Source organism: Thermobia domestica, chromosome 1, assembly GCF_964235325.1.
Source record: "Thermobia domestica chromosome 1, izTheDome1.hap1.1, whole genome shotgun sequence".
Lineage (NCBI taxonomy): Eukaryota > Metazoa > Arthropoda > Insecta > Zygentoma > Lepismatidae > Thermobia > Thermobia domestica.
Window position 1 is genome coordinate 242,738,259 of NC_137454.1, and position 72,089 is coordinate 242,810,347.

A 72,089-nucleotide genomic window follows, 5' to 3' on the forward strand; every position below is an offset into this window, starting at 1 on the left:
TGCTAGGCTTTTCGCGTAAGATTTGGAAGCATGGGCCAATGGAAATAATTAAATCCATCTTAATTTCACGGACAACCAGTCGACGATCAGATCTTACAGGTGCTCGTACTGAGCAATATTCTCCTCATTTCAAATCACAGATGGGCAAACCGCGACGGGGATCATCCTCTAAGGGCATTCTTACAGCTTGGAAGCGTGTAAATCACTGGAAGATCGTTGAGCAACTCATTGATGAACTACCGAATGCTACTTGCATTGACACATTTCGTACGTCTACGTAGTCATTTCCCAAAGTTTAAAACAAAATCTAACACAGATTCACTACTTCTTTCGCATCACTCATTTCACAATTCAACAGAGATCGCACAACACGCTGCACGCAATGACCCCTCACCCAACACTACTTGTGTTCAGGTTAGCGATAATACTGTGACGTCATTATGAGATGTTCCATATGTACATGCAGTGAGAATTTCGAGCTTTGGTTAATATTTTTTGAGAAAATAATCTGGGAATTAAGTGAACACCTCTGCTATGTTGCATATCGAGCTTTTGCTTTTATTTAAACCTTCATATCTGTTTACTACAAAATCAAAATAGCTCTATATCATTTAAAGTATATCAAAGTGCTTTTCCCAACTTTTGGAGTCATATGAAAGCTTCAGTTCATATCAACTATAAAGCTTTATATTCTATCTCGTGAGAAGGAGAATGTGTCCATAATATATTATGCCAAAGTTACCAACTAAGATGGAGTGGAAAGCTATTGAAGATTTAAGCTTAGAAATCGTTTATTTCAGGTGAAATCATAGGAAAGAGACTAATCCCGACCTTAATTTAATACTATGCCATCATTCTTTTAGTAGGAGAGAAATATAACAGGAAAACGTTGGTCAGAATGGATATTTATTCATAATTTTTTCCAGCATGGAGATGTTTCTCTATTCCATTCAAACGTAACTTGATATGGTTCGTATGATTCTTTAATTACCAAATTATTCTAAGCATGGGATTTCTGCGTTTCATATCACTTTGAGTGCCATAATGATGTTCAGAGTCTAACATTTTTTTAAAAGGACTTAGTAAAAAAATATTGTGAAAATACTCCTTTTCTGCAATCTCTGCAAAAAAAAATCTGAGTTGATTCTGAGTAGGTTGGAGAATTACCGTTCAAATAATAGGTAGTTAATACGAATATTTGTAACACAATAAGGAATGTGATTTATCTGGAAAAGTCGTAGTACTGCGAAAAATTTGAAAGAGAAAAGGTTATTAGAAGTTTATCAAGTTGAAAGGTTATTAATAACATGAAGGTCTTTTTGTATATACATGACATACAAATAATTCCAACAAAGGAAACGACAGTAGTAAAATACATATTTGAACTATGTGTGTTTCAATATACTTTACTCAAGTGGATACTATATTCTTTAAAAAAAAGGTAAAATATTTGATGCCATATACCATGCGTTATAATTAAAATTAATGCATTATTATCAGCATTATAAATATTCTCATATCACCGAGTCAGACGCAAATTTGGAAGCTTCTATGCGTTACAGGCCTTACGTAACCTCTTCGTTCTGACGTAAAAATTCTTGGGTAAGCAATCTTTCGAGATTCCTTCACACAGCTTTCCTATCTTCCTTATCCTGATCCAAACACTTGTAATTTTTTCTTCCTTACAACTTTAATTATTTGGTATTTATATATTTCAATCGCGCCAATACTAATCATCGTGACACTTCTTCCACAGTCAATAGTGTGATTACTCCATATCTCACAACATGTTCAATCATCCTGTCACCTGGTTTGGACTTAGACTCTATTTTTTTCCTACCATTTCCAAAACCCTTTCATTTGATACGATATCCTACTTTCTTATTTCCAACATTCTTCTGGAGTATCACACATAGAAGACTTCAATTATCTAATTTATATTTTCCCCTGGAATCCATTCCTCGCATTCATACAACATCATCTATATACATATGATTTAATCCGTTCTATGTCAATATTTCTTGTCAGAAGCTTCTTGAAATGATTCTTTCCGTTTAATGTCCTAAGAATAAAACTGGAATAATTGTGAAATTAAATTTTTGTGCTGTCCCACCGGGAGTCGTATTCGGGACGACGAGAACCATAGGCACACGAGCTAGCTACGAAACCAAAGGGTCAAAGCTTTAGTTTTTTCAAGCCCTTCTTCACCTAAGCTATTCTGCGCATAAGATCTTCAAGTTCAATAATATTAAATACACCCTGTCAATATTTTTACTCTTTCTAATTGCCGACAGTAATATTCTTTCAACTTTTCCTAACACCTACTTAATATGTTTTTGTTTATTGCAGATATTTTTGTTACTATTACTGTCCATGCCCATTTATCGCCAGCTTCCAGTTCTTTTTTATCAATCTTTCGTAGTATACCTAATTCTGTCTATACAATCTATTACTCCAATCAAAATATACTTGATGGGTCAGCTGTTTATTTTTTTCCCACTTCCATGCTTGAAGTTTCCTTCGTCGAATTAACATATACCATTTCATCCTTTTAACATTCAGTTTTATTGCATAGTGTGTAATGATTTTCCTGAAATATTCTAACGTTCGGTTGGGTTCCTTTCCCGTTTCCACTATTCTTCTCATCTGCAAAACAAATATATTTATGCCTTCTACTTCCTACCGAGACCATTCTTAATTATTTTCTCTAAACAACTAACTAACTAACTAACTAACTCTATGGCCTATGGAACCCGGAGGTTCAATGCCGCGTTCACAAAAACTCTCCACTGACTTCTATCCTTAGCTAACTGCATCCAGTTTCTACTTTGTATTCCAATCTCTGCGAGATTCATCTTAATATTGTCCTCCCATCTGCGCCTACGTCTTCCTAATGCTCGTTTTCCGATTGGTCTTCCAGTCAACACTTTGAAAGCGTTTCTACTTTCTTCCATTCTAGCTACATGACCCGCCCACCTAAGCCTCCTAGTCTTGACGACCCTAACAATGTTGGGTGAACCATATAAATTATGTAGTTCCTCGTTATGAAGTTTCCGCCATTCCCCATTCCCGTTCCTCTTGGGTCCGAATATTCGTCTCAGGATCTTGTTCTCAAATACTTTCAGTTTATGTTCTTCCCTCAGAGTAAGTGACCATGTTTGTCAGCCATACAGAACAACAGGCATGATTATCGTTTTATATATTTTAAGCTTCAAATTCCTCGACAGAATTCGCGACGACAAGAGATTTTGAACCGAATAGTAACACGAATTCCCTGCTTTCAGTCGACATTTAATTTCTTCGTGAATATGATTTTCGTCTGTTAATATTGATCCTAGATATTTGAAACTATCCACTTTATCAAAAGTATTATTTAATATTTTAACGCGTCCATAATTTGCTGTATTCCGGTCCCGACGCACTTCCATGTATTTAGTTTTCTCTGCATTTACTTCTAAACCCATGTCCCTGCAAGCGTTTAATAAGATCTCTGCATTTCTTTCTATTGTCCTCCTATCATCCCCTATTAAATTTACATCATCAGCATAGGGCTATGCCATAACCTGGTGAATACCGTTCAGCTCTAGGCCCTGGTTGCTATCTTTGATTTTCTCTAAACAACTATTCAAAAATATTTGTGAAAGGTTATATTCCTATCAAACTCATCTTCCAATTGTTCTATATTTTATTACTTTGATCCTAACCTTAATACTTATTGGTTTAAGTTTCAAGTTACTTATGAGGCTTTGATCCTCTCATTTCACCGGAACTTTCTATTGTCAGAAACTACTGAAACAATGGGGACATGTTTGGAAAATGATTCAAAGCGTTTTCATGAGGTAAATTATCGAACTTAGGAAAGTATATTTACGATAGTTTTACGCCCTGGATCTGTAAGACTTTAAAAACTAGGTTCGAAATACATGAATATCATCAGTTCTAGTTGCACCTAAAAATTAATGTTTCTGAATCGTACTCTACAGAATTGTGCCTATAATATATAATTGATACCATTTTATACATGAAATTTTCTGTACCAGGCTACGTACATGTTTGTTGCTTAGCCATACAGGACCAATCTGTAGAGCTGCAAATATACAGAAATCATGCGTATCTTTAGTTGCTGGACACATAAATCCATGGTTATGTACTTTGATAAACATTAGGTAATTGTGTACGGACAGTACGTAGTCCAGAAAATCTGCTCTATAACACGGATTTCCAACGATTGCAGAAGCAGCAAAAAGCCGCTTGAAGCAGGTATCTACGGATTTTAATTCTAAATGTGCTCAATTCTTCTTTCCATACATCTATTTTAAGGATTACGTAACTGCACTTTTGTTTCTTTGTAACGCTTGGTTTTATTTATACTATCCGCCGATTTCACCATATACAATACAATCGTTTAGCTACATTTACAATCGCTTAACAAAAGCTATAAAATTTAAGAGACTCCCTAAGCTAAATGAATGATTACATTACGTTATTATTTTAAGAAGTTGATAAAGCTGGAAATATTAGATCTTTAACTTTTACGTCTCACATTTTTACTCTACCTGGTAAGGGAGACGAGTGAGTAATGAAACTGAACGCTTCTGAAAGATTTGGTAGAATGAGATTGGAGGTGGAAATAGGAGGACCCCGAGAATACGATATTACCCAACCCATACAACCCATACAATACACACATGGCCTAGGTCAAGCCAAGGGCCTCTTTGGGCCAGAAGTGAGTGCTCCCTATGAGTAGATAAAACTGTCTGTTAACTTAATAAAATGTTATGTATTACCTATCAATATTATTTAAAATTTTCTTTTACACACTGTTCATACTTGTATCTCGCTGGTTTCATTAACGACCGTTAAAATTACTCTTAATTATAATTAATGAAACCTGCAATACATGAACTGTTTATACAAACTTTGATAGTGAATTATGTGTTATCGTTAAAAACTATATTAGTAATGTTGTATATATATTCTAGGAGGAGGAAAAACTTGGAGAGAGTACTTAACCCTTCCAAATATTCTGAAGGTGTATAATCCTAGGCTGGTAGGATACGCTAAGAGGACCAAGCCAACTTTAGGAAATACTGATGAGCTGAATATATCTAAATCTACAATGGTAGACACAGATGCATTACTGGAAGCTAAAATTCTTGTTTACCGAATGAAGCGTAATCCCAAAATTGACTTCTACAATGATTGGAAGGTAAGTTTATTTATTTTTATATATGCCAGAACCAAAATTATTTCTTTCTAAATAATAGAAATGAATTATTAAAGAATTAAAGAAAGGAATAACTTACATTGTTTTAAAATCTTGAGTTCAGAAAATAGCAGAAGCAATTGGACTTAGTGGCATAAACTGCCCATACCAGTTTTAGTCTACAGTAGTTTCATATGAATGGATCACATTTTAATGTAAACATATTTAAAATACATAATATAACAAGTAGCACTGCCATATGTATGTTATGTGAAGGAGTTTACTTTGTATGGATATTTTCTCAATATTAATATTGAAATCTTAAAAAAGAAAGTACTAGATTTCTACCACTTCAAGTTTTAGTGGGGAGATTAGACTGGAGATCGAATATTTTCTTGCAACGCTTAATTCATTTCAGTAAACCATTTCTTATTAACCACTGTTTACTCTATAGCGATCAACGTTAAGACCGGTAGTTCCTTATTCGTTTCAATAGTACTGCCATCAACGAACCCGATTCCCAACTCTTGACCCTCCAAATTCTTGTCAAAATTGATGGTGATTCAACAAGTAGGGTTTGAGATCTTTTATTTCCCGTACGAACACGTGGACAGAGGAAATCTCTAAAAGGGTTTTGGTAAACCAAAATCCGTAACAGAGGTAAACCAAGCCCTCCTAACTTATCAAATGAATGTACAACCAGGAGTAAAACCACAATGACGAAATTAGAGTAAAGTCAACTAGCTGAAATGTTCGTTTTTTGCTCGGGAAAAATTTTGCTTATGGCAAATATTTGAAAGGTGTACATTCGAACGTCATTCAGAATGCGTATTTGAATCAAAATAGAATGACAAATGTATTATCTATTTATTCGATTTACAGTACGTTAGGAAGTCTTCTGACAGTTGCCTCATATTGATTTTTATTTTAGTTTTGATTTCATTCAACTTTATGCATTTTTAGAAAGCTTTTTGAATATCAGTTTAATGTTTCGCTGTAATGTGTACATAGATTAAAAAGACCTAATAAACAACGAAGACAGCATTCTTTATTTTTTTCCCAAGCTTAAGATCTATTTTCCATTTTTATGCTTTTTCTTTTCGTCCATAAACGAGGCGGTACTTTGTATTGTCTAGGCGGATAATTCTTCTGGCTGCTACCTGATCGTCTGTCCTGGTTTTCACACACAGCGCACAACTAGTTAAACCAAAAGAAAGAATTCCAAAGCTTTTAACATCATTTTATTGAAAGCAGGATCTATCCAAAGTGAATGAAAACTGTGGAAAATACATTCCTACAAATCTGCTAAACACAAGTCCTCGTCTCTGAACAGGCTGCAAATAAAAATTTTGCAAGTCCATACAAGCATGCATGAGACAGCTAGTCTCCAGCACAGAATTTTAGAAGATTTTTACTAGAGACTGAAATCCTGAAAAAGCACGTATTTCAAAAACAGACGCTATGTTGCCGTAAAAAGGGCGGAAACCATAAGAGTAATTTAGAACGGAACCAAACCACTCGACGAATCAGAGAAGGAAGAGGAAATCGGAAAATTGTTTAGAGGTGTGTCTTAAGAACCTGCAAAATTCGTAACTCAAAATTTCAAGTCAGTCGAAGAAAAACTGGAGTCGAGGAAATACATTTCAATTATCTATGATACACAACACACATTTCTTCCATCGGACATTCTTCAAGACACTTAGACTCACACACACTTATAATGAAACACGTCAAGATGCAGAGCTAAACGTTACCACCAGTGTTTCTTCCAGACATGTTTTTGGGGGGCACTGTCCCGCTGGAGCTCTAATAGTGCCCCCTGGAGGAGACCAAAATAATATGTCTACAATATGATAATAAATGTAGTAGTACCAGCAATGTGCCCCTACGGAATACTAAGTGTGATCCCCGGGAACATTTCTTCTGAAAGAAACACTGGTCACCACAAGCCACAGTGGACAAACTACGCAACACTGGCAGTGCAGTTACTAGTACACAAAGCTTCCTTATTAAATAAACAATTCTTTATGAACAAGTTATTTACATATTTTTTTGCTTGAGATATAGTGCGCATATCAAGGGAAAGGGAAGTAATCCTATTCCTTGATTGAATTCTATTGAAACCCTGTAGTACAAACTTGTAAATTCAGCTTTTCACGCTGCATCCGTGTGTGCATGTGTGTGTGTGTGCTGAGAATGCAACAGGCAGCGAAAGATGGGATCAAACTATTTTATTTTATTGTGTTAAAAAGTAGATTTTCAGCATTAAGTGATAATGCAAGACATTTACTGCGCAACAATTAGTGCCACATAGTTGAAACTTGAAAAACGTTAATAATCATCATTTCGAGGTTAATACTCTATTCTGGTGAACAACGAAAAGCAATATCCCTACTTTATTTATTTATTTTGAACTTTAGAAAAACTTCAGTAATTCTATATTTAAAAACAAGAAAATAATAATATTGAAAACTGGTACAATTTCTTTTCAACATACTATTTCTTGTAAATTTCTCCTCTAAGATATATTTTACTATAGTTGATAAAGAAAACCCAAAAACATCCAAAGTGAAGTAGCATCAAGATGCTCGATGACTTAAATTGTGCAATTTAGTCAAGAAAATAATGCATTCAAGTATAGTTGCTCCAAAATTTTTAGCAATAATTCTTGGAGAAAACTGCTTCCAAAATTTACACGAATTATGGAACAGTCTGTATATATATACTTTATTGTCAGATATTTGATATTTACTAGAATTAATAAAGTGCAGGTGAGGGTAACAAAGACCTTCAATACATAAATTGCTTTTAATTTTACTTTCAGATAGTAACGATGATGATAGGTGACAATAACTTGTGCTCATTGGCATGTTTCAATTCAACCCTCCACTCAGCGAAGAACCATCAGCTAAGAATTCAGATGGCTCTTGATTATTTAGAGAAAAATCTTCCACGAACATTCGTTAATCTCATTCCAGTAATAGGTAAGTAGCAAGTCTCAATTGGTTTTCTTTGAGTTATTTGGAGTCGACCATCTCATTTTAGTACCAAACCCACAGCATATTATATTTAGATTTATAGATTAAAGTAGAGTTCCGACATATGTATGTCCCGACCGGGGAATCAACCTGACACTACGCGCGTATACAAAATAAATTTATTAGGCATGCTAAATCATTTGATTATTTTGGTTGTGCTAATTAATTCATAAAACCTTACACACCACATAAACAGAAAAATGCATTAATAATTCCATTTGAGTGACACACTTTTACAAGTTGCAGTGAAGTGTCTTTTAGTGACAAAGCATTGGAAAACACTTAGTGGTAACATAATCACTGAAAAATGAATATATACATAAATTATGTTAGGTTGTTACCGACAGGATATAGTAGGAGACAATGTTCACATTATATGCAGTGAAATGATCTTTGCTCTGTTCCTAAATAATCTGAAGGAGAATTATTGTGTTGACCAAAATGAAATGAAATCTTTGAGATTTACGTCCCACCTTTATGCCTTCTAGGATAAAGGAGACGGTGATGATTTGAAATGAATGAAATGATGGAATGAAGAATATAAGACGAAACGGGAGAATCACGAGGAAACCACGCACACGGTGTTTGTCCACCACAAAGTTCACTTGGCGCGAGTGGGATCGAACCATTGCTGGTACATACTATTATCAACAATTGTCGAACCATTGCTGGATTAAGGTATTTCCAATACTTTTTGACAACCATCTATCTTGGATAATCTGTTTCGAAGATATTTGCAGTGCTAGCAAGAGCGCCCATCAGGGAGGCAAGATGGGGCGCTGTCCCCCCCCCCCTCCCTAAGAGGAAATTGTACAAAATTGCTTTTGTCTTCCTTGTATGGTTATGTATATATACACAGAGAGAGAGAGAGAGAACCAGTTGTTGAAATATTAGAATAGCACCACTGGGCTTAGCTATACTTTGTGTTTACTATCTAGTGTTAGTGATTAAGGTAAAGGTTACAAACAAAATATTTTGCCTGAAAATGTCATTTCGTCTTCATCATGCTGGCCTACCCGGCAATCGCTAGGTACCAGATGTGCCAATTCGCCCCAAATAGTGGCTTTGTTAACATACAGACTAACTCTCAAGAATTCTCAGAGAGAGAAGTCGCACAGTTATTAGAGCATACGATCACGGTAGCCACATAATTTTCAAATAGCTTTCTTAATTATTATTGTTTTCCTTCATTTGTAATAACCGTAACACATTGCTTGTTTCCTTAGTGATTCATAACTACTTATCACAATTTGTCTAAATGACAAGTGAGAAGTTTTCAGCTTTGTGTAAGCAGCTGAACGAAAATGGCAATTCTAATATTGCGCTGTTATTAAAAAGCAATTGATAATAGGATAATAATCAGTATTATGATTTAACTATTCTTACTATTACAGATGTAACTGTTGCCAAGCATTTTGTGATCAAGAATCCTTTTGTCTGCCTCTTCGCTCATTCACAAATGTGTTTTTGTGCATATGTTGAAGAGAAAAAGATATCTCGCATGGCAAAAGAATACCAGGAAAGTTTACAGGAATTGGTATGTATAATCATGTGATAGTTTTAAATGAAAACTTCTAATTTCTTCTGTATGTCTCTAATGCTAAATGTGTACCTAAGACAGGGCTGTATTAACATTATTGCGCCTCCTGAATATCAAATTATATTGGTGTAGAAAATTTAATACAGTGAAATAATCAATACTTAAGCGGAAGTGGAAAATTAAAATAATACATAAGTTTCAGTTGAAGTTATGGTTGATTTGATTAGATTTAAAAAACTGGTTGGAAAAAAATTACTACACGCCAAAACTTTCTACACCGGGCCATGGCTCATCTTGACCCATACATAAATTCGGCCTTGATCTCTGACTTTTAAAACTGTTAATCTTTCTAAACGTTCATCAAATTCAGAACTGGACATAGAATAGATGAATACCTTGGCTTATAATGAAGATCCCATAGAGATTAAGAAGATGTGTCTTTAATTCAATGCATGGATTAAAGGACAGAATTTTTAACGGAAGATGATGGCTAGTTTCAATTTGACTCTGTTCATATTATTACTCTGCTCATTAGCTAATACGTACCATAGATCTCTACTTTAGTTTGTTGCATAATACCTGTATGTACAGAATGTCGTTCCAGGCTTATGGTAACGAATTCGATAACTAGATAGAACCATGCGTGAACACGTCCATGCGAGAAGTTATTGCAGGTTGTTCGAAAGTACTGCAAATTAACTTGCAAACTGTTGTGTATAAATAGTATAGTAATATAGCATGATCATATAGTATAGCTCCGAAAATTATCCCCTTTCGGGATGGCTATAGTTATGCCTTTTCCGACATTGATTATAGTTATAGCAATGTGCGAATTTGTATTTCCCCCTCTCCCTCTCCCAGGAGGGAAGGAATTTTATCATATACGCATATATATATATATATATATATATATATATATATATATATATATATATATATATATATATATATATATATATATCAAACAAGTATTGTTATTCATATTATAATTATAATACTATATTCTCTTCGTATTGCAAATGTGTAGATACTTCTAGGTGAAACTAGATCACTACTTCTTTGTGTAAATGCTGCTGTGACACTGATACAACGGCAACGGCGTACAATGGGTTATCGAAAATTTTAATTATCACCATCTAGCAGCTTCTAGTGACGCTACTTCGGACACATGAGCGGGTGCATTGGTGCATTGTCCCCAAAGAGAAGGATCACTTTAGTGAACATCCCGCTTCGTTTTTCCTTAGCATCATCTCGTAACTCTTCTCAGAAGGAAGAGCAATAGTGTGTGCCATGACAGTAACTTCCTCCTAAAACCAGTCCGGAAGGATGGGCCCATGACAATTAAAAAAAAAGAAAAACAAGAATATAATATTACCAGCAGACTTTTTGAGGGAGATGCACTCCTTGATATCTTTTTTTGTCTCAAAATCATATAGATAGATCCAACATTCGTCAATAGTCATCAGGCCATCAAAAAGATCCTCCTCATCTTGCTCCAAAAGATTAAACAAGTGACTGCACATGATACGTCGTATTTGTCTCTGAAGAGGAGTCAGCAAACGTGGAACACAACATGTTGACATCTTAGACATATGTAATTCTTCATAAATAATTTTCCACTCACTACCGTACTGACGATGAGTCCACTTTGCTGTATGATATTATGAATAGTTATTCGTGGGTCTTCCAGAATCAGCTCTTTAATTTTCTTCAGTGTGGAGGTGGCGTTCGTGATTGATGGACGTTTGGCTTTCCACCACCTCACAACAGTGTCATAGGATGGGCAATCACCACAAAACCCAAGCTTCATTTTATCATGCATTTACCAGGTGCTGTAATCCTTCAAATACAGAATGATGGTCGTATTTGTGTGCATAGGTACCATGGCAACAGACTTTGCAAGGCACATTCTGCATACTCACACCTGTGCTTTTATGGGATGTTGTGATAGGCCTATGTTGCCATTAGATTTCATTCCCACTCGCATTCAATACTCATAACGGATCATTGGTTAGCCACCAACATATTGCTGCTGTTTTTGAGCCTATTTGTTGTGTTCTCAACGAACTAATGTGCTATCACATATGGCATGTAACATCCGACCATATTTAACTGATTTTTTAGTCCTCGAGTTCACCGAATATCTCACCCAATGAATATATTTAATCATGACCTCATAACGATTAGCCAACACTTAGGCCCCTGAGGCTACAACAGATGATCTTTGGCAACATGTCAAAACCACTTCCAATACTCCAGAGCAGTGTTGGATTCAGCCATGTTCAAGGAGGGGCTAAGCCCCTCCTAGAACATATATGCACCCCCTAGAATATCTATACATATTCATTAAAATATTTCCTTTTTTCTGTTTAATTTCTTTGCAAATAAAAGTCTTGAAAGTAAAGATTTACAAAGAATCTTAAAAACGAAAGCATTATAGGTAAGGACTGGGTAAACAAAATAACTGGCAGCCCCGAACAAGGTTCAAATTAGCCTTCATCCTTCTTACTCATTCTTCACATAGGTATTGATTAGGTTTCAAGACGTGCTAGAAGCCCTGTTTCACTGTTGGAAGCAAGGGAGGTAGGCAAAAAGTCAAAAAAGAGAGTCTCTGACATGGAGGTGTAACGTGAAGGTTTTCCACACTGGTTTTTAAGAAAGGTTTCTGTGTTTTGTACTTCTTATGCATTCCGGCATTCGCCTGGTGGGACTAAGGGAATTCCTGGGAAAAATTTGAGTTAGCATGATCTTGCCGGACCAAAGCCGAAAGGTTTTTTTTTAATGAACCCCTTAAATTTTTATTGCCCCCCTAGTACAAAAGTCTGAATTCAACACTGCCGCAGAGTAATAGGCCATTTCTATTCCCCCTGTTTTCTGTTGTTGCAGCACTTCTTCATACTCATTTAGAGACGACACTTTGCAACAATTTCATATTTTGTAGCATTTATTATCACAATTTCCACATTTATATCGCATTTGTTTTTAATGTAGCACATTTTTTAAAAATATTGAACTTGTAGTATATTTTTGGTAGTAAGGTGTATATCTGATACTAAAATGAGGATGTGCCTTGATTAGACGCATATTCTAGCTAATGTATTCACTGAAATGTAGAAATTAATGCAAAAATTTAAACACTTTCTCTAACCCCATCCTTAGTTAAAGGATAACATGCAGCAAAACATTACCAATTCTTCTTTCAAGTTTGTTCTCCTGCCAATAGCAATCATATTATACTTGGGAAAAAAATCTCTTTGCATCAACGATATAGACTGGTAACCATATTGAACGTAACGAGCTGACAGCAAAAGATCTGTGCTTAACTTTAAAACTGTTTAACAATGATACAGTGTCAACTTCCTATTCCTCACTGTTGAGAACTTCAATGGCTTTACTTTTAAGTTCACGGTAAGCAACCAACAGATCACGAACATTTTCACCACGAAACACAGGCAAGGATTTAAACAACAGTTCAGTTTATGTCTACATCTTTATGAAAAACAGGATCAAATAACTCGTAGAGTTTTTTTAATACAACGTTTTTTTAAGTTAAATAATATTCGAAATGCACTTTTTAGTTACTATTAGCAATAATTAACAAGAATTTCAATTTTTCGTTTTAATTCGCAGGTAATGACGAATTTCGCAAACATTTCACGATAATACAAACGTGGTTTCTGGCTCTGACGCTAAAATTTTAGTTTCCTGAAACATATACGCATTTTTTAACGTTTCGCACATATCGCTTTAACGGAAAAGTGAGATGTCTCATTACCAATATTTTTCTGATGTTGCGATTTTAGGATTCCAGGAGTGAGATGTTAAAACTAGTAATACCATTTAATAGTTTAGTATAGCGAAATAGAACACACTCATCGCAACAGTATATTTTTGGTACTGAATGTTCCATGACTCAAAAACAATGCTCGTATCAGCATACTGAAGTTCATGGTGAGTACCATCGTTGGCCCAATGAGCAGTGCCGAAAAATTTTAATCTGTTCTCCATTGTTGTCTTTACCATGTTAGCTGCCATGTGGATCCGACCGAACCCACTGGAGTGGTCTAAAAAAATATCCTCGTTGGTTCGATCGAACTCACAATTTCTAATTCGTCGAGTTGTCGTTAGAGTACTTGTATTGTAAAATGCTGCTCTTAGTGTTAATGAAGCGTGGTGTTTATAGGAGATATTTATGGTGTAGGGTTTTTGTTAGATGTTGCTGGTTAACACCGCTTGAGGCGCTGAATATCAATAAACAAGTATTTGCTGTTTTTGTAGGGCCGATCGGACCTACGTGTTGCTTTCTAAATCACTTACTCCGATTTATTTTCACAAGATGCCAGTATTGTGAAGTCCCCGTCATTTACTGAATTTCCGGAAAGGTCTAGATTACTACCGGTATATTATTATAACTAATGAGATCAAGTTCTGCGCATATTTCTTCGTTTTTCATTGCACAGAGAAATTACCTATTAGTACCAAAAGCAAGAGGAACTCATCCACACTTTTCACACAAAGCTAGCTTGTTCAAATAATACTGAACAAATGACTATCAAACAGAGTTGCCAGTTCAACTGTAATTTATCCCCTTTGCCCATAAACAAAAAAAAAAAAAAATACAACCATAGATCCAATCGGACACCGAACTTTCATGCGAGCAGATTCAATACATCGCCTTAGATTATGTTTCAACATTAACATTACGTTAAGGAAATATGAACAAGACAAAAATAATGTAAGTACGTACGTTTGGCACTCCCCCGTTGAACAACAAAATTCACCCTTGGAAGCTAACGTGTTAAGAGCCCAACGGGTAGCTACACTGTTTTCCTAAAGCAGCTGATATTACTAACATCCTGCCTGTGACTCCTTTGATTTTCAGTCGTGTTGCAGTAGTCTATAATTAATCCAAAGTGAGTCAAACTCGGCACCCTAGTTGTCATTGATTATACTTCCTCTCACTTTGACAGAGACACGTTGATATTGAAATGTAAGTAAAATTTGGTACCTTTAAAAACTAGCAAACAGTTTCAGTGTCAAGTTCAGGTCCATGACGTTGTCAGTATTCCATCAATAAAATATTAGTGATTCCTACTTCAATAGTTTGCAAACTATCTTCATTATGCTACATACGTTGCTACTAACTGATAATATTTCTTATTTTAGGTAGTTATAAATTAATTTCTATTTATTTATTTATTTTAGGTTTCTAGTGGAAGGTATGATAATAATGATAACTTTACAGTGGTCCTGCAGCCAGTTACTGCTTTCATGAACCAGAATGAAGCTAATTCCCATCGAAATTTTCCAGATGTTTCCTTAATGACACCGGATTGTATGCATTTTAACCAAAGGGGACATGCATTTGGTGAGTATTGAAATTAGATCGAGTAATTAGCAGTGATCGGATTGGCTCGGTAGGTATATCGGTAGTAAATTAAGATGGCCGGAAACCAAAGCAGTTGTAAATAATAATAATAATAATAATAATAATAATAATAATAATAATAATAATAATAATAATAATAATAATAATAATAATAATAATAATAATAATAAAGCCAAGATGAGCAGGTGGCCAACTTAGAGAGGTGGCCAAGTTGACAGGTTTTACTGTATATAGGACGGTGTGATTCCGATTTTGCACTGTAACAAACGGTATCATCCACCGTTTTCTGAGTTCGAGAAAATTGTTTAGAGTGTTGACTTAATTTAGTGTTTAGCGTCCCGTTTAGCAGCAAGGCTGTGTGAGAAGTGGACAGTTTAACGTGGGACCCGAACCACATTAGATCCTACCGGGAATCGAACCCGAGTCTGTTTTACAAAAGACGTGTACGTTAACCATATATCCACGAGGGGTTGGGTGCGTCCTTGGTATTATATATGCCAAAGATTCTGACTAGATATCTAATCTCATACAGGTAGGAGTTATGTAACTGACATAATTCAGTAGTACACAATTAATCAAATATTAGACAAAAGTATTCCGTTTAAAAAAGAATAATCAAGAAAAGCTGCTAGTTTTTAAACAAGGAAATAATATCCTTGATAAAAATAATTGATCACATAAAAATAACGAATTTGATAAACTGTATTTTAGAAAATGCAGGAAAAAGGGAAAACAGTTTCTACAAGAATTATAGACAAAATAATCATAACGGATAATCATTGTATCATATTAACAATCTTTACCAATTTGTAGTTTTTTATAATATTAATCATTCTTCGTATTGTAGTAAACGTTACTTTACTTTACTAGCATACTGAATTGTGTGGATAAGATTGTGTGAGTAAGATCTACTCATTACATGCATTAAAAGCTCCGTATATAAAGTTTGAACTTTTAGGCCCAGCGGTTCAGAAGAATCATGTAATAAGTCGTCTTTTTCCCTACCCTCTGGGATGGATTTACCAAAATTCGTAGAAGTGAGAAATATTAGAACTCTATATATAAAAATCCAAACATTCTGCAATTCCAAATGTTGGTAAATTTACGCCCAGTGGTTCCAAAGAAATATGTATTATTCCCTAGCAGCATAGACAGCAGGCCCAACAGTGGGAAACGGTAGGCTAGGCAACTACCGCGTTGGCGTTAGGTTATAATTGTCCGTTTTGTCGAGCATTTGTTAATCAGCGCAATTGTCAATGTATCCCCCTACGAAAGAATTAGTTCCGATCGGGAATGCAAAGTCGAAACGTTTGGATAAATGACGGGAAATTGTTTATTGACCAACACGGACTTCACACTACGTTGGACCAAAGCATTTTTAAACTTTATTTTTGTAATACTAAACCATGCTAACCATTAGCCTATGTAGAGATTACCACTATGCTGCTAAATGCAGAATGGAATTTATAAATAATCGTGCAAATTAACTCGATATTCATATTTCTGTATCGAAATGTTCGCACATAAAAACTCATACATTTATGTCAAACAGTTTAGAAAAGTTTCTCTCACCTACATCCGCTATATTGAATACATCCCTTACACTTGGAAAGGAATTTTTAATATTCACGCACAAGACATTAACCCTATCAGACATACCTACATTCCAACTTAATCCATATAAGGTAAGTCCATCGTATTTAAACCTGTTTAACATATAAAGTACGTTTTTCCGTATCAAAATTTGTTCCACCATATTTCGCTCGATAAAAATATTACTGTACAAGAAAGAGTAATAACTTTCGTTAACTTTCTTACAATTGTAAGTAGAATTACATCAAGATCGTTTTTGTATATACAACTACAGTTTTATGATTATTTTTTATGTTGACACTGTAAATGTTTAGTGCCGTAACTTAGATTTTTTTCTGGGGGGGCAAACATTAGTACGCGTATTTGGGCCCCCTAGAAAAAGTTGTTTTTCTTATTCTTGGGTCCTCTCTTTCCATCTTTCTCTTGCTCTTTATGGGTCTCCGAAGACTGTGCGCCCTCCCGCACGGCCAGGTCTGTGGGGCCGTTAGTTACGCCTCTGGGTCCGTTCCATACATGACAAATTAATTAAGGGGACAATATTGAGAAATATCAAAACCATATGAATATAGGGCCTATATTATTTCTAGGGCCCATAATAGTAGACATTTTTTACTGAAATGAGCCCACGACTCATTTTTGTTTTATTTACTTTTGTGTGCTGTTTTGTTTATGTAATGTAGTGAATCTGTTTGTTCCTTAATTTTAATTTCATGTTCGTATCGAACATGGAGTAAGTACATTTTGTCTTAAAATGAGCCCCCCTCGAACGGCGGGAAGCTTCCCTGGGGGGCAGTTGCCCCCTGCCTCCCCACAAATTACGGCTCTGTAAATGTTACACTTTCCTTTTTTTTTCGTACATGGCACGCACATTCTACCACACACTGAATGGTCGTTACATTTCGGTTGCAGATTTGGCAATCTTTCTTTCGCTTTCCGGTCTTTTTTGCATCACACAAGTACAATCTTTTTCTGGATGATTCCGCTTCAGATGTTTCTGGTATGGTTTAATTTCGTAGCTACTTCATGCCTTGTGTGATACTGTTCGGTAAACAGCAAAGAGGAGACAGTTGAAATGCTGAAGCACTAATGACCAGAGTTGGCGTGGGTCAATGAAAACTTGACCCACGACCCACTGACCCACCACCCACCGTGACCCACGACCCACTGACCCACCACTCACCGTAACCCACGACCCACTGACCCACGACCCACCATGACCCACTCTGACCCACGACCCACCATGACCCACTCTGACCCACGACCCACCGTGACCCACTCTGACCCACGACCCACCGTGGCCCACTCTGGCCCACCATGACCCACCACCCACGGTGACCCACTCTGACCCACCACCCACCATGACCCACTGTGACCCACCATGCCCCACCACCCACGGTGACCCACTCTGACCCACCACCCACGGTGACCCACCATGAACCACTCTCATCCACTTTGACCTACTCTGACTCACCAAAATCCATCGTCATCACCTCTGAACACGATCCACGGCCTCTTCTGAACTGACTAAAGAGTTTACACTTGTAATAAAACAAGACTGTGAAATTGTCACTAATCGGAGTTTGAATTTCTAGTCAATCGCTCAAGCACCACTCTGATACAATAACGGTGGATCTGACCTTTACGATATAAAATGGTAAAGTGTTTGTCAGAAAGGAAATTGAAACAGTTCGAAATGAAATGAAATCTGTAAGTTTTACGTCCTACGGTTATGCCGGTTAGGCTAAAGGAGACGGTGATGATGAGAGAGGAGTGAAATGGTGGAATGAAGAAAGTGGGAGGAAACGGGAGAACCCCGAGAAAACCCACGAGCACGGTGTTTGTCCACCACAAAGTTCACTTGGCGGGGGCTGGGATCGAACCCGGGACCTCAAGCACCAGAAGTGAACGCTCTACCACTGAGCCACCGCGCCCCCCTGAAACAGTTCGAGGTGGGGGGAAATTAGTGTGTGCCTAAAATATACTTGTACTAAGAGAGTATTCTTGCAAGTGTTAATTTCTGAAGCATTCCACAAGAAACTTCTATTCGCAGGAAAATATCCCTGTACAATATGAAAAAGGTTATGGTTTCTCAGTTCACAGTATTTTTCTCACCAAAAACTTGAAAAATCAGTTTTTCATAGTGTATAAAGGTGCTCTGGTACCCTATATGAGAGCATTTCCATAAAGCATGCTCATAATTGTAATTGTGTAATCACTAAAACACCACGTTAAATTTAAGTTACAAATATGCATAATTTCAATTATTATGAATATTTATTCAAAGTAGTTTACCTAAAGCAAAGAAGAGACTTACTAAAAATTAGGTACAAATTTGAATAACATAAATAAGCCATTAGTAATACAAGTATACATTTTCCGTAACTCGTAATTTTCCACCTTAAAACAAATCTGAAATCGGATTTATTTCCTGTTGGTAACTTTTTCGTGGTAAATCGTCAGCAGCGGAATGATGTCCATCCTTCAGCCAAGAAATAACTAGCTCGTCTATTTCGAGCTTGTCTAGCGGTGGGTCATTAACATTGATGAGCAACAAGTTAGACAATGTTTGAGTACTTAGTCTATTTCTAATATCAGTCATCTGTAAATTCATAAGGGGAAATTCCTGTTCGCACTCTGTCGTGGAAATTGATAATACTTCTACCCGATTTCTGCAACTTCTCATCGACAATCTACTTGTTAGACTTAAGTCTGATAACGATTTTTCTTGGTCAGGTTTGAAATACTCAGAAAGAAGTATCATCTCTCTATCACCATACAACATCTTTTCCATATCGACCATGTCAGTTGGCAATGTCGACCCATGTAGAACAGAAACTTCATCTACCACGCCTTTGATAGGGAATCTTGTGAATAAATTATCAATTAAAGCCTGATAAACTGATGATTTCTTATTTGCTTATAAATTTATTTTTTGTAGTTACAAATGAAGGTTTGATACCATTACCAAGTTTCCTCCCCCGTCTAGAAAGCGAAAGGCAACGAGGTTCCTGGAAAGTGTTCAGAGGTGAATGGGAATTTCCCTCCTTCCCCTTCAATTACCACACTGATGTTTGCCATGTGCCAAATTACGATGAATTTCAATTATCATAATATAATTATTTCCTTGTTGAATTATCAATACTTTTCAGTGGAAAAAAGGATGAAATTTCGAAGTTCCAAATCAAAGTAAGTAGACCAACGTAAAAGGAAAAAAAAGTGTAAAATTTTCCATACAACTATGCGTACAATCCAAACTTAAAAGTTCCGTGTAATTAAGCTTACAGTACAAATTTTATGCCTATTTTTCTCACAACTTTATGGGTTGATTGCCCTGTGCTGTAAGCGCTCCATATAATACCGTAAACATAAGCTTCAGCAATTATTATAACAGAAAGCAATGGATATATGAAGCCAAGGACTGTATTTGTTTCTGATTTTTTTTTGTTTCTGATTTTTTTTCTTAAATAACGTCGATCGTTTTCGATCATTTTTACTAGAGATGGGCACGACTCGACTCGAAACTCGACTCGAGTTCGAGTCGTTTCGAGCCATGTCAAAGGTTGTTTTCTCGAGTCATGTTTCGAGCCGAGTTACTGTTTTTGAGATCGAGTTTCGAGTCGAGTCGAGTTTGGTACATGGCTCGCTCGTTTAGCTCGTTTTAGCTCGATTTGAAATCATGGCCTGATTAAACTGTAAAGCGAAAGCCATGAGAAATGTAAGCCGTACTGTGGAATACTTTTAGTGTTGCTCACGAGAGGGAACACTGCTTACATCTCATCTCGTCTCGATAACGAGACCACAATGGATTTTTTTTAAAAATAAAAGGACAGACTCAAATGTCGTGAGCATGAATATATGTATATACTGCAGTTTTTACCATCAAGGATGAGACCTGCACGATCGTATTTCTGAACCTAAGCAGAAGCCCAACCCGGGTACTGATGTCAACGGACTCGGCTCGGTTCAACTGAGCAAACAGCTCGAGCCGGCTCGGTTGGGATGAGCCATCGGCTCGGCTCAATTGAGCCGATGGCCTGAGCCGACTCGTTCAGGATGAGCCACCGAATCGGTTCGGTTCGGTTCAGGTGAGCCATCGGTTTTTGCCGTCTCGGTTAGGTGAGGTGTTGACTCGGTTCATTTCTCGGTTCGGCTCGATAGTAGATGAGCTGTGAGCCGAGCCACTCGATCCGTTGACAACCCTAAACCCGGGCGGAGCACCGTGGTGATTCAGATAACTGCTAACTCCAGAACAGAAAAATAACAGGGTTGCCGGGGTATTCTAAGATGGATATAGGCCTATACATGATGTGTCTCATGTAACCCCTCTTTAATCAAATTGATGTGGGCATCAATTTATCTCCTGGTATACACCTTAATGCTATAGCGGTGTTGAAGCAGTTCTCACGTTATGAATACTTGTAATTAATTAACTAATACGTAAAATTTACCATATTTTCCAATATTTTACATCTCCTTGTCTTTATATATGCGACTGTGTATAGCTGTGTTGAAATGGATCCCATTATGAATGATTAATAAAAGGGATAATTCAAAATTGATCACTTTTCTGAATATCTTATCATAGGCTATATGGAGAAATTACTAATTTTTCAGTATTAACATATTGCTTTATTAGTCTGTTTTTCTGTTAGTATCAATCATTATAAAGAATTCTAGTGACAAAAGAAATCATACTTAACTTTAAATTATCTTCATAATACTCTTTAGTAATATTCCTATATTGTCTTTAGCTTTATAATTTTCCTATGGTATTTTTAAATTCCTCATATTTAGAATTTCTTGCGAGAAGAATAATCGTCATCTAGTTTCTACATATTATTATTATTATTATTATTATTATTATTATTATTATTATTATTATTATTATTATTATTATTATTATTATTATAATTATTATTATTATTATTATTATTATTATTATTATTATTATTATTATTATTATTATTATTATTATTATTACCAATATTATAAAAAGCCTATTCCGGATAACAATGTTGTTATTTGTATAATATGGGCAGCTCGTGGAAACATAATTGTATGCCACATTTTCTGACTTTCGAGTAAGTATGAAAAGAAAGTTCATCATACCTATGCAATTCGATACAATGACACATACCAAACAAGTTTCCCTTTTGGTTTAATACCAATCCAGTCCACCTAATAACTTAATTTTACCAGAAATGACAATTATCATGATGTTCGCTAAATCCTCTCGTATCATGGTAAAAACGAATTGAAATCTTTAAGTTTTATGTCCCGCGGCTAAAGGAGACGGTGATGAGAGATGAATGAAATGGTGGAATGAAGAAAGTGTGAGGAAACGGGAGAATCCCGAGAAAACCCACGAGCACGGTGTTTTTTTTTTTTTTTTTGTCCACCACAAAGTCCACACGGCGCGAGCTGGGATCGAACCAGGAACCCTAAGCACTTGAGGTGAACGCTTTACTACTGAGCTACCGCCCGCCCCCCCGCCCCCCACATATCATAGAAAATAAAGTGATGACTTCGCTTCTTCATATTTTGCATGGCCGGAAATTCTCTTTTATTTTATTCATTGGAGGCAAACGTTCTTACAGATTTAGACTGGACTGCAACTGAACACGTGTGGTTTATTGTTCAACAGCCCTGCAACTCTGCAAGTAAACAAGTTACCACCAAACGGAATCTGTAATCAGAGGTCCCTCCCTACAGGGGTTCAGACTTTTCTTTATTGAATAGTTTTAAGCTCTTTCCTTTTTTATAGTAGGCAATAAAAATAGGAGAAGAACAATATTTTCTGCGGCAGTGTGTCATTTATTTGAGCAAAGCTATGGTAGTCAAAATTTGCAGACACTCCTCAAATAACAGGAAGAATCGCACAGCTATTTACAAAGGCAATCGGAAAAACAAGTTCATTTCTCTGCTTTCACGAAATATTTACATGTGTGACACTTTGCGTGCTGAAATTAATAATAATAATAATAATAATAATAATAATAATAATAATAATAATAATAATAATAATAATAATAATAATAGTGAATATCTACAATATATTATCATTATTCATACTTTATCTTATTTCTGACAGCAGTGTTACATACATAATTTTGTCTTCTTCAATCACAAGCCACTGTTGTGCTTATCCGATCCAAATCTCTCCATATCCTTCTGCTTATTTACTTAGTAAAGTACTACTAGACTAATGTTCATTCAAAACAATTCTTTGATCCAATACTTGATCCAATTTTTTGTTGTATATACCCACATTCATGTCCAGTTCCATCTAAAGAAACTAGTGTAAAAAATATTTGTTCTCGAGCGTTATAGTAGTGTATGATTGAATTCCGGATATATGAAGGCCCATAAATATGCAAATGACATATGGGCCGTTAAAATTAGTGCAATATGCATTGGGGCGCGGAGAACTTCGCATTTGAATCAATTTTACACGAATACCGAGAGAACACTTCGCGAATGTAGCATAGATTGTGTCTCAAAGTTACTCATATACAGTGGCGTAGCAGCTGCCCCCGCAACCCCCGCAATGCGGGGGGGCCGATGTATAGGGGCCCCGAAGTCTTGCGATGAATAAAGTTTTAAAGAAGTAGAACTTCCACCTTACTTGTGTCGGCTTTACAAGTGGGGCCCCTTCTCTATACTTTGCGGGGGGGCCCGCAAAAGCGTGCTACGCCACTGCTCATATACAGACCACGACAATAGTCTAGGAGACAAAGTTTGTGTCTGTCTCGTATCGAAAAAGTATCGTAAAAGTGGTGGTCTCTTAGGAATTGTATATGTACCTGGAAATGTATGACTTCATGCCCACCATCAGTCATCTTTTGCAGAATTAAGTGAACGAGAGATATTTATTTATTTATTTATTACTAAGCTACCAGATACAATCTCAGAGGCCATTTTACACTGGAGCACTCAAATCAACAATAATAACAACATTGGGAAATGAAGTGGAAGAATGGCGGCCAGGGTCTGTATTTTAAGGTACCATCTCAACATTGACCTGGTGTAACTGAGGAAAACCCTGGAAAACCTCAGTCAGAATACTGAACTCTGGATTCGAGCATGGGACCTTCCGATTGCGAAGCAAAAACGCTGTAATAATAATAAATCTTTGAGTTTTACGTTCCAGCCTTATGTCGGCTAGGCTAAAGGAGACGGTGATGATGAGAAATGAGTGAAATGGTGGAATGAAGAAAGTGGGAGGAAATGGGCGGGCCTCGAGAAAACCCAAGCAGACGGTGTTCGTCCACAAGGTTCACTTGGCGGGAGCAGAGATGGAACCCGGGACCCCATTCACCAGAGGTGAACGCTCTACCAATGAGCCACGGCGTTTTGGCTCGACTTGAAACTCGAACCAAATACGAGTCGAGTTTCGAGTCGAGTTGGAGGAAATTTTTCGAGCCGAGTTCTCGAGTCCAGTTCAAACATGTCTGTTTCGAGTCGAGTCGAGTTTCAAAGAAAAATCGCTCGAACTCGCTCGTGCCCATCCCTAATTTTTACAAACCAACTCACTACCAATTTTCCATATATAGAAAAGTGCCCCTTTCCCACATAAAGGAGAATTTTAAAATTGCTAGGACACATTCTGTTTATTTTCAATAAAGAGTTAATACACTGAATTTCAGCCCCGTAAGTTTAACGGCTTGCGAGATACTCATTTTTTTCGCAAAAATTTGGATCCTCACTACCTCGTTAGGATATTATGCATTATAATAAAAAGCAATATAACATCCCAATTTGGATTAAGGCCGAACTATATACGAAAAGTAATTTCATTTGACTTTGCAATTTGACCATGATGATCAGGCACACATAGTTACATGCAATTTTTTATATATTACAGTGATTCAAAAATGTATTTTTTCCAGTAGTTAGCTCTAAAAACTCACAGGTCTCGAAAGCCAAGTTGTAGTGTAAGTCCTATTGCTATTATTTCAATTAAAAATATCAATATCCAAAAGTGCCTGAAGTTCTTTTTTCACTTGGTTAGATATACTCACCTCAGGTAAGTAGACAGAAACAAGTGGAAAAGGAAGGGAAATGAAGGTCTTGAAAGTAAAAGGGAGACAAATTTACCAGTCTTCAGAAGATACTGTCTACAATGCAGTGAGCAGAGAGGGTCGGTAGATCATACTGAGTCGTTGGGTCACAGTGGGTCACGGTGGGTGGTGGGTCGCAGTGGGTCATGGTGGGTGGTGGGTCACAGTGGGTCATGGTGGGTGGTGGGTCGCAGTGGTCACGGTGGGTGGTGGGTCACAGTGGGTCATGGTGGGTGGTGGGTCACAGTGGGTTATGGTGGGTCACAGTGGGTCGCATGTTGTTGACCCACGACCCACTGACCCACTCAGAAAACTTGACCCACTTGACCCACTGACCCACTCCATCTCTGCTAATGACTCTGCAACCTGGATTAGAAAGGCTTCCCTCTTTTTCTTGCTGTTCTTCAAATTCCAATTGGGATGCAAATGAGGATAAATTACATAAACTGCTATACCAATTACGTTTAACGCGTTCATGAAAATTTGTATTTCGTTTCCAAGAAAACGCATGAACCATTTGATCGAGCGAATCGTCTTGTTATAATATTGGATAACTTCTGGTTTCCAGTCAACTTTGCCCCGTGTACCTTTATCGCGATACATACTTGATAGCAATAAAACAAATTTATTTTTCTTGGGAATATGCATCATGAGTGAACGTTCCTCCGAAAATCCAACTCGTGCTCACATGATTTCTCACTTGAAAAATTCTGATGAAATTATCTTTTTATTCTTCCTTACTTTCACTACGCACATTAATTCATTGTGTAATAGTGTTTTTGCTAAATTTAAATCTGTAAAACTGTTGTAGAAGGTTACATTTCTGTTACTTCCGGAAAAGCGCTGTATAAATTCAGTTGTTACTTTCTCAGAAATACTGTATTTTACAATATCATTAATGACACTACTTGAAAAAAGCAGCATATAAGCACCATTCAGAATTTCAATCCGAATACTTGGTGGAAGTTGTACTTTGTAAAGGTTTGTGTCAATAATAGGCCTATTATGAAACCTTACCTTGGTATGAGGACCTACCTCTTATGATCATGGCCCCCCTCACTCCCATTCCATTTTAAATTTCCCAGTTACTCTTGGCTGAATTGGAATGAGGCTTCATGTACTGTTCGTCGACGCAAACTGTGTTTTGGTTTTATCTTTGTATAAGTTGGCAATTCTGTGAGTGATGACTCGTGCTTCCTGTCCACCGAATAAAGGAGGTGTAAAGTGGTTATGACAATCGAAAATATAGTCCCTCGAATTCCAATGCCATCGTAATATACTTTCACTGTTTTTAACACTTTAATTGTTTTGTGTTAATTGCAAACTTATTTAACGCTCTTTGATATTTGTATTTCTGATGAAGAATATTTATTATGAATATTTATAAAATCTTTTCTGGTGTGCTCAGCGTAAAGATATTGACGCTGAGGCAAAAAAAGCCGCGAAAGGTACTCTAAGTGGTTATGGTGGACTAGATTGGTTCTACTACAGTGACGCCCGAGAACAATATCAAGGTTTTGCCTCGCAATCATTGAAGATTTAATAAGTTTGATAATAAAAAGAGTGATCTAAATCTGCGCAGGTATATAAATATAAATTTAACACAAAAAATATGTTCGTATACCAAGACAACGTTTAATATGTGAAATCACGTAAGTAACGAGGCATGAGCAAAGAACTTGTACAAGGAAAAGGGTGAATTCCGCTTGGAATTGAAAAGTAATTATTCCCATGGAAGCTAAATAACGACTGATCAACGAGGAACAAGAAGCATGAAGAAATCTTCTTCGTAAGAATAATTACATGATCCCCCCCCCCCAAAATCCATCAATTAATAGTGTGGTTAAGTGTGATACTTAAATGGCGTGTGTTTAATACTAGTGCATCACGTAATATAAAATTTAGCCGGCATTCGTAGTGCGTCATCTTCCTTAAAGAAAGAAAGAGAATAACATAAAAATATATAATAATTTCTTCATATAGATTACACATTAATAAAGTTTTGGGCTTATAGTGTGTTGGTACATGTTAGATAAATCATTAATAAAATATTGTAATGTTGTAAACGTAAGTATCATAAACCTGTGTTAAGCGAATAAAATTTACACACTATTTATTTCTTTATGTGCAATTACCTTTACAGTATTTCTGCACAATCACTACAGAGTGGCTGGATGATATGTCCAATGACTCGCACTTATTCCGCTGATACTAGCAGGCGTGGTAAGGATGGTGGGCATCCGCAGCCGCAACCTCAATGAAATAGTATTTTGGCTCGAGATCCAACTTGGAGGTTTGCGCACTTTCTGTTGTAGTATTATTATTTGTATTGCGAATGTCTTCTTCACGCCAATTACTAAAGGCCACCACAGGTAAGCCGTATTGGACAGAAGTTGTTTCCAGCGGAGTTATAAAAATTGGTTATCCCGAATGGGATCGGGTAAGAATTAAACTCTTCCGGTCATAAGAATAATTGCCGTGAACAGGAACCGAACCCAACACAATCCAATTGTGTTACAAAAATGGCGCTCCGAAACAGGAACAGAACTCCTTCACCGTTTATGTAAAAAGTAGTGATCTATGTGTAGAAACGTAAAGGTATAAAGTATCTGACTCGTACTTAGAAATTTTTTTGCAATTGTGAAAAATGGATGCAAGTAACGTTAAGTCACTTTTAGAAGCAATTAAAGCTGAAATGCAAACTTTGCACGAGTCGTTAGAAACTAAAAGTGTTGCTTCTAATAAAGAAATGCAAAATTTACGTGAATCTTTAGAAAACAAAATTGAAAAAGTTAATGAATCTTTAGAAAGCAAAATTGTTGAGATCAATGATTCCTTAGAAAACAAGATGTTAGAAATTTCAGAGGCAACAAAACAGCAGATCGACGATAAACTTGAGGTGCAATTAGAAATATTCAAAAAAGAATGCGTAGGTAGATATGAACAAATATCCAAAGAAATAGAGGAGAAATATGAAAAAGTTAATGATAAATGTGAGAAAATATGGGGAAAAACAGTTCAGAATTATCAGGAACTCGAGAACATTACGGTCGATTTGGGTAAATGTGAAGAAAAGGCGGACCGAGCTTTTGAGAAAATTGAAGCAATCGAGGGGTCAGTAAATAAGATTGAAGATAATTTAGAAAATAAAGAAAAAATGCTAGTGGGATTAAGTGATACGACCCGCAAGTTAGAAAGAAATGTCGTTGTATTGCACAGTAGGGTTGACACTTTGTCACAGAACGCTATCCCTCCCGGTATTGATATCATTAGCATGAACCAAAATATTGCTTTAATAGGTGATAGGTTGTCAGGGTTAGAAATTAAGGTAGATGAAACCCAAACGAAGTTAACCTCATTGACTGAACATGCTAGCAGAGAGGGGAGTGAACGTAACTGGCGTAGATTAAGTACATCCGGTGATGATAGGAGTAGCCGTAAGTCAAAATACAGCAGTAAGGAAGAAATAAGTAGTGACAACCAAACAGATTGTAGTTCTTCGACAGCTAGTGAGACAACAAAACTAAAGAAGCGTATTAAAGTAAGAAAATCAGATAGGGGTGACGTAAAAAGGGCTAAACGACGAATATTGCGTCACGGTGACATCGAAATGTTCCCGAAATTTTCTGGTTTAGAAGATGACGAGTCACCAACTTCGTTTTTAGAGCAGTTTAAGAGCGCAGCGCATGCTGTAGACGTACCTGAATCCCAATATTTAGATGTATTAGGGTTTATTTTTATCGGTAACGCTCGGGAGTGGTACAAGTCAAAACTAGGTACATTTCGTTCATTTAAAGATTTCACTAAAGAATTCAAAGCTCAATTTGGTTCTGAACAAGTCATCGCAAGCAAACTCTCAGTGTTGCAATCGCAAGCGTTCAACCCAAAAACTGATGGTACTGTTACCGACTTTGTTCACAAAAGGTTCAATAAGATACGGGGTTTGTCACCTAATATACCGGATACTTTCATTGTAAATACGATTAAACAGTTAATCCCCATCTCTTACCGACGACAGTTAGCATTGTTCCCAAATTTAGACTTCAGTTCATTTTTAACCGCTATACAAAATCTTGAAGCACTGTATTATGACAGCAGAAATACTAACGATAGAAACAACTTTCATGGTAGAACTGTACGTGTCAATCAGGTAGACGAAGTGCAAGGGAATTACGAGAATTTTAATAAGAGGGGAAGTTATGGTAATGAAAACCACAAAAACTCAGGTAAAGGTAAGTTTGACGGACCCAGAAGAAAGGGAACTCCGAACAAGAGAAAGTTCCATTGGAACAAAGGTAAGAATGATCACAGAAGGAATAATGATCGCAATGAAGGTCAGGGTAATAATCGTAGTAATTACGAAGATGATCACGAGTATGAAAATTCAAATCAAAACGAAAGAGTGAGCTTTGTAAATAGTAACCATGATGAAGGCATGAACCGAACACAGCCAATGTCTACATATACTCAATCTGCACCACAATTTCCGTATTATAGCCCAAGAGTTATGTTTCCACAAAACAAAGATCAACATTTAAACTAAAGTTGCTCTCCAACGCGAGTGCGGTTGGCAGAGTTGGTAATGTAAATGGTAAGTTTGGTACTGAAAGTCAAAATGCACTCAATGATTCGCAATGCGAGGTTGTTGTAATTGGAAAAAATGTAGTGAATGTTGTAAGCTGGGACACGGATTCATCTGAAAGTAGTGATGAAGAACAGAAATTTAATAGTCAAGCTAGGTCAGCTGAAATAAAAGTACAGATCTTAAATCAACCAGTAGTAGCCTTGTGTGACTCTGGAGCTTCGGTTAGTATTTTGTCGTTAGAGACATGGAAACGTATAGCGTCAATCATATCACACCCTCACTTGCGACCAGCTCCACATATTTTGTTGGTGGATTTTTCAGGTAAGAAAAAGAAACAGGTGCAAGGTGAAACAATATTGTGTATTGAAATAGGGAAAGTTAGTTTTGACGTACGTGTGCTAGTTGTCTCTGATTTGAATACTGAATGCTTATTGGGTAGAAATTTTCTCACACAATCCAAGGCAAAGATAGATTTTGGTGATAATTCTATTACGGTTGAAAAGGAAGGAGAAATTGTTAACGTACCTATGCTAGGTGGTCAAGCTGACAACATGAAAGTTACAAAAATTCTGACTAAAGGTGATGTACAGAAGAAGGTAAATTTTGTATCTCAAGTTGGTATTGAAGCTAAAATGAATGTTACTAGCGACAGCGATGATGAATCAGAAACTTTATTTGAGATTGGAAAAGTAAATGTAGAGTGTCCCATAGTAAATAATTTGGTCAGTGAAAAACAAAAATTAGAAAAAGAATGGGTTAATCATGTTGTTCTTTCTGATCAAGCTTATAATAAAGTTCGTAATTCTTGTAGTAATGAAAAAGAAATGAAAGTGTTAAATCTAGAAGTTGCTAACGAAGATAAATTTTTGTTTGATTACTATTCACAGCAAATTTCAGAAATAGACTGTGAGATCGAAAAATCGCATTGTAAATCGGTAGATAGAGCTGCAGTTTGTAATACATTTGATAGTAAAATTGAAAGTGAATTTGTTCCGATTTCAGAAATACGGGAAAGGGTTATGGAAGCACAATTGTCTGATTTTGAGAAAGAGAAATTGTTCAAATTGTTGTTGAAACATAGGAAAATTTTTAAAAATATTCCCGGACGTTGTACCAAATTTGAATATGAAATTGAGGTAGACACTGATCAACCTTTGGTTAAAAGGCAGTATACATTACCATATAAATTTAAAGAACATATTGATTCGCAAATCGATGAGTGGTTACAATGTGGCGTAATAGAATCTTGTGTGTCAATCCATTCTCACCCAATCTTTTGCGTGCCAAAGAAAAACACTAGTAAAATGCGAGTAGTAGTCGATTTAACTGTCTTGAACAAGCATGTAAAAATAAAACAATTAAAGGTAAATAAAATTGATGATCTGTTGTTAAAATTTCAGGGTGCTAAATACGTATCAAACATTGATTTAGTAGGAAGTTATACACAAGTTCCAATTTCTGAAAATTGTAGAGATTATACGGCATTCTCATGGAATGGGAAAATGTATAGATTTACATCTATTCCTTTTGGATATGCAAATGGAGGTGTAGGATTAATGGCTTGTCTTTTGGTTGTTTTAGGTCATGCATTGTTTGATAAATTAGTTACGTACATCGATGATATTTCTGTACCAACATTTTCTTTTGATGAACAGTTAGAAATTTTAAATTTGTTGTTTACAAAATTAGAAGAAGCCAATATGACTGTAAATTTAAAGAAATCTTCATTTTGCAATACGAGTTTTCAATTTCTTGGTTTCGTAGTCACACCTGAAGGCGTGAAAAAGGATCCGTCGTATGTAGAAACAATTCGAACATTGCCTCGTCCCAAAAATGTAAAGGAACTTAAGCGAGTGTTAGGTTTGTTCGAGTGGTGTTCTAAATTTGTATATCATTTCGCTCATTTAGCCAATCCATTGTTTGAACTTCTGAAAAAGAATAAAAAATGGGTTTGGACGGACGAATGTGAGCAAAGTTTTACTCAGTTAAAAGCATCGTTAGCTGAAGAAGTGTTGTTAAATCATCCGCTGTTAGATCACGATTTTTGTCTAGTGACAGACAGTTCCTTGGTAGCAGTGGGGAGTATATTATTTCAAGAAGTTAACGGTGAAAAACACATACTTGGTTTCTACAGTAAAACTTTGAATAGTGCACAGCGAAATTTCACTATCACAGAATTAGAGGCGTATGCAATCGTTACAGCCGTACGTAAATGGGGACATTTATTATATGGCCATCACGTGAAAGTTTACACAGACCATAACTCATTAGTGTTTTTGAATAAAATTCGCCATTGGAACTCTCGTTTGGCTCGGTGGAGTCTTGAATTACAGGGATTTGATTTAGAAATAACGCACATTTCAGGTAGTGAAAATGTGGCTAGTGATGCATTGTCCAGGATAGTTTTAGCTCCTCCTAGTGAAATTTTGGACATAAACAATTTAGAAGTACTTCCATCATTCTTCAGAAATCTCACACCAGGAGAGTTAATTGAAAAACAAAAGGAACACCCTGAGTACAGTAAAATCATGAAATTCCTGGAGAAACCAAATGATCCCTATAGTAAGATGCAAAACAGAAATGTAGAAAAATTCTACAAACTAGAAAATGGTATACTGTTGTATAAGAACTTTCACTTTCCCAATAGTTGGAGAATTTGCATCCCACCATCTTTAGTAAATCTGGTAATTGAAGAAATGCATAATAACCGTGGACATTTCGGGTGCGAAAGAACAGTAAGCTTCATCAGCGAGATCTGTTATTGGAAATCTATGCGGCGAGACGTGATGAACTATATTAACGATTGTCTCGAGTGTAAACGAACTAAAGTCGATACTCGACCCCCAGCTAGACCTTTAGAAACCATACAGGTGAAAGGCCCTAGGAGATTAATTTCGATTGACATTATCGGACCTCTTGTGCCATCTCCCTCAAAGTGTAAATTTATACTTTCAGTTCTGGATGTCTTTACTCGTTACCTTGTTCTTTATCCGATCCGGAACGCTACTACGAAGTGCGTAGTTAAATGTTTGGAGACATTGTATTTCGTGCACTTAGGAATACCTTCAGCTATATTGGCGGACAACGGTAGTTGTTTTATCTCTAAAAACTTCAAACAGAAAATGGAAGAATATGGTGTTAAGATATTTTATTCAACGCCTTACCATCCGGCGTCGAACGCAGTGGAGAGAATCCATCGGGACACGAACAGGTTGTTTAGACTATTTTGTAAAGATGATCATGGTTCTTGGGAGAAATTTATACCACAAGTCGTTGTGTTGCTGAACTATTCTATATCTAGCAGTCTTGGCGCGAGTCCAGCTAGTTTACATTTGAACATACAGGCTGAAAAACCTATCTTCGAACATTTTGGCATTTTTACGAATGATACGAATGAAAACGATAATGAAAGTTGGGACAATAAATTGGTAATGGCAGATTTTAAAAGAAAAGAAGTGATCCGAAAGCGAAATGAAAGGTATAACTCACAACAGGAGAGTAAACACAAAATACAGGTGAATGATCTGGTTTTTTTGAAACAGACAAACTTAAGTTCCGCAACAGACAAGAAAATTTCCAAATTTTTCAATGTGTTCAAGGGACCCTATCTTTGTGTTAACAAACCCTCCAATTCAGAAAAGGTGTTCGAATTGTTAGATCCTTTAACTGGTAAATCAATTGGTTCACATTCAGTAGATAGACTTAAGGTGTGGAAACCTACGAAACAAACTCGTAAAATCTGGTTAAATCTTGCAGTAAAACATAGTTCTGAGAAATACCATGATGTAATTTCAAACGAATTTAAAAATTCAGATCTAGAAAGCAGTGTTGAAACTGTTCTTTGCAATGCATTAACTACAACACCAGTATGTTTATCTCAAAGTGTTCAATCCAGAAGTAATAACCAACGAATACATAAAATACTGGAGAAATTGCTAGATATTGATAAGTATTTGAATTTTCTGTACTGTAAAAATTTGTGTTCATCCGATGTGTTGGAATTTGCGTTAGTAAATCTACAGAATCCTTATGTGGCACTAAATGAACAAGTGCAAGGAATGTAAAAAAAAAAAAAAAAAAAAAAAAAAAAAAAAGAAAGAAGTCGTTTCATATGATATATGCAGGCATCTGTGACCCGCTATGCGACTTCCAGATGGCCGTTGATATTTCTTTTCCAAAGCAATGGAAAAACCAGCAAAGAAATATGCCAAGTCATGGAGATGAGGTCCCCCCCCCCCTTTTTATGTGTATTGGGTAATGTAACATGTTTTTAACGCTCGGAGTAAGCTATTTTGGTAAATCCCATTCTTTATTATTTTAAGTTTTTAACCTTGTATTCTTTAATTCGGCCTCATCTCGGGGAGGTAGAACAAATAATTCATTGTGGGTAGGTTTCTTCGAAATTTAGCCAGGCAGATCCTGTCGAGTGATCAGAGAGAATCATAACTGAATTATTACGTTGTAAAAATTTAGCTGTGAATCTTTAAGGCGCCGACAAATTTTATTAAATCTCGACTAAAACGTATATTACTTAATATTGTGTGAAATAAAGTTTTTAATATGTAATATGTTTTAAAATTTTGTTCACGAATGAAAGATTTCATTTCATATATCCGTGTTACTGTATTATTGTATTGTGTTTAAAGTTAATTAACTAATTAATAATGCTGTTTAAATGTTGTATTTTAAAGGTTTGAAGAATGGAAATATTACATTATTAGGAGTTATTCTGAGAATTAGTTATAAGGAAGCATATATTGATGAAAAGGTTATTTTTGCATTTCATGTGTCATTTTTCTCAAAATATTGAAAATTTTATGTGTTCAGTATGATAAGAATATTTAGTGTGAGGTGTAGTAATACGAGTCAGATACTTACAAAAAAAAAAAAAATAGAAAATTTTATGATTTAAGTAATGGTGAAAGAAATATATTAGTTTGATGTTAGTAAATAGAATATGAATAGTATATAATATAAAATGAAAATATAATAGATAATCAATATTATTCAACTTATATTGAAATCTTGTCTTATAAAAACAAATGTAATTTTATATTTTCGCATATACACACACACAAAAAAAAAAGAAAAAAAAGCCCATTTAAAATAAATAGCCCATAAAATAAAAGCCCATCTACGTTTGTGGAAAGTGTTAGTGAATCATAATGAATCAAATGTTAATAATGGAAGAAACAAGAGGAATAATAACCGGAAAAATAAATTTAAGAAGAAACGCAAGATCCCAGGGTTCTGATAATCTTCAAAGAAGATCATCGTCCATATCGCACGCCATATGTGAGCGTGTAGCCCCCCTCACTCCCATTCCATTTTAAATTTCCCAGTTACTCTTGGCTGAATTGGAATGAGGCTTCATGTACTGTTCGTCGACGCAAACTGTGTTTTGGTTTTATCTTTGTATAAGTTGGCAATTCTGTGAGTGATGACTCGTGCTTCCTGTCCACCGAATAAAGGAGGTGTAAAGTGGTTATGACAATCGAAAATATAGTCCCTCGAATTCCAATGCCATCGTAATATACTTTCACTGTTTTTAACACTTTAATTGTTTTGTGTTAATTGCAAACTTATTTAACGCTCTTTGATATTTGTATTTCTGATGAAGAATATTTATTATGAATATTTATAAAATCTTTTCTGGTGTGCTCAGCGTAAAGATATTGACGCTGAGGCAAAAAAAGCCGCGAAAGGTACTCTAAGTGGTTATGGTGGACTAGATTGGTTCTACTACAGTGACGCCCGAGAACAATATCAAGGTTTTGCCTCGCAATCATTGAAGATTTAATAAGTTTGATAATAAAAAGAGTGATCTAAATCTGCGCAGGTATATAAATATAAATTTAACACAAAAAATATGTTCGTATACCAAGACAACGTTTAATATGTGAAATCACGTAAGTAACGAGGCATGAGCAAAGAACTTGTACAAGGAAAAGGGTGAATTCCGCTTGGAATTGAAAAGTAATTATTCCCATGGAAGCTAAATAACGACTGATCAACGAGGAACAAGAAGCATGAAGAAATCTTCTTCGTAAGAATAATTACATGATCCCCCCCCCCAAAATCCATCAATTAATAGTGTGGTTAAGTGTGATACTTAAATGGCGTGTGTTTAATACTAGTGCATCACGTAATATAAAATTTAGCCGGCATTCGTAGTGCGTCATCTTCCTTAAAGAAAGAAAGAGAATAACATAAAAATATATAATAATTTCTTCATATAGATTACACATTAATAAAGTTTTGGGCTTATAGTGTGTTGGTACATGTTAGATAAATCATTAATAAAATATTGTAATGTTGTAAACGTAAGTATCATAAACCTGTGTTAAGCGAATAAAATTTACACACTATTTATTTCTTTATGTGCAATTACCTTTACAGTATTTCTGCACAATCACTACAGAGTGGCTGGATGATATGTCCAATGACTCGCACTTATTCCGCTGATACTAGCAGGCGTGGTAAGGATGGTGGGCATCCGCAGCCGCAACCTCAATGAAATAGTATTTTGGCTCGAGATCCAACTTGGAGGTTTGCGCACTTTCTGTTGTAGTATTATTATTTGTATTGCGAATGTCTTCTTCACGCCAATTACTAAAGGCCACCACAGGTAAGCCGTATTGGACAGAAGTTGTTTCCAGCGGAGTTATAAAAATTGGTTATCCCGAATGGGATCGGGTAAGAATTAAACTCTTCCGGTCATAAGAATAATTGCCGTGAACAGGAACCGAACCCAACACAATCCAATTGTGTTACACTTTAGACTTATAAATATGAGGCAATTTTATAAATATGATCTCGGCACTACCTACAATGCCAATCTCATCAGGAATATCGTCCAGGTCTTCAGAACAGCGCTGCCACATTTGGTACAATTGTACCAAATTCAGCCCTTTTTGCCATTCATTGGCCCGTTCGTACCACGCTGGTATTTTCAGCCCCTTTTGTGAAAAAGTTGGTACAATTCTACCCAATTCAGTACCCTTTAACAAATAAGCGAGAATAAGGTGCAATACTTTATATTTTAATATTTTATTATAACTTACCGTCTACACACGAACTCGAAGATGATTGATTTGTCCCTCGTTTGAAATATTTTTTCATATATGGCCATAATACCGTTTCGATTTATTGGTTACTTTGAAATAGAGGCGCGTTTGGTTTCCTTGCAATACATACCGAAGATGATAACTGTTTTCCCTTTTAATTTGCTGCCTGTGTTATAGTTCCTACGTGCGAAAAAATTTAATCTACTTCCGCGTTTGTTCGGGGTCCTCCTATTTGAATATTTTTTTAAAAAGAGTACTTTCTTGATTTGGACTTTTGGAAAAGGGGGAAGTGTTCTAGAACTTTACCTCTTTTAGTTTTGTGTTATAGCGTCTGTATTACACTAGTACAAAATAATGAACTCAGCCCTTTTTCTTTCAATTTGGTACTATTTTTCAGCCCATTCCGGAGCTTGCACTGTGGCAACACTGCTTCAGAAAGATTGTCTTCCTCTCCAGAAATAGAACTGCATACATAATCGAAATCAGAATCTCCCACATTAAGAACAGGACTATCGTTTTCGTCAGTAGAAATGTCAAAATTCTTCAAATGTCTTCCGATAAAAAGATGATGTGATATCTTCAAAGTCTCACTAAACGTTAATAATAATAATAATAATAATAATAATAATAATAATAATAATAATAATAATAATAATAATAATAATAATAACACCGAAAAAACTTAGTCAAAAAGCATTCTGTAGTGAAAACAAAGCAAACAAAAGACGGAATACAAACACTATCAAGAATACTACATCGACAGCGCCACAATGCTGCCAGGTCATAACAGAAGCATATAATGTATTCGCAAATAAAAATACGTTTACGTACAGTGATTTTCATCACAATAATTGCAATTGCAATCATGTTCGGTTATTTACTACTTATTATTGATAATTTAATTGTTCCCTTATCGTTGTTTATTGTTACATGTGTATATTTCTGTATTGTGTACTGTTGAGTGTTGCTAAATACAAGGTTTAGTGAAGTGTTTAGAAGTTTCAGTGGATCTTCTCGTGACAAATCGCGCAGTATATTTCATTGAGTTCATAGAATTTATATTACTATTAATTTTATATTACTATTAATTTTTAATAGTAATTTATATTACTATGAATTTTATGATTTCGTTGTAATAGGAAAGAATTTCTTGTTAGGTCAGCTTCCAAAATATCACTCAGAAACACTTTCTAATAATTGAGCACCTTATATGAAGGTGCATCGGACCCACTTTATGTGGCTACATTATATTTTAATATTTTCTGAATTTTTTTCTTTAAAATGTTGGAATATTTACGGGACATTCCTTAGAATATTTACGGGTCAAAAACACTGCTTAGGCTTCCAGAGGAATCCATGGAATAGCATGAGTCTTCAATCAAAACTAAAGAAATTACAAACAACTTTTCATACTTAGGGGTCCGTTGGACACATCTTATGTTGAGTAAGGTTAAAGACATCCACATTTGATATATTACAAAACATCCATGTCACTGAGGAATAGCGGTAAGCAGGCAAAATTATCATTATGTTTTATTAGTTTTCATTAATTTTAAAATATGCAAAAATGTGACATTTTGTAAAAAGTGAATTGTTGTCAAAATTACTTTTTAAGTCATTCCTAAACCAAATCCTGAATCTGAATCCAGGGTTTCATTGGCTCCATGAAAAGTATGTTAACACATATATTGAAAGTGACCCACACCGATTGCTAGAAAAGTGGGGGACTCTTGAAACCAACTTATTAATATTGTTATTCTGCCTTTTAGTAGGTCCTGGGACTAATGAGGTTTTCTCTTTCAGTTTAAGGTTTGGGACTGGAAATGTTTCTTCCACTTTCTCCATCTTCAGCTTCTCTTTTAACTCCCAATATTTTCTTCTATTTTTCAAATCATTGATTAGTTGTGTTCTTCTTCTTCTTCCTATTTCTCTCTTTCCTTCCATCTTTCCTTCTATGACGGTATTAAAAAAAAAAAAAAACAATTTCTTCGCAAGACGTGTCCCGTCTTTGAACTATACAGTTAAATGCTCCATATATAGCACCTGACCAACTTCTTCCTAAATCCAATATTAAGCCTGCTAGTTAAGAGTGATCTCTTTTTGTTGAATGCTTCTTTGGCTATAGCAATTCTTGACCTGATCTCTGGTACAATAAGCGTCTCTCGTCAAAATATCTACCAGATACTTGAAATGATCGACCTCTTCAAGTCCTCTTTGTTCTACTCTGATCCATAAGGGCGTGTTTTCACGAGATATTCTCATGACTTTCGATTTTTCGATGTTGATTTTCATACTTTCCCAGTGCCAGCTATTTTGTCAATCATCTCCTGCAACCCTTCTTCGGTTCTGGTTATAATAACCGCATTATCCGCATACCTGATCTTATTGATGATCTGCCCTCCAATCTTGAGATTCCCATTAATGATTCCTGCAATTAAACGTTTACTGTAAATATTAAATAATTGGGGCGATATACCACATCTTTGTCTGACTCCTCTTCCAATTTCCACACTATTAGTTTCTCCTTCATTCAAGCGCAGCTTCACTCGTTGCTTTATGTACAGGTTGCGAATGAGTCGTCGGTCTTTGCAGTTGACACTAATTTCTTTAAATATTTTCAGAAGTTTCGTCCAACTGACCCGGTCAAAAGCTTTTTGTCAGTCGATGAAGCACAAACACAACTCTTCCTTTACATCAAGAACTCGTTCTGATATAATTCTCATCAACCCAGTAGCATTTCTGTAGCCTCTTCCTTTCCGGAATCCAAATTGATCTTCCACTAACATCTCTTCTATCTTACTTTCCAGCTACCTGTTCAGTATGCATACAATAATATTTCCAATATGGTAAACTATTCTGTTGGTTCTGTGATCGCTGCACTTCTTTGCTTACCTCCTTGAAATTATTTATAGCTATCCATGAATCCATCTACCACATAGACCTACACTAACACCAATAGACAAGAAACACAACTTAAGACCCGCAACACTGACTCAGAAGAGTATCAAGATGCTGTTTTATTTTAACCCTTAATTGGTGACATGAGGTCCCACGGACACCGAACAACTTTTTTTTCTTCTCCCTCTAGCAGACGATTGGCCTTAAATACTTGCCACTCCTAGTACCTTTCTCGCTCCCAATTGGCTACAAGTAGTTGTAGAGTTCGGAGGTCACTGTCACGTTTCCTTGTAGTTAGTGGAGTCCCTGGGACCACACGTCACTAATTGTGTTACTATTTTGTTCCAGGGCAGCGTTCATGAGTTGAGTTGATTTTGAATTTTAACGTCCCTTTCAGCAGCGAGGCTATATGAGACGGTACCTACTGATCAACGTGGAATCCGAACCATATGAGCTCCCGCCGGGAATCAAACCCGGGTCTCCCACGCCAAAGGCGCGTACGCTAACCGCTTAGCCATGAAGGATATTGCCAGTGTTCATATTTTATTCATTTTGAAAACTTTATAATCACTTTTTTCTCGTTCAATATATTTCACAAACCTGGCCCATCTAGTGTAAATGTGTATGATTCTGAATTTACAGAAAAAAAATTAATTACCTGTTACATGTTTCCTGTCAGAAAGTGATGCAGTGAGAAGTAAGGTAGAACAGACCTTTGCAAAATTGGTGAAACTAATATATACTTCAAAAATTTCATAAATTTGTAAATGTCTTGCCTTCCATTGATAATAATTTTGAGGAGTTCGTTTATTATAATTTGCATATTAGTAGGGATGCGCACGAGACGAGTCGAGACAGGATTTTCCTGACAAAATTCGAGTCGAGACACGGCTCTTCCAATAGAAAAATATAAATTTTTCGAGTCGAGACATCATTTTTACAGCACATTTTCGAGACGAGACACCCACAAATCTTGTCTCGTGAGCATCCCTACATATTAGTGTTAGTGTAGCCATATATTCACATTAGAAAACATATACCAGACTGGTTTGAGTATGTTATATCCATGCATATTGCTATATTTATTATATTTATGGTGCATTATGTCCTATAGCTACAATGTATATTTAAAACAAATTTGTCTTTCAAAAGTAGTTGTGCTCCTTTTAATATTTAATAATTAATAAGGGGTCCCAGGGACCTCACGTCAATAAGTATGCACTAAAAATTCACTACACCAGTTGAGGGTTAACATTTAAGTACGAAAGACAGCCGTGGCGACTCGGCAATACAACAGTAATTTCAGGTTAGTCAACCTTCCACCCGTCTGGATACCGACTACGAACAAAAGATTCACAAAATACGCGAATTATTTTTGTATTATTCCAGAAAAATTATGTGAATGTTTCAAGGAGATTTATTCATTTCATTTTCGTTATTAATTAGATTTTCTACGGGGGCGCCATAAAAGGGGAAGGCACACTGAGCAATTGCCTACTTCTTCGGTGGCCAATCCACTACTGCCTGAACCTACATTGTAACAACATGTAAATGCATAGTATTTTGATAATGGTATCTGACTTCGATCCTTAGTAAGTCATATTTTCAATTTTCCTAGAGACTTAACAATTTAATAAGTAAGCTCAAAAAGTCAGTTTCCCGTAGGTCGACCATGCGACCTCGTTCGAATGCAACCATCTGTTGACATTGATTGCTTTTCGATGTCGACGACGCATAATGACGTTTTCTTACATGTTTCATAGCCACTTTACCACATTGCACTACCCTAGTACTGGTCAAACTGTCCTCTTTTGGTGATACTCCGAAGGCTATGCTCAGCCATCCTACTAAAAATATAATCGTTAATATATCATCCCCCACTATTAGAAAAAAAAAAAGCCTGAGAGTTTGGCCGGAATTTTACACTTTTTTGTGTTGCTATTTTCACAATGATCTGTGTAACTGTTGGTTGTATATGTACCTCTTTTAATATAGCAAATGCAAAATTAATTACAAAACTTAATTCATTATGTATATTAGACATATTCGCACTTTAAATATTAATTATAATTTAATGTTTTTCAGCTGCTCAGTTGTTGTGGAATGTTATGTTGGAGCCTGTTGGGAATAAATCAGAGGGATTCCCTACGTCACTTCTTAATTTGAAGTGCCCAACTGAAGAAGCTCCGTTCTTTTTCACCAACAAAAATACCAAGATCTATCTGGAAACTGGGCGGCAATGGTAAATGTTCAAAAAAGTGTCTCAAGACATTCATGTTTAAAAATGTAAATCTACCTTTGAGTGTCTAAAAACAGTAAAACCTGTTAAATTTATTTAGGAATTATATGTAAAAATAAAATAATGCTGATATTGATAATTGCTAACTGCAAATTGGACACCAGTGTTAGCTGGAGATCTCTTGCATAATTAAAGCTGGAAAAGATAGATTTTAGTGTATAAGAAGAAACCTAATTGTGAAAAACAGTCACATTATCGTCAGTGCCATTTAAAATCAATACAAGACGGTTCAATCCTGAAGAAAAAAAATTGTCTTGGTAATTTATATCACAAACATGTAAATGCAACTTTGTTATGTATATTTATTTATAACTTAATAAATCCTACTGCATTCTTTCAAAGAATTTCAATCATGACTGACGTAAGACGAAAGAGGAAAGTAGCTGCAAAAGGAAGTCAAATGCAAATTTTCTTATTCTAACTTTTGAGTGACAGAAAATCTGATTATGGAAATAAAAAATTCTATTATGTGTTCCATCTCATTTCTGAATGACCATAAACAATTTTCTTTTACCCGTGAAAAATATTCTCATTTTATGCTAAAAATGAAAGTAGTTTGTTGGTGGGTAAAAATCGAAAAATTGTGATTTTATAGAACCTCCCCCCCCCCCCAAATTCTATATGTGCCTATATTCCGTAAATAAATATTTCATAAAGACACTATAATATACCGTCATCATTTATAAAATTCCAAAAGATTTTTTTCGAGGGACCGCGGTGGCTCAATGGTAGTGTTCACCTCTGGTGCTTGGGGTCCCGGGTTCATTCCCAGCCCCCGCCAAGTGAACTTTGTGGTGGAGAAACAACGTGTGCGTAAGTTTCCTTGGGGTTCTCCCGTTTCCTCCAACTTTCTTCATTCTACTATTTCATTCATTTTTCATTATCACCGTCTCCTTTAGCCTAACCAGCATAAGCGTGGGACGTAAAACTCAAATATTTCATTTCAGATTTTTTTCGGACGATTATCTCAACAAACAGTTCAAGTTATTTTGTTCGCATTTCATAAATTCTATAATATTTTTACTGTTTAGACGAAAAAGTTGTCCCAACCTACACAAATCAATAGAACTCATTGACCTTAACAAAATGATGTTGATCAATGTCATGCGTTGCTCTTGAGAACATGATCAAAGAAATGTCAATATAGGATTTATGTTAGATCCACTTAAGACAGACGAATTTAGACATATTATATTTGATATGATTTTAGCGTACCTTTCAGCAGCGAGATTTTATGACACCTGGACCTGCTACAACATAGAGTATATCATTACTTAATACCATAACACGTAGTTATGTAGCACTTAAGAAAGTAGCATATCGCACAGCGCAGAGCTCTTCATAGCGCTAAAGATTCGTAAAGATCATATCTAAAACTACTACATATTACACTTGAATAAATTTTGTAAGAGTATGGTGAATGGGGGCATGTTTGAAATGGGGGCTGGCCATCGACACACTAGTGTAAAAGACAGTAACTTGATTCACTTAAGTTGTGGGTCCAGATAAATGTCAACGTTACATTTTCGTTTAATATTGAGCGTATAAAGAGTGTACAGCCCAAACGGCTCGTCCGATTTAAAACATTCTTTCACTTTAGGTTGAAAACATCATATTTGGAGACGGTTTCCACTTTTACATTTTGTTGTAACTCTGATAACAAACTTACCCTATGTCAAGGGACTTTTGAGACACCCTGTATACTTCGATATCCTTTTGTAATATTGGAGAGGAGCGAATTAAATTTCTTCATATTTCGTTCTGTTTTCTCATTTATTTATTGAGATATTATGAACCTTTTCTTTAATATTACATTTTTTAACAACTTTGATGCTACTGATATTATTCAAAAATGATATTGAATAGGACAACTGATAAAAAAAAATCACTATAGTTATTATTATTAGTTTAATTTCATTGTAAAGAGTAATTTATATTGACGCAAATTACAATAATCTATAATCACTACGCAAATGATTTTTGAATAGAAATGTAATTGCGTCCCAGGTGTCAATTATTTTATAATTTGTATTTAATACATATCCTTTGGCATGGTTATTTGCAATAGGCTATTTTCAAATATAGTCTATGTTCTTAATTTGAATTTTGCTTTCTAAAAACTATATACAAAATCAGCTGAGCATTTGTTTCGTATGTAGCAGTTTTTCTTATGAAGACTATTTTCTTTAGGAAGGAAGCTTCAAACTTCCAAGTGCATATATAGATAATCTATATAGAAATATTTTCATTTTAAGATTTTACAATTATACAAATAAATTGAACATTAAACTTCCAAACATAAAATACTGGTTTCCTACATTATACATGCATGTTTTGACAGTGGAAATTATTGTTCCAGACAATCCTCTTTCATATGCACTCACACATTTTAACAGTAAAGTTACTATTTGTTTAACGGGCTATTCTTAACCGGTACCAAATATAGGATAGGTTTGTGAAGAAAGTCTGATGCAGATATGTTCGGTAAGTCTAGTAGCTGAAAAAAAAAATATTATCGCTTCGTTTGGTTCTCAGCCTTTTCTGTGAACAGTCTTCGATGCCATAGCATAAATAACATCAAAAGGCAGTCATTGTCTCCTGATACACACAATTTTGGGAAACAGTTCGATTTTTTCTGGAGTGTGATTCTGTCATAAGTACGCCATATGAAGAATCAGATTTTAAAAAAGCGTATTATATGAAACTTTGCACACTTGTAGAACATCAAAAAATAATCGACACATTTGTTGTTGTTGTTGTTTTGTTTCGGCAATGGTGAAGATTTAAGGGTGGATACCACCCTTTGAACGTTAGGGGTGGCCTCTATGCACAATCATTTAATTTAGAAGAAAATATACTGCCAGGGGTTTTAGGACAGTTGATTCAGAATCTGACGTCAAAATTACAAAATTCAAAATGGCGGATCCAGTATAGTGACTAAAATTACAAAATGTCTCCTAGTTTGAAATTCTCTGCAGTTAGCTAATAGTTGATATGGGTCGATAATTTTCAATTATTTTACTATCTCCAGATTTCAAAACAGGACATACTCGAGTTGTTTTCCATAATGTAGGGAAACAACTATAATTATATTAAATATGAAGCATAGTGGATTCATAAGTAGTTCAGAGCGTGCCTTAAGTATATAAGGAGGTAATAACATCTGGTCCACCAGCCTTTTTTGGTTTAAGTTTCTTTATAGCAATTCTATATTCATTAATGGATACACTATTTAAAGTTAAACTATGAAAAACGAACATATTATCACTAGTGGGCCAGTCCATAATATTGGGGGGAGGTTTCATATACAGATTGAAAGAATTGAGCATATCCATCAACTATACTTTTACCAGTTTCCAATACGTTATTTTGATATTTTAGTATATTATTATTATGTCTCATTTTTCCCTTTTTATTTTGAACTAAATTCCAAAAAGAATGGATATCACATCTGTTTTTTTTAATTTGTTTTACAAAACCAGAACATGCAATATTTATCATTTTCTTTAATTCTCTCCTGGTCTGTACAAACATAAATTTATTTCTGGATTTTTTTTTCTATAATATTCTTTTAATTTTAATTTATCTATAATATTCTTTGTGAATCAATGTGGATATTTCTTTTGAGCATATATCCTTTTCCTGGAAACAGTTACATCAAATATGAGTTCAAAATCTGATAAAAGTTATAAACTGCGTCCTCTACATTACAAGAGATACCTACAACATTAAAGTTAGCTTCACTTAGGAGTTTATATAATTGCATAAAATCCGCTCCTTTAAAATCTCGTTCAATAGTATATTCATTTCAATGTAGCTAATTACTCTTTCTTGTTTGATCACAATAATTAATAGAGGATGGTGTTTATCCGGTTTAATCATTGGGTCATTTTCTTTGAAGATTTCAATTCTTTCTTCAAAGTTCGATAAAAACTAGTTTAAGAGTTCTATAATTACAATTCCTAATATTATTCATTAAGCACAAACCAGAAATATTCAAAAAAATCTGATAGTTTTGTAACAAGTCTCTCCTGTTGTAAGATCATAGTTAGAATCAGTGATTAAAGGAAGATTAAAATCTCCTATCACAATTACATTTTCATTAAACCACTCGTAATTTGTTTCAAATAAATTATAAAACGATATGTAACTTTCAATTTTAGATGCAGAACAAAAATAAATTCCAAATATGTAATATACTGTACTTGGTGGTTTAAAATTATTCTAACACAAACAACTTAATTTTCATTACCCATATCAATTCTATAAGAGCTGATATCCTCTTTTACTGCAATCAGTACTCCACCACCTCTTTCATTTAATCTAACAGTACGATAGACTTTATAGGAATCAGTAAATAATTCATTATTTGTAATTCCATCATCCAACCATGTTTCTGTTAATACAATAATGTCATATTCACAAGACAAGCTATTCAGATAAAACTCATTAGTTTTAGTATTCAAACTATTTAAATTTTGATAATAAACAGTCATGCCATTATGACAATCCATCTATTATATATTTAAAACATCTTCAAGTGTTTTTAATACAAATACATTCCTATCATCTACCCTTTTTCTCAGTTTTATTGTACCTGTATCATCCACCCACAAATAAGCATAACCCTTTTCCCGTTTAACTTTCCTAGCCTGTCTCATAATATCTTTTATATATCGTGTTAGACTTTGATTTATGTACACGGGTTGATCTATACTAAAGCCAACTTGAATTGCGTTCAAATTTCTTTTAACCTTCCTTTTTCGCAAGAATTCCTCTTTATCAACCCTCCTAACAAACTTAACAATAATATCACTTTCAGGCTGATTTGGAGTCTGTTTCAATCTATGACACATCAATTGCTTCCCTTTTTGCATCTAAGTCCAAAGCATGACCGACGTTTTTACAATTTCATAAGTATTTTCATTCGGTAACTGTGGAATTCCATATATTTCAATAGTATTTCTCCTGTTATATTGATCTACATCATCAAGCAATAAGCACGTTTCATCTAATTCTTTCTTTAAAAGTGAATTTTCTTCCTTTAGTTGATCAATTTTATCAACACACGCATTTATTGTCTCAGTTTGAGTTTTTAATAGGGCTGTACTTTCATCTAGTTTTTGGTGAGCTAATTCTAATGATTTTCCCAGTTCACGTTCAGGTTCTTTATTAGAGCTTTTTAATTTCGTCATTTCGTCTTTGAGATCCTGAATCAATTTGTAGATATCTTTCAAAGATGGAGTATCGGGATCTTGAGCAACTTCCATGTGCACACTCGTGCGTCTGTTTTTTGAGCAATTTTTACACCTCCATGATTGATTCATAGATTTTATATATTCAATATCAGTATTAGTTAATTTTGCACATTTCAAATGCCATAGATTATAACTAGAGTCCGGATTTTTATGTAATATTAACCCCCTAAATATGTACATAAATATGTAACAAAAATCGCTTAAAAATGTAACAAATATGTAATATTATATAAGAATATGTAATATTACATATGTTACATATTTATGAAAACGTAATATTAACACGCGTATGAGTATGCAATATTTAAACGAATTATAAAAATAAAAAGGAAAATCTACTACACTTTATCCTGCTTAATGCAAGTCCCCCAATGAAGTGAAATGTTTGAACAGCTGAGACAGCCATACGTCACTGGCGTGACTGATTGCAGGATAATAAAAATCAGACGCGATTGAAGGAAGATGTGAATCGGCTACATAAAAACAGGAAAGCCCTGAGAAAAGCAATACATACTTCATTTGTACCTCAGAAATCTCATGTGGCGTGGTATGGTCACGTTTCAAATCTAGAACCTTTTACACTAAATGCGCATCCGTCACCACGGCCCAATCTTGAAATGAATTATACACATATACAAATTTAAATACTAAAATCAACTTAAGACGAAATATATTGGTTTATATATATATATATATATATATATATATATATATATATATATATATATATTTCATGCAAGGAAAAGCAGTCCTATCTATTTTAAACAATACCAGCTGAACTAAGATTGAAAAATATTTCCACTAATGAACATTTTTAATTTGAAATAAAGTACTTACAAAAGATGTACCTGCAGTTCAACTGTGTGTTGTTCCACGATGGGTTACAAGGTACATTTCCAAATGATCAGAAGTAAAATTTTGTCGGCGATCGGATAAAATATTTTTGTATGCAGAGAATGATCTCTCCACATTACATGTGGTAACGGGAGCGTATTTCAACAGGGGGGTGTAGTTGGGGGAAATATCTTCAGGGAGGGTTCTTATTTCACCACTGAGAATCTCACACACTGCCAATAGGCTGTCGTAACCCGGGTTTCTTTCCAACACTGCATTTAGTTTCTTTCGAACTTTTTCTCCTACATCTCCATACACACCTTGCAGCAGTCTCCTTGCATCCTCTATGATTTCCATGGATTCCGAAATAGGCCTCCCAATAGTCTCTAGCTTTCCAATGCTTTAGGTAGCCAACCAAAATTGCTGTCTATGTATGCGATATCACACGCTACTTTTGAATCATTAAACAGTTTCTGAGCAATGCCAACTGACACAGCAGACTTCGATGGAAATGAATGAACAACAGGCTTAATTTTTTGAAAATGTTCATGGTAGAAATGTACTGTCTGTATCTAAGTGCCCCATCGCGTTAGCACAGGCTCCGGAGGAAGTGGCACGTTTGGCAGCTGATCTCTGTAAACTTGAACAAGTTGTGGCGCCTTAACAAACATTTTTTTTTTTTTCGTGGAAGAAACTAGTTGATTTACTTCGCAAAAGTTGTCTCTCAATTCTTCAGCAACACGCTGAAGAGCATGGGCCATACAGGTGAAATGAATTAAGTGAGGGTAAAAAACTGTAAGTGCTCTAGCCGCTCTTAACACGTACGCTGCACTGTCTGTATAGAGAACAAGGACTTTTTCTTCCTGAACTCCTCCCGGCCACAACACTTTAAGACCATCGTTTACAAAGCGATCAATCATGAAATGATTCAAACACATCAGCTATTTACTCGCAATAAGATAGGACATAGATGGAGCACCTTCACTTAACTTTCCAATCACTAAATTTGCTACATAATGTCCCGAAAAGTCTGATGTTTCGTCCACAGAAATCCAAATATATGAACTACCTATTTCTGCCCTAATGGTATCTATAGCTTCTCTATAACAAACTTCGAGATAACACTTTCGAAGAGTGAATTCGTCAGGAATTCGACTCCCGCAGTACTTCTCCAGAAAAGCACTTTATGTAAGACACTTGAACTTTGGCACTTGAACTTTGTTCCAAGGAATGTTTGTTGCTATCATTGCTTGCCACAAGTCTTTGAAAAACTCACTCACTGAAGTATCTTGATGCATTTGTGCCAAGAGTACTTGATTTTTTGCAGTTTGCAAATTTTTATGTCTTGCATGGAGTGCACTTCATACATGTTGTTCTGAGATTTCATTGAACATCCATTTTTTTATCACACACTTGGCACAACACCACTTTACCGTCCGTAGTAAACGCATCATCGATAACACTAGTTAACAAAGGTTTTGTTACATAAAAGAAAATACCTGTTCTTAAAGGAACTTTTTGCGCTGAATTCGAATATTCACTCGGTTTTTCTCCATTACGTACGATTTTCCCGTAACAGAGAGATTTTCGGGAAAATCCCTCAAAAATTTCCCTTTTCGTTTATTTTACACCCCAAGATCTTGTCCCCTTGCATATACTAACATAGAAATTATACCTAAGTATACTTTGATTCATATTTAACAAACCCTCCAAGTTTCGTAATAATCGCTTTATTCTTTCTAGAGAAATAAATATGTTTGTATGTATACTGTGTGTAACGTTTTGCTTTATTACCACAAACACATATATAAAATATAATACAATATAATTTACAAGTGTGACAATTTACAATAAACAATAATACAAATGTACCAAAAGGTCATGAAAAGACAATCAAAACTATCACAATATATGAAACTTCCATTGGGTTACAAAAACGTACACTACTTCCTTCTTTTGTAAGAAATGTTGCATTCTCTAACAAGACCCCGACAATAGTCCCCAATCATTGAAGGATCCCATCGTCCCTGGTACCTTTTCTCCATTGCCATTATATCTTGGTGGAATCTTTCCCCCTGTTCGTCGCTGAGAGCACCTAGGTTAGCAGGAAAGAAGCTGAGGTGGGAGTGCAAAAAGTGGATTTTTAAAGACATCCTACAACCCAACTCTTTGTATTTCTGTATCATGCCCTGTACGATTTCTGTGTAACTCTCAGCTTTGTTATTGCCCAGAAAGTTGCGCACAACACACTTAAATGCTGTCCAGGCAGCTAGTTCAGCACTGTTTAACTTGCTGTCAAAGCTATCATCAAGCATTAATTTCCTAATTTGGGGACCAATAAACACTCCCGCTGAAATCTTAGCATCATTCAGGTTAGGGAACTTATCTCGCAAATACTTGAAACCTTCACCAGATGTGTCCATGGCTTTGACAAAGTTTTTCATAAGTCCTAACTTGATATGAAGTGGCGGTAGTAATATCTTATTAGGATCTACCAAAGGACCGTACCGGTATTTGACATTGCATTCTCCAGGTACGTAATTCACTCTAGGTTCCCATTCCTTCACTTCATAATGTTTGTCATCAGTCATAATGTCATTCTGTTACATTTGATAACAAATATTGATAACCATTTCATGAACAAAACGATAAAACTTGGAGAATTGTATATATATATATGTATTAAGATATACATATACTGTACGTTAAAAAAAAATATACGTTGGAAGTACATTCTATTTTTATACACGTTTCTAATTTACAGAGAGCAATACAAGTGTGTTGTTGACTATTGTAAATATTCATTTTTATGTCTGTGTTTGTAGTAATAAAGCAAATTGTTTTTACCCCAACTCAGGAGATCTGAAAGCATTACTATCAGGTGCAATAAACAGTGCACACAGTATACATACAAATATATTTATTTCTCTAGAAAGAATAAAGCGATTATTACGAAACTTTTAGGGTTTATTAAATATAAATCAAGGTATACCTAGGTATAATTTCTATGTTACTATATGTAAGGGGACAGGAGCTAGGGGAATAAAATATCTGAAAAAGGGAAATTTTTGAGGGAATTTTCCGAAAATCCCTCTGTTACGGGAAAACTGTACCTGATGGAGAGAAACCGAGTGCATATTCGAATTCAGCGCAAAAAGTTTCTTTAAGATCAGGTGATTTTTCTCATGTAACAAACAAAAAGTTTAAATTTGTTAACTAGTGATAATTACCCACGACCGCAATTTCGCGGATAAAATTGACGCAACCGGAGCCATTTCTAACTTCGACGGTCAACAGAACACGTGCGTTTTGCAACTGCAATACTAGAGTACTATCCTCCTGTTATTCAGTTGAACAAGCGAAGTTCTTTGAAAGCTTAGGTTACCTGCTATGATATTGCCATTGTCGCCAGCTTCTCGGAACGAACTCTTGCAGTAAATTCCTGGAAGCACACTAGCATACAGTTTTAACTTGAATTGCAGGATTTGCTTTCATCTTTTTTCCCGACCGACCGCCGATAACAATCAAATAATCTTCATTTTACGAATTTCGTGGCCAGCCGCCTGTCAGGCACGTGATCTGTCTTCCTTTATGCCCGGTTGCACCAACCGAAGATTAAGATCGGATAAGATAATCCATTGATTATTTTTATCTTTGGATAAGAATCTTACATCGTTGCACCAACAGTTTGTGAGAAAGGATTAACTTATCCACGAGTAATCGGAAGCTGTATAAAACTATGACGTTTATGACATGACGTCATGCGATATCATGCATTTGATTGGCTAAAACAGTGCAGTAACAACTGAAAGCTGATTCGCGTAGCATGTGGTAACTTTTGTACTAGATATGGGAAGAAAGCGGGTGAAGTTGACTGCTCGGGAAGGCAAATATGTTTTAATGCTTTTGGACAAACATATCCTTTAACAAATAATAATAATAATAATAATAATAATAATAATAATAATAATAAAGTCATATCAAATACTAAAAGAAGCTGTTTCTGATATTCCAATATATATATATATATATATATATATATATATATGAGCGCTTTTTTTTGGATAAGCGGAATGGCGTGGAACATCAGCCGGCGAGAGCTCATGTAGTTCGGATCTTACATTAAGCTGTAGGACCGCATCTTATATAGCCTCGCTGCTGAAAGGGATGCTAAACTCCAAACCAAATCAAATATAGATATCTAGGGTCCAAATATTAAATTGAAAAAAAAAATAATAGAAGAATAGCTTTGTTCTAGCAGATCAAACTCCTTTATCCGGCTGCTAAGAGACATTTTCAAGTAAGGGTGGGTATTCCATTTTTCTTAAATAATTTTTGACTACAAACTACGCTAAGCTTCACACAAATACCGTCTTATTTAAAATCCAACGTTCGATATTTGCACTGCAGTATAGGATAGGATAGGGAGAAGTAGAGAATATTAGGGTAGAATACGGTAGCGTAGGGTAGAGTAGTGTAGGTTAAGTTAGATGACGTTAGCTCAATGCTTTGCCAATTTTTCCAAATGTAGAGTAGGGTAGAGTAGGTTAAGTTACGTTAGCTCAATGTTTAATCACAATTTTAAAATGTAGGGCAGAAAAATGAAATGAAATCTTTAAGTTTAACGTCCCACGTTTATGCCATTTAGGCTAAGGAAGACAAGTGAATGATAGAAAAATTGGTGGAATGAGAATTGGAGGAAACAGGAGTACCCTGAGAAAACTCACGGACACGATGTTGTCCAAAACAAATTTACTTGGCCTGCAATCGAACAAGGGACCCCACGCACCAGAGGTAAGCGCTCCAAATGTAGGGTAGAGAAAGGTTACGTTACGTTAGGTAACCTTACAATCAATATTTAGGCCATTATTTTGAAGTGTAGGGCAGAGTAGGAAAGGTTAGGTTAGGTTAACTCATCATATTGCCGTGTCTCGCCATCACACTGTATTTAACAGTTATATGAGTATGAGTGGGGGAATAATGGGCAAATCAACAATGAGGAGGAATAATGAGGTCTCGCCCCCCCCCTATCCCCACCCACGACTCTGTTCGGACCGCCTTTTTAAAATTCAAATTTTGATATAGATTTACATCTATAGATCGCCTCGGCAGTTCCGCTGAAAAAAAAAAAGTTTAAGTTTACACTTGCGTCGAGAGTTGGTTATACTTAATTCCAGAAAGTAGCACTGGTGTACGTAAATATGGTCATCTTTATAAAGTAAAGTTTATTTTAGTAGTTGACTGTCGGGTTTGCACGTTATTAATTGGCGATGCGGTGCAGATTTACGTATGGTTCCAGCACAAATTTCTTGCATATATATATATATATATATATATATATATATATATATATATATATATATATATATATATATATACTTCTTTTTCATTAAATCGACTTTTTTTATCTTAAACAATCATTCTTGGGTGAGGACTTGTATTCCCTTGTACAGATTCATTTTAGGGAACTTCAGTGTATGTACACGATAAGAACTATTGCGCAAGACACTAACCAACTCTTGCTAGATGGTCACTAAAAGCGTAGGAGCGCAGAGGAGTGACCCGATCGGTAGCGAGGGTGTGCGTTAGCGAAGATGGGTATAGATATAAACGATGATAGTGCAAACACTACATATGGCATCAAATTACCTTACATGTTGAATAATGTATTTGTTCGTCACTAAAAACGTTATAGGTAACATCCCGATTTTTTTATTGGTTGTATATTTGTGTTCCAAAGTAAGGGTTAAGTGCTGTATCGCCGGACCAGTTTTAGAAAATTTACCGGGTAAATTGATTAATTTATTTTGATTTCTGATGGAGAATTATTGAAAGTCATGTGATGGGAAAAGTTGAAGTTAAGGAAGTGTCTGTTGTTGGTTGTTTTCGATGTAAGCGGCATTACACATTTAGGCGGAAGGGACTATTTGGCGGATAGGTACACTTGCTTTGATTTAGTGGCTGATAAGGCAGTGTGGAAATGGCGCGTATGTGTCAAAGTTCAGACATTCATATTTGAGTTTTATTGAATTATATCCTAACTAAATGTAAGTTAACCAACCTAACATGCTAGATGGCCACTACGACAATGTGTTTCTGCAAACAGTGCAGATAGTTATTAGTATGAACCCATGACAAGTGCTATTGAAACTCGTATCATTACCAAAATTCACATGTTTTCACTGCCCACGCTTGCGCGCGTACACGCCGCTCCGCGCCCGCTCCTTTCGGATACATTTCTGTGCTATCGTGTGGGTCCACTAGCTTCGCCCTGCCCCGACTGGGTAGGTAGCACTTGTGCTTTATAGTGGACACCTAGCACAAGTTGTTTTATGTTTTTTGCACTGTAGTTTTTATGCCATACCTATATCCGGACTCCATATTTATACGAATATATTGATTTTTTATTCCAAGCTGTAAAAGTCTATACGTATCTGTTTTCAAGATAATTGACTTGTAACTCAACCTAACCTAACCTAACCTAAGGCTAAGTTTAGAGTTGCTCCTCCAGTTTCATACCTACAAAAAAAGCAGTAAAAACATCAAAACGTGCAGGTTTACTATCCGGATCCACAGTATAAGCAGTAGTAGTAGTGAGAGTAGGAGTAGGAACGGGTTAGAAGGGTTCTGCTCTTGACATAAAATGGGCACGCTCCTGAATCATCGAACCTTCCGCGTCTTGCAAATAGTACCCACTTCCACATATCTTTTCTCGTATTAAACATAACTTTACTGCCAAAGTTACATACCTAAACAACGCACAAAAACTCCAAATCAACATTTTTATATAAAAAAACGGAGGGGTAACTCTAAACTTAACACTAACCTAATATAATGTTATCTAATCTAATCTAACAAATTTAATTTTTTGTTTCTATTTTCGTCTAGTCCGGCGATACAGCACAAATGCTCAAATTAACATAACACATTACTAACGTAAATTTCACAATTATGTGAACCTCTTAAGCTCAGACATTTGTCGTTGCGCAGCATGAAGTAGCACATTGTCTTCAGATACTTTACTTCATATACTATGATTAATAGCTACCTTATAGGAAAGTCCACGGGGAAGGTTCTAGATTACTGGTCCCCCATGTAGGTTAGTAGCTGGGTTGATTTCTTTCTGTACTAAAGTTTATACATTTAATTTACACAGTACTGCCGAGCGAGCGTTAGCGAGTGAAGGCGGGTTAGAGCCTCGCACGGCACGTTGATTTCTGTCTCTATTACTGATCAATGGGAAGTGGGACCAATAATCTAGAACCTTGCCAAGTCCGCGAATAACAGGTTCGACTTTCGTTAATATATTTTTACGTAGCTATGTATTTGGGATGTCTTCAGGTAAGAAGAAAACATATTTCGATTAGTAACACATTAGTCTGTTAAAATATTATTACAAATTTGTTCTGTAAATTTTACAAATCTATGGATCCGTGCAGTAAATGTGCACCGGAAATTCTAATGAAAATTTGCTTACATTTTTTAAAAATATATACACATCAAGTATAGGGCACGATTATTGGTAGAAGCACGATGGCAACAATCAATAGTTTTTTTTTTTTTTTTTTTGTAAAATTTGCAAAACATGCTAGCAGATTTAATGTAAGGATGGGAGCAATTCTAGTTTATGACATACAAAGTTAATGTTCCAATTTTCTGTTTCCGTTTATTACTTTTCTTTTCACACTTATTTCTGCGGTATTTAATATACAAGGGCATATTCAACCCGAATAAACCAAAATTGTAAAGATTTAAAATGCAAATAGACCTGTTAAATGAACGAATGTTGCAGTGTATACCATAAAATATAATTGACCCCAAGAGAGTGTCTTGCAGCAAGGTCGAATCTTATAAACATAATTACCTTAAATGTGAGGTAAATTTAACCTACTATGTCAAACTCTACGAGGTAGCCACTAAAAACTACACTTCTTCAATTCACAAACTATAATAAATAAGTTAATGAATATGATGAATTAGTGCAAGTATGCTACTTTAATCGGTCCATTGTAATGACAGATATTTATTGATACAAATATCACTTTCTTGCTTTAGGAACAATTGAAATAAGCACAGTAACACCATTTATATCCACGAAACCACATAAATAACCAGATAAACAGCCAAATTATTGATATAATTTTCTGCAAGCAATCCTGCAACAAAACAGAGTACTTCGACAGGAGAAAACGATTACAAAATGCATCATCGTTGAAGTACTCAAAAGGATTTTCCCTGTCTCATTATTCTTCTAGATCGGATAGCATATTCTATCTGTTCGAGCACTTCAGATTCATCTAAAATATCCAAATCTTCTGCAAGCATATTCACTCTACTCACAGCTGATCACGACGTTATCAAGGATTAAACTCCCGTTTTCGATGGCTAATCTTAATTCGACGATTTGGCAATATAATCTTCAGATCAGTGTTGGTGCAACACATTATCCTCACTTCGATGGTTAACTTTAGTTTAATCCCTATTCAGGGATTAATCCTCGGTTGGTGCAACCGGGCATTAGAGTTGGGAATAAAGGGTGCTGCTAATGTACCCCGAAGGAAGGATTTTTACTTGTTTCTTTTATTTCTCTTGTTATCGGCGAAAATTCTGCGAAACATGGTTTGACAAATAAAAAAAAGAGAGAGAGAGAGAGAGAGAGATTTCTCTTTCGGTAAAGAAACGAAAAGATAAACATGACAAAATTGAATCTAGATGCAAGCTTTGCACAGTTGGAGAGTTTATTTTTTTATTTTAAATTAAAATTTAAGTAAACGCTAAATTTTAAGACAGTTTCATGTAAAAAAAAAATGTGGAAACCATAGAAATATGTAATATTGGTCAAAATATGTAAAAATATGTAATCTGAAACTTGAGTTGAAGCACCCTATAGGTGTGAATCACAAACATTTAAGGATTTGACGAACCTACATATGAAAAAAAAATATGTAATTACATACAAATCCGGACATTAATTATAACAGTCTCTGCACTGAAATTTGGATGATTCATGTCTTGGTATCGATTTTTCACATTCAATACACGCACTCATTTTATTATCGTGTTTTTGTTTCTTATACAATAACCGACAACCTAGTAATATTAGGACGCACTCCGAATATATTAACTCGATGCCGGCAACTATGATCGTAGCTATTAATTGTTTGTTTACATTTCCACTTCACAGTTCACCAGCAGCATGGTTTTCAATTATTTAGATGTAGATAAAATAGACAAATTACGTGTTACGTATATCAAATAAATCTACATTATTTACTGTTTATGCTATTTCACTTCATTTGAGAGCACAACACAGAAAAACCATCACATTTACATGAAAACTTCGGAGCAGAAACGAATACGTTACCTTCCCATCGCCAAGGTAGCCAGTATCCCAAATCCAGTGTATAATGTCTGGGGAGTACGGCGGATGCAATAGTGTTTCCAATCCAAAGCGTAGAATGGTGTCCCGGGTCACTCCAGTCACGTGAAGCTTAGCGTTGTCCTGTAACAGGAGGACCCCTTTGCGATTCAGAAGTGCTGGCTCCAGAGTTTTGAGTTCTTCTTGAAGACAGCTCAGATGCTGACAGTACACAGTTTCATTGATGCTCTGACCAGCTAGTAGCAGTTGAAGAATTGATGAGCAGTCCACCAAACACACAGGAGGACCTTCTGGTGCAGTGTTGCTTTTGGCTATTTTGGAACCGGTTCATGGGATCGCAATCAATGATGACGGCGCCGTGGAGCTTCGTACAGAACCCATTTCTTATCGCATGTCAACACCCTGTCCAGAAATGGCTCCTTCCTCAGACGAGACGGCAAAGAAACACAGGTGTCTACTCGCGTTGTCTTCTGGCCCGGGGTCAAATCATGGGGACACATCGATCCAACTTGTAGTGCTCCCCAAGTTGATGGAAGTGTTGGCGAATGGTTTCTTTAATCACACTGAATTGTAGTCCCAGTTCCTCACATGTCTGGCCAATGTTCGCCTCAATTGCTGCTTGAAGATCTTCATATTGTACATGTGTTGGTCTTCCTCGACGTGGTGTGTCTTCGAGTGTTTCGTTACCGTCCTTAAGCTTCTTAAACCACGACTACATTGTACGCGTAGTCACGACGCTATCACCAAAAGCCTGGCATATCTTCCGTCCAACTGCAGCGGCGTTTGACCCCAGTTTGAACTCGTACAGCATACACGTTCTTATGACGCTCTCTGGGGGTTCTATGTTCACTCTGCCCTTACGCAAGTTCATGGTGTAACTGAACTGCCACAACCAGGTAGTATGTTGAATATACCTGCACAAACAACTGACCTTCGCTTTATCTCCATTCACATTTTTCTCATGGTGTGAGGGCCAACTCAACACATACATCCTCAAAAAGCGACAGAAATTTCTTGGTTAACTTATATTTATTAAAATTTCTAAAATGCAGATGCAGCATAGCACAATGTGCTAACCTACAGTGCGTATGCAGAAGGCAAATTCTTGTACTCATTGTAGATGTACAAGTTGTAATTCTGTGGAAGTTGCTATGGATCATGATTGAGATAAAAATGATATTATATGCGAAAATATATATCTGCTATAGCTGCTTATGACACGTTCTGAAATATGTTAATTAACTTTGAAAATTTACATTTGTTGATGTTAAACATTGCTTAGCTCATTTACAAATCCATGTAGCAGAACTTAACATAGTTGCATACATTTTATACTAGTACATGTAATTCTTTTTTTCAACATAATACATATACGTTAAGTTGTGCATAAAGGTACATATAATGCATATAGGGGTAGCATATGTTAATTTTAATGTAAGAAAGCTTTAACACATGGAAACTATTGAGCACTGTCCTAGATATAAAGCTGTAATGTACCATGGATAAAATATTGTAATAAAAATATTTTTAAAAAAAACTTGTAGAGAAGTTTGTTTTCAATTAATACGAAAGAATAAGGTTCCAAATATTGAACAATCCTCAACATATAGCGGATCAAGTACTAGGAAACGTGCGCCAATATTGGCAAATTCACCACAGCAGACCTATACCCTCTCGGAGAGTGGTAGACTTTTCAACACCGTTTCTCGAAAGTTTTTTTTTATTTAAAATTGCATGTCATCACTACATTAAAATAAGTTCGCGGTTCACTGTTTTTCTACCTAAATTTGTTAGGCTGTTAAGGTCCATTTTGCAGTTCGAATAAATAAGGAAAACTATTACATTGCATGATATTCTCATACAATGGTAACCTTCCTCCAGTGGAATCCGTGAAACAGCATGCGTATACAGTAATTATATTTTTTTTAATAATAAATAAATTACTACTTTGTAATTTTTCAACTTTCTTTTTCTTCTTCTATCCAGTGGGTCAAATAAAAACCAAAGCTATATAGTTGAAATCTTATGCAAGCTTTACAATGATGTATACGTCATGAGACTGTGGTGATTATAATGATCGCAGGGTATTCTCATTATAATGATCTACCCGAATTTTCTCCATTGAAATCGGTGATACAACCCATAAAGAGTATCCCATCAGGGCCGCCCACAGGGGGAATGTATGGCGCAAGCTGCGCCATTGAGAAAAATTTGGGGGGGGGGATTTTACTCTACTTTCGAACTAGCAATTTTACTGTCGGAATAGCACTAAAACACGTTTTTGAGAAGCTAATTTTTAAAAATTTTCCGGGGTGAACCCCCGTACCCCCTGCTTCGATACTCGATGAATGAAGTACCGCGCAAGTAGCCGTATGAAAGGAAAGGTTGGTTCGTTTTAAGAGAGAAGTGCCGCCCATAGGAGGGATGAATGGCGCAAGTTGTGCCATCGAGAAAAAATTGGGGGGAATAAAAAAAATTGGGGAAGAATTTTACTCTAATGTCGAATAAGTAATTTTGCTGTGGTCAGAATAACATTGGAACACGATGCGATTTTTTTTAAAATCTAGGGAATGAATCCCCCTACCCCCTGCTTAGAAACTCTATGAATGAAGTACCGCGCAAGTTGCTATATGAAAGGATGGCGCCAAGTTGTGGTGAACAACAGTTACAAGGACTCAAGGAATCACTTTCAAATTTAGATTCGAAACTTGCCTATGTTGTCTATTGAAAATTATAAAGTAGTTTGACATAATTGTGAGCTAGTGGTAACCATATAGACAACAGCCAAGTTTCAAATCTAAATTTGAAGTGAGCCAGTGAGTGTTTGTAACTGTTGTCCACCACAACTTGGCGCCTATTTTTGTGATTTCAATTCTTTTTAAGGCCACTCGTACTTGGCTCTTTTACAGGAATGTTTTTTGTTGGATATCACTTCTTTTTGTAGGCTAATTTCGAGAATAACATTTTCTTTTGGTATTAAACTCAATAACTTGTAACTTGCGTCTTACTTTTCATGAACAAGGGAATTATATCAATATTTTGTAAAGAAAAAATAATACTACTAATTGTAAAAAAAGAATACCTGTGCCATACACAGTGTGTAGAAGTTTTTATACCCTTCAATATCCTTATAGAACATTTTTAGTATTGTACACTACCAAGACTACTAATAAAAGTAATGCCATTTTTATAATTACTACTGTCCCTACTACTACTACAAGCTTTCTATAATACTACTACAGGAAATAAAAATCAACAACAAAAATAACAATTACTAGTACTATAAAAACTACTGCTACACTGGGCAATTGTGTTTAAAGGATTTAAGTTTTGAGGAGGGAAGAGATTATTAGTTTTTGGGGGGAGTGCGCCATCAGCTTTGGGGGGGATGGGCACCCCTGTATCCCACAATAGGAACATCTTCCTTGGGCTAGATCAAAGTGACTGTTTTAAATTTTACACCCAGATGTGGAGGGTATGTAATAACGTGTTAATTGTTACGCTACTGTACACACAGTGTTGCCATAGATGGAATATTTTCGAAAAAATCGAGTTTGTGATTTTTAAAATTTCTTCTTCTTCTTCTAGTCGATGGGCAAAATGGAAAACAATGTTACTCGTTGGAATCTGCGTTCCATAAGCTTTACAAAGATGTATTACTCATTGCTCTATGTTAATTAGGAGGGGCACAAGAGGTGCATAAGTGAGACTGAGAATAGTTGTAATGCATGCATTACAGCCTCAGACGCTGCGTGAAAATCTATGAGTCTATATCTACAAAAGAATAAAGGACATTTCCCAATTCTGTGGCTACGCCGGAATACGGTCATGAAAGCACATCTTAGTTCACAGGTGATTTACACTACGAACGAAAATACGTTTACCATTGAGGAGTTCTTGAACGTCCAAAATGAGCCAGTGCACCATCATCATAATATTAATGTAATATAATCTAAGAAACCCACTATGGTAGTTCTCAGAGTTCATTCTGGCATGGAGATAGTGTTCTTGGAGGTATAATATCATGCAGTCATAAAGCTCCACTTCTGTGAAGCTGCAGCGAAATACATGCTCTGAAACATCAGTCTGATGTTGTGATACCTGTTGTTCAACCTCTCAGTCATATCTCCTTTGCCCCACTGAGTCTTCAAAGAGAATTCATAAGTCTATCATGTTAGCAACTTTATCACGGTGGTCGAAGGGTCGGATTGGAACTCTCGTCTCAACCTCTTGAACTATGATCTGTTATCCAAATTAGAGGCTAAGACGTGCTCGAGATAATACATGATATTCCGTCCCTGAAACGCTCCCTTGCGCAAGCAGCAGAAGCGTTTCCTTCAGCAGCGTAACTGTACGTCAGCTCAACATATGCAAATTCATAGTTACGTAAGATGTTTCAATATAAGTAAAGCTTACGAATGACTCTTACCAGAGTTGGCGTGGGTCAATGAAAACTTGACCCACGACCAGTGATTTATTTGTGGATTTTGTAGAAGGGGGGAATGTTTATGCATGATTGTGTTCCGTATAACAGAACAACTTTAAAGTCGGGTTGGGGCAACGTTATTTTTAAACCTACCTACTTTAAAATTATGCTACAAGTTCGATAGGTGGTCCGCAAGTTCATTTTTTCACCTTTTTAAAAACAGTTTTATGATAAATACGAGTAGGTACGTTAGATAAGATTTGGTTAGGTAGATTAGTTTACATGTGCTACCTTGCTACTTTTCGACCTACTGCTGAAGACAAGTGTGCAGCATCCAGTAAAAGCCCTACAGTTACATTGCAATCTGCACAACTTGTCATGACAAGTGTCACACTCCTACGTTAAACAGTTTCTTCTTAACGATAACGATGACAAATAATTCTTTAGTCCGTTCTAATTTGGTCGTTGATAACCAAATTCCTCGCCCGAACAATAAATACGATAAAAAATAAGAGTTTACTTTGGGCAGAACAGTGATAGATGCACATACACTTGAACCTGATTTTATTAAATAGAAGGGGAAAGACGGTATTAAATGTCATTCCTCATATCATAAATAAGTTTTTGCACTTGCTCCTTCTACTTAATAAAATTGGATTCAGGGGTCTGTGACCGTAGCACTGTTCTGCTGAAAGTAAACTCCTGGTCAACAAAACATACTGGTATTAAAACGAATCCAGAATTGAAAAAAGACTGTAATCTGGTCTCTGAAGAATCATGAGCATATATTAAACAATTACCAATGTGATGCTATCTAGGAAAAAATACTTTACCTTTTCTTTCACTTTTACTCTCGAAATGGAAACAGCCATTGTAGCCTACAAAATTTACAGTTTTTACAACAAAATCACAAGAAATGATTGACTGTCAATTTCGTCATGAGTTAAGCTAAAGCATGACTTATGGCGTGTTATCTAACACTGTCTTTAGAAATTAACAATATTTTCATAACGTACCTCACTTTAGAATAGTGAAGCAATAGGAGGTTGGTTTACATGGGATACCGTCGTTTTCAGTTGGTTTGTCGGTAGCAACATGATATCCACTTTTTATCCAGCTGAAGTCATACTTTTCTGCATTGAAAGAAGTAATGTCTGGCCCATTAACGTTTATAGAAAGAAGAGATTCGAGGGTTTTTACAGATAAATGGTTTCTAGCGTCAGTATGCTGTAAGTTTGAGTTGAAAAAGCCTCTTTCACACTCTGCAGAAGAAACTGAAAGCAATTCTATGAACAATTCTTTGGAAAGCAATTTTATAAACAAGACCAACATAGCTCGTGACAATAAACACACTGAAAAAAATAAAGAATCGATACTAAAACATGAAGTTGAATCATTGCACTTCTAAACAGTTTATAGCTTAAGAAAGGGGGAAAACATCTTCCCAGGCTGGGAAGACTGGATTAAACATAGAGACAGGGAAGTCAAAATTTAGAAGGGGGAAATTCCCAGGCTTCCCTGGCTACAAATAAATCTCTGCCCACGACCCACTGACCCATCACCCACCGTGATCCACTCTGACCCACGACCTACCATGACCCACCACCCACTGTGACCCACCATGACCCACCACCCACCGTGACCCACTATGACTCACCACCCACCGTGACCCACTCTGACCCACCACCCACCATGAACCACTCTCATCCACTGTGACCTACTCTGACTCACCAAAATCCATCGTCATCAACTCTGAACACGATCCACGGCCCCTTCTGTACTGACTAAAGAGTTTACACTTGTAATAAAACAAGACTGTGAAATTGTCACTAATCGGAGTTTGAATTTCTAGTCAATCGCTCAAGCACCACTCTGTTACAATAACGGTGGATCTGACCTTTACAATATAAAATGGTAAAGTGTTTGTTAGTGAGGAAATTGAAATAGTTCGAGGTGGAGGGAAATTAGTGTGTGCCTAAAATATACTTGTACTAATTCTGAACGCATTCCAAAAGAAACTTCTATTTGCAGGAAAATATCTTTGTACAATATGGAAAAAGTTATGCTTTCTCAGTTCACAGTATTTTTCACACAAGACTTGAAAAATCAGTTTTTCATAGTGTATAAAGGTGCTCAGGTACCCTATGTGAGAGCATCTCCATAAAGTATGCTCATAATTGTAGGCCTAATTTGTGTAATCACTAAAACACCATGTTAAATTTAAGTTACAAATATGCATAATTACAATTATTATAACATTTATTCAAAGTAGTTTACCTAAAGCAAAGAAGAGACTTACTAAAAATTAGGTACAAAGCTGAATAACACAAATAAGCCATTAGTAATACAAGTATTTCCCATAACTCGTAATTTTCCACCTTAAAACAAATCTGAAATCGGGTTCATTTCCTGTTGGCCTCCAGAACTTTTTCGTGGTAAATCATCCGCAGCGGAATATCTATCCATCCTTCAGTCAAGAAATAACTAGCTCGTCCACTTTGAGCTTGTCTAGCGGTGGGCCATTAACATTGATGAACAATAAGTTAGATAATCTTTGAGCACTTAGTCTATTTCTAATATCAGTCATCTGTAAATTCATAAAAGGAAATCCCCGTTCGCACTCTGTCGTGGAAATTGATAATACTTCTACCTGATTTCTGCAACTCCTCATCAACAATGTGCTTGTTAGACTTAAGTCTGATAACGATTTTTCTTGGTCAGTTTGAAATACTCAGCAAGAAGTATCATCTTTCTATCACCATACATCTTTTCCATATCGACCATGTCAGTTGGTAATGTCGACTCATGGAGAACAGAAACTTCATCTACCACGCCTTCAATAGGGAATCTTGTGAATAAATTATCAATTAAAGCCTGATAAACTGATGATTTCTTATTTGTTTATAAATTTAATTTTTGTAATTACACATAAAGGTTTGATGCCATTACCAAGTTCCCTCCCCCGTCTAGAAAGCGAAAGGGAACGAGGTTCCTGGAAAGTGTTCAGAGGAGAATGGGAATTTCCCCTTCAATTACCACATTGCTGATTGCCAGTTCCAAATTACGATGGATTTCAATTAAGTTATCATAGTATAATTATTTCCTTGTTGAATTATCAATACTTTTCAGTGGAAAAAAGGATGAAATTTGAAAATTCCAAATCAAGGTAAGTAGACCAATGTAAAAGGGGAAATAAGTGTAAAATTTTCCATATAATTATGCGTACAATCCAAACTTAAAATTTCCGTGCAATTAAGCTTACAGTACAAATTTTATGCCTATTTTTCTCACAACTTTATGGGTTGATTGCCCTGTGCTGTAAGCGCTCCATATAATAAATATAAGCTTCAGGAATTATTATAGTAGAAAGCAATGGATATATGAAGCCAAGCACTGTATTTTTTGTTTCTGATTTTTTTCTTATATAACATCGATCGTTTTTGATCCTTTTTACAAACCAACTCACTAGAAATTATCCATATATAGAAAGTGCCCCCCCCCCCCCACATAAAGAAGAATTTTAAAAATGCTAGGATGTTTATTTTTAATAGACTGAATTTCAGCTCCGTAAGTTTAACGGCTTGCGAGATACTCATTTTTTTCCGCAAAAATTCGGATCCTCACTACCTCCTTAGGATATTATGCATTATAATGAAAGCAATATAACATCCCAGTTTCGATTAAGGCCTAACTATATACCAAAAGTAATTTAATTTGACTGCAATTTGACCGTGATGATCAGGCACACATAGTTACATTCATTTTTTTAATAATTTATATATTACAGTGATTCAAAAATGTATTTTTTCCAGTAGTTAGCTTCTCTAAAAACTCACAGGTCTCGAAAGCCAAGTAGTAGTATAAGTCCTATTGCTATTATTACAATTAAAAATATCAATATCAAAAAGTGCCTGAAGTTCTTTTTTCACTTGGTTAGATTTACTCACCTCAGGTAAGTAGACAGAAACAAATGGAAAAGGAAGGGAAATAAAGGTCCTGAAAGTAGAACGAAGACAAACTTACCAGTCTTCAGGAGATACTGTCTACAATGCAGTGAGCAGAGTGGGTCGGTAGATCATACTGAGTCGGTGGGTCGCAGTGGGTCACGGTGGGTGGTGGGTCACAGTGTGTCATGGTGGGTGGTGGGTCACAGTGGGTCACATGCTGTTGACCCACGACCCACTGACCCACTCAGAAAAAGTGACCCACGTTACCCACAGACCCACCGACCCACTGACCCACTCCATCTCTGACTCTTACATCTGAAATAAGAAATAGTATTAATTACTAAATTCTATCTTGGGAGCCATCTAGTGAGTGAGACAGGAACAACTGCTAATTTGGCGTAGTTTGTCGATTTTTTAATACTTGTTTACGAAAATGGTTGTGGTAAAAAAAATCGATTTATGTAAATTTCGAACTGCGCAAAGCCCTTGAACAATCTATATACTTTAAGTGAGGCCTAGTTGTATATCAAAACCTTTGTCCATCACAAACGGACCATTGAAGTTCTCGATTTAGTTTGTTTTTTAAAACAATGTAGAGCCCCATTAAATCTTCCCGTGTTAATTGGTGTACCGTCATAGCCAGCTGCTACCACCGTTGACAAATCAATTCCGTTTTCCACCAGAAATTCGTACGCAGACGCTGCGATACCCTCTAAACTGCCAGACTTCAGCACGACGTTGCCCGAATATGTTGAACCTGGTTCTTCCACTATTGTTACGTGTTCTTCGATCTGCCGTGGATACCAATGTTTTCCTTGTTTCGCTTGCGTTAGAGTCTGGTCTTTTCTTCCATCAAAGAAGACTCTTCTAACAGATTTTCCGGCTATGTCGTTACTTTCTTCAACAGCTGCGCTGAATTTACTATTTTCCCTCCTAATCATATTTTTATTAATAACAAGTTTTTGCGCCAATTCTTTACTTCAACATGAGCAAAGTTATTTACTAGATAAAATTCCTGAATTTCACCTCTTCAGTGCATTCCCGTGAACTATAATGGCTATTGTTATTTTAATCATTATATTACTGATTGGTCTTGGAATATTTTTATATTTTGTCTACAAGCGCCTCGTTAATAGCCATGCCTCATTAGCATTTAACTTTATAAAGGATCTCCGATGAATCACGCCGACCACAATATGAACTTTCTTTTTCTTCCAGTATGGAAAATCTTTATATTGCAATAATAATCGCAACTTTTTTAGTATTCGCAATCCTCTTTATCTTATGTTTATCCCCGTCTTCGGTCGAAAACAAAAACATCAAAACAACCCTAGATGTATCTCCACCAATTCCCATGGACACATTCAACAATAATCTTACTCCTAATGGACAATCTGATTCACAGACTCCAACACCCCTCAGCATCTGTGAGCTAATATACATATATTTACAAACGAATGCCAAAGCTTAAAACAGTCTTTCCTCGAGGAAAATGAAGTGACACACTTAATTTCACGTACACCGATCCTGTCTGTGTTGAGGGAACAACTGTTTAAAGCTTTCTTCCACTGCCTTATCAAGTTTCGAAAGTGAAAATTTTTAAGTGTGTATAATACTTTTAGTGTTTTCAGTGCTTTTGTTGATTTTTTAGCGTCGCTCCCCACAACAAGAAAAAATAACCCTTCGGCTTATTTTTTAAAACAAGCCAGCGGCTGTAATATCCCACGTGGTGTTGTATACAAACAATACTTTACACTTGTGTTTACAAGCACTACCTCATGGTTCTACTTCAAGATACTACGCACCACGTGGATTTACTAGAACCAGCAGACGACGGATCTCTGGCTCCTACGAAACAGACGATAACATCGAAGCAGCAGCGCCACCGCCGCCAGAACACCTATATAAAGTGACACAGCAGGCAGTTCTGCACCAGTTCACTGGTGTCCCTCCTACTGTTTGCCACGGAACATTGGGAGTAACATAACCTCAAGCCTCTAGTCTGCCATGGACTCTTGACTATTCCTCTCCTCCTGATTTAGCCTGCTAAGAACTTTGTTGAGAATCTTATCTCAGTCACTTAGCCTGCTTTGGGCTCTGTGACTACTAACCTCTTCACTGCTTACCACAGAGCATTGGGGATTCCCTCGCCACTCTGCTTAGCCTGCTAAGGGGCTCTGTGGAAATTCTGTCCTCGGCCTCGCGGTCAAGGACTACCTAATTTCTAACGTAATAATCTAGAAGAGAATAACTTTGTAGTATTTTTGTAAATACTTTTGTTTAGTGAATTTTATAATAAAATCCGGTAGTGAGAGTCGATTCCGGACACTCATTTTATTATCTTACTCTACCTACAACCTATATGGGACAGAGATAAAACAATATATAAATAGATAGATTTGATAAAACTATGATCCAGATATGTAGGACAGCCACATATTGACCGCAGTGTAGGACAGCCAATCCAAGCCAGAAAAGATATGAAAAGACCTATTTCATTCACCGTACATTGAAAAAGTCAGTATGGAATTGAGGAAGAGGATAGATATCTCGCTTGTAAAGGCACACGACGTACGAAACCGCGGAAAGAACATTGTTAGAAAAGACATCCACTGGCTGTGAAGGCTCGTGACTAAATACAGCGTGGCTCGCGCGTGGCATTAAATCCTTTATGGATGCCCAACATTACAAACAACTCAGTATCGTACAAATTCAGCCTTTAGTTTGATAGAGTCTTAGGTAATGATGGAAAATATGATGGTGTTTAAAGTGCGTAACAGCTTATTCGTATTTTTTAAAAAAAAAAAAAAAGAAAAAAAAGTTGTGGATAAACAAACTGAAAACATTTTGTCAATTACTGCACAATTTTTTTTAAAAACATTGTTAACTTTTAATGAAAACATCGTTTACTTTATATGGCGTAGTAAAACATGTTTAAAGTGTGAATGAAGACTATTAAATGTGTGAATGGTATCAGACTATTATCCTCTTTCAGAAACCTGGAGTTTATAAAACTGAAGACGCCGGAATGTCTTTATGTAGAACGAATATTAATTGGTGTGTATATGTGAATAATAGTGTTTTGATATCAGTTACTCAATTTCTGATAAGTGCTATCCGTGATCAATCTATTTCTGCTCTCAATAACTTTAATCTCAACTTTTTAAACACATTTCGAACAGTAGAGGAAAGAAAGTGGATAGCTGATCAATAGTCTTCTAGTTGTTTTTTTTTTTTTTTTTAACCTTGCGTAATTACGTAAAGAGTAGTACGCTAGAATCTACCAATATACGACATATAACCAAGTATTCTCTACAAGGTCTATTTCATAATAATTGCTCAAAATTACAAAGCTGTGGAATGTATAATTCAATACGAGTGAGAGTTACAATAGTTACAAGAAAAATATATGTATCTTTAATTTAACCTTCCACGACTATGCTTCGTAGGTAAAGGTTGGAGGTGATTAATAGGACTGAAAAATTATGAAATAATTGCTAGAGTAAGAAAATAGGAGAAAATGGGAAAATCCAGAAAAAAAACAGGACACAATGCTGTCAATCACAAATTCATGATCTGCGATCGAACCAGAAGCACCTTGCACCGGAGGTGAGAATCCTACCTCTAGGTTGTGCCTCATACACCAACTACAGCTGAGCTCCTTCGTGGCTAAGCGATTAGCGTACGCGCCTTTGGCGTGGGAGACCCGGGTTCGATTCCCGGCTGAAACTCATGTGGTTCGGATTCCACGTTAAATTGTAGGTCCACTTCTCATACAACCTAGCTGCTGAAAGGGACGCTAAACTAAACAATCAAATCAAACCAACTACAGCTGAAGTCTTGAGAAGGTCTTTTACCTTATTTGCAATAACGAGTAATAGTGACATCATGCACCTTGGATGCTTTGACGATTCATCATTAAACGTTCGTACTCTCTTTCGGTAACTTTAGTATAAAGCTATGGAGATTCGACCCAGAAGCTGCTAATAACTGTTAACTTTGTAGAAGATTGACTGATCATATTAAGAATACCACAGAATTATGTTAATCCCGTAATTAGATAATAATGTGATGTTCTTATATAAACATTTAATTACAAAAATTTATTTTTTCTTGTCAGCACCGAAGATATATGAGACGAGACCCAGTACTTCAAGTTCAATCCGAATTACTATATGGATTTGTAACCGAGGCAAACATTCCCACTGAGGATCGAATCCGAGATCATGTGCACAGAAAGCTAGCACATTGACCACTTGAGCAAAAGGTCACCGGCTTAATAGCGGAAGTTAATGTGATTCGGATCTCATGTTAAGCTGTGGAAATATATGCTTACAAAATACAAACTTTATTTAACTGAACTATAGAAAAGACCATGTTACGTAGGAAAGAATATGAACCATTGAGTTAAAGCATTTATTTCTCCGCTAAAACACATGAATGAGAATTAGCGTGGCTACCCGTCCCCCATAATCAGACATGGTAATATTCACATAGTTTTTAAACATTAACCTAATATGACATTTGAATGAAATGAAATACTGCTACTTTTACCAAAGTAAATTATTGAATAACATTCGAGTAGACTATAACAATATTACAATTAGTTTTTAAAAGAAATACGTGTGTTTACCATGTCTGATTATGTATTATCTACTCGATGGTAGGGGTTTCACGCTTGCCAAAGGCGCTCATTGTAGCGGGCTTTTTGGGAAGCGTTCATGCAAAGTGGTGGTTCCAGAAATTTCATCGGGGGACAATCAATACCCGAAGAATGAAAGTAGCACTGCAAACATATTAATGACCAAAGTCAAGCATTAACGGAGTAAATTTGGTAAGTTCCGCGGTGAATTTTCCACCAGACCACACCCTAAAATCATCACTGCAATTTTGCATTTTGAAAGAATAATAACACTAGTTCACACCTACTGTAATCATATTACTAGACTTAAGTCATAATATGGTAAACTTAACACATTAATTTTCTATTACTGTAGCTAGAATTATAACTTTAGATACATAATATTTAATTAAGATTCTAAATTCCTCACTTCTGTAAAGGAAATTATCGTTGAACAGAACAGAGGTTTCCACTTTTCTGCTACCGGCTTATAGTAATTTAATATAGAAAGACTTTTGCAATCTGTTAGCTCTCTCTCTTGTCTACATTTTTAAAATAATCCTAAACATTCATACGAAATGTGTGTTTATTTTAAAACTGTTATCATCCTGTTTGAATAAGTTTTATCTTACTTCATTTGTCGTTCCATGTATATTCTGTAGCGTCGAAGGAATGGCCATTTCAACATATCAACTTCCACTTTCTTTCCTACATATTGAACTAATGAAAAAGTTTCTACATCTTGTGTATACATCGTTCATTGAGGAAGAAAATGACATGTTAATGGACACCACCTGAGATGTATTTGCTCCCAATTAGATACAGTGTCGGAGAGTTGGGCAGAGTTTTTGTTTCACCGGGTGTCTCCATAGAGGTGCCAATCCTACCGTATTGCGGGGACTCTCCCCGACGAAGTTTTATTGAACCCCCCAGAATTTGGATGTACTATATTTGTTTGAATCTTTGGTTGGTTGTACGAGAATTAAACAGATATATCTGAAGCTCCATACTGCAAGTTATACAGAAACCGGCGCCGCTGGTGGTCTCCACGTTCGATCAGAGAAATGGGTGACAAAAACAAAAGAATTCGAGCTTTTAAAAATAATATGAGCGCAAAAATAAGCGAAAAATAACCTAATGTGCATGAACCATTAATTAAGCCGTTGTGGGAACTGAGATGTTCATTAACATGAAGTATATAAATAGGAACAATAACATTTAAAAATCAACTTCAATCTAAGGAAGAAAATCTCGTCAACTATAATGAAGCCCAAAACAAACAATTAACCAGAGAGAAAAGGTACCGGTACGCATTTATTAATATTATTTCTTCTGCAAACGCCAAACATCGTCTGTCTGTATTGAGCGCTCCTCTCGCTCTGCTCAAGTAGTGACGTAGTGTCAGTAGCCAATCAGCGTCATGTTTCCGATATGACCTAACCTTACTACTCTATTAACCAAGATACGTTATCAAGAGAAGCAACAGCCTAAAGATGGTTCAGTCTAGTACAGGCCCGCAACCTGAGGGGGGCTAGGGGTGGCCTGCCCCCTGAACTTTTCGTGTCCCCTCCAGACATCAACACAAAATGCTATTATTAATACAAAACACACAATGTAGATATTTGCAAGTGAATTTTTAATAACTTGGCCCTGTCTAACATATTCATGCTCCCCCACCAATCCTCTGTGGCTGGTTTCGGGCCTGGTCTAGTCGCTTTCGTTCCGGAAACTTCGATATTAAAGATGATCCTCGCAGTACGGGACCAACCTCAGAGAAAGTGATTGATATTCTGATAAAAGTCGAGCAAGATTGGTAAGCAAACAGTCACGATGTCGCCAAGGACTTATATACCCATCACCAAACAGTATTAAACCAGTTCGAGAAAGCTAGCTTAGAGAAAATGTTCGATGTTTGGGTGTCTCCTGATCTCACGCAAAAACGTTCACTG

General features: G+C 36.0%; 1 protein-coding gene across 1 annotated transcript; it reads left to right on the forward strand.

Annotated features, from left to right (window-relative positions):
• Window positions 1–9,510: 9,510 nt before the first annotated feature.
• Window positions 9,511–41,779, forward strand: LOC145667322 (phospholipase B1, membrane-associated-like). Its single transcript, XM_081734907.1, has 3 exons — window positions 9,511–9,781; window positions 14,990–15,152; window positions 41,462–41,779. Exons 1-3 carry the CDS (start codon window positions 9,704–9,706, stop codon window positions 41,620–41,622), a joined length of 402 nt encoding a protein of 133 aa, XP_081591033.1. The 5' UTR covers window positions 9,511–9,703; the 3' UTR covers window positions 41,623–41,779.
• The last annotated feature ends 30,310 nt before the right edge of the window (window positions 41,780–72,089 follow it).

Coding starts and splice junctions, on each gene's coding strand:
- LOC145667322 (XM_081734907.1), top strand. CDS start 9,704: ATGTGTTTTTGTGCATATGTTGAAGAGAAAAAGATATCTCGCATGGCA. Junction 9,782..14,989: donor AGGAAAGTTTACAGGAATTG/GTATGTATAATC, acceptor TATTTATTTTAG/GTTTCTAGTGGAAGGTATGA. Junction 15,153..41,461: donor CCAAAGGGGACATGCATTTG/GTGAGTATTGAA, acceptor AATGTTTTTCAG/CTGCTCAGTTGTTGTGGAAT.